The sequence below is a fragment of the Hypanus sabinus genome, chromosome 16 (genome assembly GCF_030144855.1).
Source record: "Hypanus sabinus isolate sHypSab1 chromosome 16, sHypSab1.hap1, whole genome shotgun sequence".
NCBI lineage: Eukaryota > Metazoa > Chordata > Chondrichthyes > Myliobatiformes > Dasyatidae > Hypanus > Hypanus sabinus.
Window position 1 is genome coordinate 48,635,904 of NC_082721.1, and position 72,089 is coordinate 48,707,992.

Genomic DNA, 72,089 nt, shown 5'->3' on the forward strand with positions numbered 1-72,089 from the left:
AGACATTGGCTTTGTGGGAGAAGCCGAAGAGAGGAGGTATATAGCTGTCTCTCTGACTGGAGGCCTGAGATTAGTAGAATGCCACCGAGATCGGTGCTGGGTCTGTTGTTGTTTGTCACCTATATCACTGATCTGGATGATAATGGGGTTAAGTGGATCAGTAAATTTGTGGATGACACCAAGATTAGGGGTGTAGTGGACAGTGAGGAAGACTTTTAGAGCTTGCAGAGGGATCTGGACCAGCTGGAAAAATGGACTTAAAAATGGCAGATGGGAGTAGGCAGTTTAAATTGTTTGACATGGACTAAATGGGTCAAAGAACCTTTTCCTGATGTACACTTTCCTATGACTTCATGAGTCTACCAACCCTGGTACAAGTCAGGTGAATCCACTGTATGTTCTCCCTTAATGGCAATGATATCCTTTCATGAAGGAGACCACCTAGTTGTCTTATCAGCAAATTTGAAAACATTTGGTCTTTTCAGATAAATTGATCCAAATTGTGACCAACAGATGGTCACACCCTGACAATCTAAGAACCATCCCTTTACTTTTCTCTCCACTCTCAAACCACTCTTTGCTTTCTGTTTGACAATAATTTCTCAATCTGATAGCACATTACCGCAGCTCCATAAAGTCTAATCTTCTAAATGCCTTGTAAAATCCTAAATACGCCACATCCACTGGTTCACTTCACCAATCTCTTTCAGTCAAATGTGATTTTCTCTTTCGAATCCATGCTGCCTGTTCAATCCTATTACTGTTTGGAAGCTGTTCTGTTATCTCATCCTTCATTATAGATTCCACATCTTCATTGGTTCACCATAATATCTTAAAAATGTTAATTTAATCACACCTACTTCACTTTCTAAAATCCAAAGAATATAGCTTTAGTTTGTACAAACCCTCTTTGTTCTGGCAAATCTATGCTTTGCCCCTTCCAAAGCTAATATATTTTTGTAAGATGTGATGCCCAGAACTGCTCTGAGTGCAGCAGATGTGGTCTTTGTATATGTCTGCCATAAATTCAAACCAGTCCTCTGGTTCTAAGGCCAAATTTAAAGTGGTTTTTATGATAAATTACTGAACCTGACCTTGGCACCTCAATGATCATTGATCATTTGCAATCAATGATCATTTCCACTGTTTCTATCATTACCCCGTTCCAAACACTTTAGGTAAAAATAGAAGACATTTACTAACATTGAAATCTTACATTAAAACATGAATGGGGAGTATGGCTAGAGTTTCCAGAGCATGAGTTGAGGGTGCAACGGGAAACAGGAGTGCCAGACTTGGTATGTGTCTGGGCTAGGGAACTGGTGACAAGGTGTTTGAGAGGCAAAGAGCAAGGGGTGTGTGTGTGTGTGTGTGTGTGTGTTCCCCATAACCTTTAATTCCTTTGCTTTGCAAAAATCTATCTTTGGCTTTAACATATTTAATGAGGTACTTAATGATACTCTTCAAAAAAGGAGATGCCCAACTCCAGTAACTACAGAGTGATCTCCTTGCTGTCAGCTACAGGGAAAGACCTTGCCAGGATCTTTCTCAGCTCCCATTTTTAAAAGGCTGCTCCCTAAATCCCCCCACAACAATGCCAAGGAAAATGCAGGGATCACCAGCCACCATACCTTTCCTGTTCCAGACTCATTAAAACCTTTGATGTCATTAATCATGATGGATTGTGGAACATGCTGTAAAGCTTCATCTGACTGCAGGACATCATCTCTGTCTTTTATTTGCACCATGAAGGCTTGCAAGCCATGATACATAACTGGAAGCAATCCTGGTGATGGCCTGATTCAAACAAGCTCTGACATTGTTAGTGAAGACACAAGGATCATTGTCAAAACCCCAGCAATCTCCTCACCTCCTTCTTTCAATATTTTGGAATATTGGCCATCAGGCTCTGAGGACTTATCCTCTACATGCCTTTCTGAAGACGTAGCACTTCCTCCTCCTTAATCTCAGAATGTCTCAGCACATTAGCATGCCCAGTTCTGTTTTCACAATCCTTCAAATTCTTCTCTTTGGTAAATAACAAAACTAAGTACTCATTTAATACCTCAGCCACTTGCTCCAACTTCCTTTACCCTCTCCTGAGTTTTCCCCTTTTTCTTGACATAACTATAAAATACTTGGGATTCTCCTTGATCCTGCTCACTAAGGATAATTTATGCCCCCTTTAGACTTCTTAATCACCTGCTTAAGCACTTTACAGCCGTCTTTATATTCCACAAGGACCTGCTGATTTCAGTTTTCTGTGCCTTACATTTGCTTCTCTTCTCCTTTTGACTAAATTTAGAACCTCTCGGGTCATCCAAAGTTCTCGTACCTTACCATCCTTACTAGAACACGCCGATCCTGAACTCTGATCAGATGATCTTTAAACAATTCCCACTTGTCAGACACGGACTTGTCCAACTGCAGCTGCTGCCATCATCACACCTTTGCTCATGTCTTATTCTGTCTCAATTTGCCCTCCACCAGTTCAGTAGCTTCCCATAAGATTGGACTTTATCCTTACCGATAACATTCTTAAAACATAATGAATTGTGGCCAAAATGTTCACCCAGATTCAGGACTGTCAGCTACCCTGGTTCATTTCCCAAAACCAGGTCCGGCATATTCTCTCCATGTACTGTTTCAAGAATCCCTCTTGGATGCACTAAAGAAATTTTGCCCCTTCTTAAGTCTCTTGTATTAACCAAGTTTCAATAAATACTGGGGAAGCTAAAGCCCCCTGCTATGATAATCCTGTTGTTTCTGCACATTTCCAAGTGCCTACGTATCTGGTCCTCCATCTCCGGGTTGTTACTGGGGGGACTAGAGTGTAACCCTATTAGCATAATTTCATATTTCTTATTTCAGAGCTCCACCCAAAGTTGCTTCTGTGGATGAGGCCTCCAGTGCGTCCTCTCTGAATACTACCGTGACGTTTAGCTCTTTGATGTGTGTTTGGCAGATTACTGATGACCAGGTGCTGACTGCTTAAGGCATTGTCCTCTAAGATAGACTGAACAATAATTAGTCAGGTTGTTTTAATGAGGGAAGGAACTGTATGTAAATCTGATTTAATACTAGCTTTCTCAAGGCATCTTCCTCCTCTGTTGTAAAGACCAACATAATACAATCATTTCTATATCTGACATCACCTGAAAGCAACTGAAACTGCAGATGCTGGAAATGGAAACTGAATGCTGAAGAACCCAGCTAGTTAGCCAACATCCATGCAATTAAAAACAATCAGCATTTTAGGTCAAAGACCTTTCATCAGAACTGAGAAAGAGAGAAAACAAGTTAGTGTAATTGCAGAGAAAGTGGAGCAAAGGGGATGGACAGTGAATCTCTGCTGCCTGCTCATGCTCTGGATTCTGTGTACCGTTTAATCATCTGTGGATGGTTATGTTTACTCTTGCCTCTTCGAGATTTCAATTGTCCTACATTGTACAATTCTGTGGACCCACAATCATTTTATACAATAACAGATGCCCAAATTATTGTGGACAGGTCTGTGTGTGACACATGAAATTAGTTATCCGCATATGGAGAATCTGGGAAATTGTTTGACTGTTCTTCGTCCTAAACATAACATTGAAGTCAATTGCACACAATACAGCTGTGAACCAAATATGGTTCTTGGGTGCATTATTGCAAAAAACTATCTTGAATTTTACTGACTTTCAGCCAAACTCATCACATTCAATCTCCATGTTAAACCTGTACTGCATGCTTGTCTAATTGCCATGTTCATGCATGGTATCTGTTTACAGGTGCCTCTCCTCAGGTAGGATGCATAACTCTGAACAGAGACTCAAACCTTGCTCACATTCTTAATTCCCTCCATAAATGCATTGGCTCCATCCCTCTTGTTCTATTGCCTGATCATTAACGTGATTTCATTCTGAGTCCTACCCAAACCTCATCCAGCTGTTCATTGAGACTGAAACTACTATAATATTTCAGGTTGATGACTTATCAATTGAAAATTTTGAAAGTTACTGACCTGAATTGTTGCTCTCTCCAAAGATACCGTTGGATATTCTGAAAATCTCCAGTTTTTCTCTGGCTTATTTGCGAGCTGTCCATACAGATCATTTGAAAACAAAAAGTACATTGAGACAGTGCACAGGGAAATAGAATACAGAATATACAGTAGAGTTATGGTTAAAGAGAATGTGCATGCAGTCACACGATAAGGTGCAAGGAAGATGATCAGAGTCCATCTTTCTTAGATAAGGGCCATGTTTCCCGCATGACAACTGTGCCTCCACCTCAGATGAGCTGTCCTTACTCGGGAACACATCACTTAGAAAAGCACCAAATTATTGCAAGCTATCCACGACCTTGTCCCACACACCTTTGATAGAACCATTCAGCCAGAAAGAGCTCATGGGGTTGTGGGGTTGGGGGGGGGGGGGTGTGGAAGGAACTGTATGTAAATCTGATTTAATACTAGCTTTCTCAAGCCATCTTCCTCCCCTATTGTAAAGACCACCATAATACAATTATTTCTATATCTGTCATTTCCCAATATCACCTGAAAGCATCTGAAACTGCAGATGCTGGAAATGGAAACTGAATGCTGGAAGAACCCAGCTAGTTAACCAACATCCATGCAATTATGCAATTAACCAACATCTCCTCTAGCTGGACTCTCCATGTACTGTTTCAAGAATCCCTCTTGGATGGGGGTGTGGGGTGGGGGGTGCCATGGAACTGTCTCCAGTCTTTGTGATTAGTTCCTATAACTGAACTCCACAGCACAGAGCAAACCATTTGTAATTAACTTCAGTCTTACATACACGAATATAAGATGAGCAGGTGAGACATAGATCATCCCCTGAGGGACTGTAACCTTTAGCTGCTGCAAACATGCCGTATGGCTGGAAATCATTCAATAAAATTCCCTGCAGAACTATTTCAAGTATTCCAATCAACTGGTCAAAAACAGCAGCCTCCCCTCCATGGACTCTGTTGATACTTCTTGCTGCCCCGGTAAAACAGCCACATAATCAGACTCCAAAGACCCCACCCATCCCGGACGTTCCTTTTTCTTCCGCCTCTCATCAGGTGGGAGTTAATAAAAGCACTTACCACCAGACCCAAGGGCAGAACCACACTGTTAGAAGATCCTTGAATGGATCTCTTGTACGTTAAAGATGGGCTCTTGACCTCAGAATCTATCTCATCATGACCCTGCCTTCTATTATTAGTTTTCCCTGTATACCACCTCAATATACCTAAGTTTTGAAATGATTTGCATAGATAGCTAGCAATACCAGTGTATCTTGGTGCTGGTGACAAAAATAAACCAATGCTGATTATAATAGCAGGTTAGTGCCAGATATATCTTTGTGTCTCTCCCCCCCCCACTCTCTCCCCTCTCTCTCTCTCTCTCTCTCTCTCTCTCTCTCTCTCTCTCTCTCTCTCTCTCTCTCTCTCTCTCTCTCTCTCTCTCTCTCTCTCTCTCTCTCTCTCTCTGTCTCTCTCTCTCTCTCTGTCTCTGTCTCTGTCTCTGTCTCTGCAATTGGATCTAGCATGAGACAAACATACCAGAGTTTTATCTGTATTTATGAGATCACAATGAAGTCATTGGCCAGCTTCTGTGTAACAGCTGAGCCTTACTAGCTGCCATCCCACATGAAGGAGCCCATGGGCGTACACATCTGTAAGTGTGTAGGTTCAGCTGTGTGTAGATTTCCATAGGCATGTACCTTGGCATGGGCCTATGTGTACACTTGATCATACACACAACTACCTGGAACCTGAGTGGGTGCCCTCGATGATTACTTTCCCTCACAGATATGCTGTGTAGGAGGCGATGGGCACGTGCACAGTATCCTGGTGTACCAGCACTAGTTTCAGAACCATGAACAGCCATGAAGGGGAGACCCCGAGGTTCACCTCTCCTGGCTCACACACAGAAATGATATTGTATATCAGTGTGGGTACTAGTGGGGCACAATGACAAGACAGATTAAAAAAAACAAGCCAATAATTGTCGGGAGAGTGGAAGGGAAAGCCTGGGAATTCTCCAATCTTCTCAAGAATTGGAAATGAGGAAAACCAGTCACCCCGTAATGTGTGAAACTCAGAGTGACAATGTCCACAATATCAGGTCAGTGACGTCAGTTGATGGACAATACTCTTCTCTGTCCGTCCACCCCAGGACAGGTCTCAGTAAGGCACTCCATCTTGACCAGTGTCAGACTCACTCAGCACCGCACTGTACACACTTCTGAATCTCAGTACAGGGCCCTGAGCAGCTGCAAGCTGAGAGTAATTCCAGCTCTGTGCTGGCCAAGTAACACACTCTCAAGTTAAATGACACACCTTATTCAGAGATACAGTGCAGAACAGGCCCTTCACCCCAAAGAGTTGCAGTCTCCAGCAACCCACATATTCAACTCTATCATAATCATAGGACAATTCACAATGACCAATTAGCCTTCTAACAGGAACGTGGGAGGAAACTCACATACTCACAAGATGGATGTACAGACAGTGTCAGAATTGAAACCTGAACTCTGACAGCCCAAGCTGTAATAGAATTGTGCTAGCATGACCTTCCCCCACCATACAGCACCATTTAGTGCACCATTTCCATGCTAACCTTTTACCCATCTACATTAATCATATTTATCCACACTGAACCTATATCTTTCTATACCTTCTCTACTGAACTGTCTGTCTAATTGTGTCTTAAACATAGTGATTATATCTGATTCTACCACCTCCTCTGCCTGTAAGTTCTAAATATCAACAGCTCTCTTTATAAAAAGCTAGGCAATGAAGCTGGTTAGGTGACAGATCTCCCAATGAGTGAGCATAACACAACTTCGTGACCTTTACCCTAGCCTTAGGCAGGGATAGGAGGAGACAGTATGGAAATATGTTTAATTATGACACTAAATTGGAAACAGATGTACTCAGGGAAATGCTCAACAGAAATGTGGAGGTTTTTTAGGGAGCATCAGGTTCTGGATAGGTTTGTCCCTTTGAGGCAGGGAAAGGATCGTGAAGTAACCATGGTTGACAAGAGATGAGGAACAGCCAGTCAAGAGAAAGAAAGACCCATTCTTAAAGTTTATGAAGCAAGAATCAGACAGGGACCTGGTGAGTTATAGAGTAGCTAGGAAGGTACTGAAGGATGGACTTAGGAGAGCTAGAAGGGGACAAGAGAAGATCTTGGAGAGTAAGATTATATGGATGATTTTAGGAAACAACAAGGATAAAAAGAAACCCTGATGGGAGGTAAATACAGACATCCAAACAGTAGCCAGGATGTGGTGTACAAATTACAAAGGACGATAGAAAAGGCATATAAAAAAGACAATGTTATGATGGTCATAGGGGATTTCAAAATGCAGGTTGATTGGAAAAAGCATGTTGGTGCTGGAATTCCCAGAATGTCTACGAGACGGCTTTTTAGAGCAGCCTGTGCTGGAGTCCATTTGGGAAAAGGCAATTCTGGATTGGTTATTGCACAATGAAGTCAAGTCAAGTCACTTTTTATTGTGATTTCGACCCATAACTGCTGTTACTGTACACAGTAAAAAAAAGACAATGTTTTTCAGGACTATGGTGCTACATGAAACAGTACAAAAACTACACTGAACTACATAAAAACAACACAGACACAAACTACACTAGACTACATACCTATCCAGGAATGCATAAAGTGCACAAAACAGTGCAGGCATTACAATAAATAATAAACAAGACAATAGGCACAGTAGAGTGCAGTAAGTTGGTGTCAGTCCAGGCTCTGGGTATTGAGGAGTCCGATGGTTTGGGGAAGAAACTGTTACATAGTCTGGTCATGACAGCCCGAATGCTTCGGTGCCTTTTCCCAGATGGCAGGAGGGAGAAGAGTTTGTATGAGGGGTGTGTGGGGTCTTTCATAATGCTGTTTGCTTTGCGGATGTAGTGTGTAGTGTAAATGTCTGTAATGGCGGGAAGAGAGACCCTGATGATCTTCTCAGCTGACCTCAGTATCCGCTGCAGGGTCTTGCGATCCGTGATGGTGCAACTTCCAAACCAGGCAGTGATGCAGCTGCTCAGGATGCTCTCAATACAACCCCTGTAGAATGTGATGAGGATGGGGGCTGGGAGATGGACTTTCCTCAGCCTTCGCAGAAAGTAGAGATGCTGCTGGGCTTTCTTTGCTATGGAGCTGGTGTTGAGGAACCAGGTGAGATTCTCCGCCAGGTGAACACCAAGAAATTTAGTGCTCTTAACGATCTCTACCGAGGAGCTGTCGATTTTCAGTGGGGAGTGGTCGCTCCATGCCCTCCTGAAGTCAACAACCATCTCTTTTGTTTTCATTCAGAGGCAGGTTGTTGGCTCTGCACCAGTCCATTAGCCACTGCACCTCCTCTCTGTAAGCTGACTCGTCGTTCTTGCTGATGAGACCCACCATGGTCGTGTCATCGGCAAACTTGATGATGTGGTTCAAGCTGTGTGTTGCAGCACAGTCGTGGGTCAGCAGAGTGAACAGCAGTGGACTGAGCACCCAGCCCTGGGGGCCCCCATGCTCAGTGTGATGGTGTTGGAGATGCTGCTCCCGATCCGGACTGACTGAGGTCTCCCAGTCAGGAAGTCTAGGATCCAGTTGCAGAGGGAGGTGTTCAGGCCCAGTAGGCTCAGCTTTCCGATCAGTTTCTGAGGAATGATTGTGTTGAATGCTGAACTGCAGTCTATGAACAGCATTTGAACGTACGTGTCTTTTTTGTCCAGGTGGGTTAGGGCCAGGTAGAGGGTGATTGGCAATGGCATCGTCTGTTGAACCAGATTTGATTAGATAAAGGAGCATTTAAGAGGCAGTGATCATTATATCCACAAAATGCTGGATGAACTTAGCAGGTCAGATGGCATCTATGGAAAGGAATTATGAGTCAAAGTTTCGAGCCAAAATCCTTCATGAACTTGCTTATTTTCTCAAGCATTTTGTGTGAGTTACTCTGGATTTCTAGCATCTGCAATATCGTTTGTGTTTGAATTGCAGGCTCTTTATTCATTTCCATTAATGCTGCCTAACCTACTGAGTTCCTCCAGCATTTTGTGTGTTAATCTACAGAATCTCTTGCGTTAGTGAACATAGAATTCACCCTGAAGAAAGTATTGGAATTACAGTGGAGCAAAGAAAACCACAGAGGCATCAGAGAGGAGAAAACCAATGTGGAGTGGAAGGGGGACACGAGCAGATATGATGGTAGGCCAGCAATGGCTGGACTTCATGGGAATAATTCAGAAGATGCAGCATTGGTTCATCCCAGAGAAGCAGCATTCTAAAGGGAGGATGAGGGCTAACCATGGCTAACAAGAGAGGTCAAAGACAGATTAAAAACAAGAGAGGGAAAAATATAGCAGAAATTAATGGGAAGCTAGAGGTCTGGGTAACTTTTAAAGCCAACAGAAGGAAGCTTTAGGGAAAAAATCCATAAGGAGAGAAAGGATTAAATGTCACTGAAACCATAAGAGCCATAAGACATAGGGCTATTAGACCATGTGATCATCGCGTCTGCTTCACCATTCTATCACTCTCACCCCGTTCTCCTGCCATTAACCTTTGATGTCCTGACTAATCAAGACCCTATCAACCTCTACTTTAAATATATTCAGGGGTTTGGCCTCCACAGCTATCTATGGCAAGGAATTCCACAGATTCACTACCATCTGGCTAAAGAAATTACTTTTCATCTCTGTTCTAAATAGATGTCCTCTATTCTGAGGCTGTGCCCTTTAGTTCTAGACTCACCCACTATATGAAACATCCTCCCCACATCCACCGTATCTAAGTCTTTCAATATTTAATAGATTTTAATGAGATCCTTCCTCATTTTTCTAAACACCAGTGAGTACAGGCCCAGGGCCATTAAACACCCATCATATGTTAACCCTTTCATTCCCCGAATGATTCTCTTTTCCCATCTTTTTATTATCATTATTAATAACAACAAAATAAAATTGGTACATAGATAATGGGATTACAAACGTACATATTTCAACTAACTATAAAAGATTACAAAAACAATGATTACAGTATAAATGAGTATTCCCACATCGTAAAAGATACAATATACAAATAGACAAGGCAAACCTAGGTGTATCATAATATAGAATAAAAAGAAAAAATAAAAAGGAAAAAAGAAAAAAAATTCATTATGCAAAAAAAACTAATCTAAAAATCTAATAACTAATAGAAGAAAAAAAACAAAAAACAAAAAAAAGGAAATAAAAAAGAGAGAAAAAAAGGTCTGTTTATAATATCTCACAAAAATACAAAATCATCAGTGTCATCAACTCTGATCCTCTTGACATATATGAAAACAAAACTGGAAAATCAAATAGGCCTGGAACAGGGTCATATTACATCATATGAAAATATTGAATAAATGGTCTCCATGTCTTTTCAAATTTAGTAGAAGTGTCAAATACACCACTTCTAATTTTTTCTAAATTTAAACATAACATAGTTTGAGAAAACCAATGAAATACAGTAGGTGGATTAATTTCCTTCTAATTCAACAAAATAGATCTTCTAGCCATTAGTGTAAGAAATGCAATCATTCAACAGGCAGAAGAAGATAAATGAAGTGAGTCCATCATTGGTAAACCAACCCGAATGATTCTCATGAAACTCCTCTGGACCTTCTCCAATGCCAGTACATCTTTTCTTAGATCAGGAAACTAAAACTGCTCATCATGAAGGGTCTCGGCCCAAAGCAATGACTATTTGCTCTTTTCCATAGATGCTTCCTGGCCTGCTGAGCTCCTCCAGTATTTTGTGTGTGTTGCTTCAACATCTACTCACTGTCCTTTGTCTATCCTGTTTGTTATTTTCTCAAAGAATTCCAACAGATTTGTCAGGCAAGATTTCCCCTTAAGGAAACCATGCTGACTGTGGCCTATTTTATCATGTGCCTCCAAGTATCCCCAAAACCACATCCTTAACAATCAATTACAAGAACCTCTCAACCACTGACGTCTGGCTAACTGACCAATAATTTCCTTTCTTTTGCCTCTCACCCTTCTTAAGTAATTCAGAGCAAGAAGGCTGTGGGTAATCGGCTAAGGATTTCCCAAGTGAAGGCAGTTTTACTACTCGAGGTAAAAGAGAGGCAAGACTGCGCAGGCGCATGATGTCAGCCAGTAGAGCGCGAAAGGGTTTAAAAAGAAGATGCTGTATCCAGCGGACAGCGTTCGGAGCGGGCAGTGGAGTGAGAGGTAGAGAGTGGTAGGGCTTTGGCTCAAAGGGCTTAGGCAGTAACGAGGTGAGGTATGTTTAACTGTGTTAATTGCAGAAAGGAAGAAGTATGTGTGTGAGACCGGTTTTCTGTGCCCAGTGTTAGAGGTGGGGGGTCCTGGAGTCTCCCAGCCTCTCAGACAACCAGTGTGTGGAGCTGCAGCTCCTGAGGGACCAAGTTAGGGAACTGGAGATGCAGCTCGATGACCTTCGCCTGGTCAGGGAGAGCGAGGAGGTGATAGAGAGGAGCTATAGGCAGGTGGTCACGGTTAGGAGGGGGAAGGGGAAGAGTCAGGTTCTAGAGAGTACCCCTTTGGTTGTACCCCTTGACTCCTGTTTGAGTACTGTTGGGAGGGGGGGGGAACAGCCTACCTGGGGGAAGCGACACTGGCACAGAGTCTGGCCCTGTAGTTCAGAAGGGTAGGGAAAGGAAGAGAAAGGCTGTAGTGATAGGGGACTCTATAATTAGGGGATCAGACAGGTAAATCTGTGGACGCAGGAAAGAAACTCGGATGGTAGTCTGCCTCCCAGCTGCCAGAGTCCGGGATGTTTCAGATCGCGTCCAAGAGATCCTGCAGTGGGAGGGAGAACAGCCAGAGGTTGTGGTACATATTGGTACTAATGACATAGGTAGGAAAAGGGAAGAGGTCCTGAACAAAGAGTACAGGGAGTTAGGAAGCAAGTTGAGAAGCAAGACAGCAAAGTTAGTAATCTCAGGATTACTGCCTGTGCCATGCGACAGTGAGTATAGGAGTAAAATGAGGTGGAGATTAAATGTATGGTTGAGGGATTGGAGCAGGGGGCAGGGATTCAGATTTCTGGATCATTGGGACCTCTTTTGGGACTGGCTTGACCTGTACAAAAAGGACAGGTTGCACTTGAATCCCAGGGGAACCAATATCCTGGTGGGGAGGTTTGCTAAGGCTACTAGGGAGAGTTTAAACTAGAATTGTTGGGAAGTGTGAACTGAACTGAAGAGACTGGGGAAGAGGAGGCTGGCTCACAAATAGAGAAAGCTTATAGACAGTGCGAGAGGGAAGATAGACAGGTGATAGAGAAGGGACGCGCTCAGACCAAAGGCTTGAGATATGTCTATTTTAATGCAAGTAGCGTTTTCAACAAAGCGGATGAGCTTAGAGTGTGGATCAGTACTTGGAGATATGATATGGTGACCGTTACAGAGACTTAGATGGCTCAGGGACAGGAATGGTTACTTCAAGTGCCGGGTTTTAGATGTTTCAGAAAGGACAGGGAGGGAGGCAAAAGAGGTGGGGGCATGGCACTGTTGATCAGAGATAGTGTCACGGCTGTAGAAAAGGTGGATGCCATGGAGGGATTGTCTACAGAGTCTCTGTGGGTGGAGGTTAGGAACAGGAAGGGGTCAATAACTCCACTGAGTGTTTTTTATAGGCCGCCCAATAGTAACAGGGATATCGAGGAGCAGATAGGGAAATAGATCCTGGAAAGGTGTAATAATAACAGAGTTGTCGTGATGGGAGATTTTAATTTCCCAAATATTGATCGGCATCTCCCTAGAGCAAGGGGTTTAGATGGGGTGGAGTTTGTTAGGTGTGTTCAGGAAGATTTCTTGACACAATATGTAGATAAGCTACAAGAGGAGAGGCTGTACTTGATTTGGTATTGGGAAATGATCTGGTGTCAGATCTCTCAGTGGGAGAACATTTTGGAGATAGTGATCATAATTCTATTTCCTTTACAATAGCATTGGAGAGAGATAGGAACAGACAAGTTAGTAAAATGTTTAATTGGAGTAAAGGGAATTATGCGGCTATCAGGCAGAAAATTGGAGGCTTAAATTGGAAACAGATGTTCTCAGGGAAAAGTATGGAAGAAATGTGGCAAATGTTCAGGGGATATTTGTGTGGAGCTCTGCTTAGGTACGTTCCAATGAGGCAGGGAAGTTATGGTAGGGTACAGGAACCATGGTGTACGAAGGATGTAATAAATCTAGTCAAGAAGAAAATAAAAACTTATAAAAGGTTCAGAGAGCTAGGTAATGTTAGAGATCTAGAAGATTATAAGGCTAACAGGAAGGAGCTTAAGAAGAAAATTAGGAGAGCCAGAAAGGGCCATGAGAAGGCCTTGGTGGGCAGGATTAAGGAAAACCCAAAGGCATTCTACAAGTTTGTGAAGAGCAAGAGGATTAGACATGAAAGAATAGGATCTGTCAAGTGTGACAGTGGAAAAGTGTGTTTGGAACTGAAGGAAATAACAGAGGTACTTAATGAACACCTTACTTCAGTATTCATTATGGAAAAGGATCTTGGTGATCGCAGCAGACTAAAAAGCTTGAGCATGTAGATATTAAGAAAGAGGATGTGCTGGAGTTTTGGAAAGCATCAAGTTGGATAAGTCGCCGGGACCGGATAAGATGTACCCCAGGCTACTGTGGGAGGTGAGGGAGGAGACTGCCGAGACTCTGGCGATGATCTTTGCATCATCAATGGGAACTGGAGAGGTTCCGGAGGATTGGAGGGTTGTGGATGTTGTTCCCTTATTCAAGAAAGGGAGTAGAGATAGCTCAGGAATTTATAGACCAGTGAGTCTTACCTCAGTGGTTGGTAAGTTGATGGAGGAGATCCTGAGAGGCAGGATTTATGAACATTTGGAGAGGCATAATATGATTAGGAATAGTCAGCATGGCTTTGTCAAGGGCAGGTCATGCCTTACGACCCTGATTGAAATTTTTAAGGATGTGACTAAACACATTAATGAAGGAAGAGTAGTAGATGTAGTGTATATGGATTTCAGCAAGGCATTTGATAAGGTACCCCATGTAAGGCTTATTAAGAAAGTAAGGAGACATGGGATCCAAGGGGACATTACTTTGTGGATTCAGAACTGGCTTGCCCACAGAAGGCAAAGAGTGGTTGTAGGTGGGTCATATTCTGCATGGAGGTCGGTTACCAGTGGTGTGCCTCAGGGATCTGTTCTGGGACCCTTATTCTTCATGATTTTTATAACCTGGATGAGGAAGTGGAGGGATGGGTTAGTAAGTTTGCTGATGACACAAAGATTGGAAGTGTTGAGGATAGTGTAGAGAGCTGTCAGAGGTTACAGCGGGACATTGATAAGATGCAAAACTGGGCTGAGAAGTGGCAGATGAAGTTCAACCCAGATAAGTGAGAAGTGGTTCATTTTGGTAGGTCAAATATGATGGCAGAATATAGTATTAATGGTAAGACTCTTGGCAGTGTGGAGGATCAGAGGGATCTTAGGGTCTGAGTCCATAGGACGCTCAAAGCAGCTGTGCAGGTTGACTCTCTGGTTAAGAAGGTGTCCAGGGTATTGGCCTTCATCAATTGTGGAATTGAATTTAGGAGCTGAGAGGTAATCTTGCAGCTATATAGGACCCTGGTCAGAGCCCACTTGGAGTACTGTGCTCAGTTCTGGTCGCCTCACTACAAGAAGGATGTGGAAGCCATAGAAAGGGCGCAGAGGAGATTTACAAGGATATTGCCTGGATTGGGGAGCATGCCTTATGAGAATAGGTTGAGTGAATTCGGCCTTTTCTCCTTGGAGCGACAGAGGATGACGGGTGACCTGATAGGGGTGTATAAGATGATGAGAGGCATTGATCATGTGGATAGTCAGAGGCTTTTGCCCAGGGCTGAAATGGTTGCCACAAGAGGACACAGGTTTAAGGTTCTGGGGAGTAGGTACAGAGGAGATGTCAGGGGGTAAGTTTGTTACTCAGAGAGTGGTGAGTGCGTGGAATGGGCTGCCAACAAGGGTGGTGGATGCCAATACAATAGGGTTTTTTAAGAAACTTTTGGAAAGGTACATGGAGCTCAGAAAAATAGACGGCTATGGGTAAGCCTAGTAATTTCTAAGGTAGGGACATGTTCAGCACAACTTTGTGGACTGAAGGGCCTGTATTGTGCTGTAGGTTTTCTATGTTTCTATGTCCAAAACAATGTAATGTCATTTGCAATTTTCCATTTGTCTGGAATCATTCCAGGATCCAGTGATTTCTTGAAAGATCATTACTATTGCCTCCACAATCTCTTCAGCTAACTCCTTCAGAACCCTGGGGTCTAGTTCACCTGCACCAGATGACTTATCTACCTTCAGACCATTCAGCATCCCAAGCACCTACTCCTTAGTCTTCTTTCTCTTCGGCTGTCCATCGATTTCAATGTTGACTGAGGCCTGGGCAAGGTTGTATGGAAGACCGGCAGTTGCCCATGCTCAAGTCTCCCCTCTCCACGCCACCGATGTTGTCCAAGGGAAGGGCACTAGACTAATACAGCTTGGCAGCAGTGTCGTCACAGAGCAATGTGTGGTTAAGTGCCTTGCTCAAGGACACAAAACGCTGCATCAGCTGAGGCTCAAACTAGCAACCTTCAGATCACTAGACCAATGCCTTAGCCACTTGGCCACACACCAACACTCCTTAGTAATTGCATCTAGACTCATTTCTGGCCCAGATACTCTTGAATTTCTAGAATGCTACTAGTGTCTTCCACAGTGCAGACTGATTCAAAATAATTATTAAGTTTGTCTACCATTTCTTTATCCCCCTTTCCTACATCTTCAGCATTTGTCAAAGGCCTTCTGAAAATCCAGTTAACAACATCCACTGAATCTCCTTTGTCTTCTGCCTGTTACTTCCTCAAACAATTCCAACAAATTTGTCAGACATGATTTCCCTTTAAGGGAAGCCATTTCTTCTTTGGCCTACTTTATCAAGCGCCTCCAAGTACCCCAAAACCTCATCCTTTATAATGGTCTCCAACATCTTCTGAACATCTTCAGGCTAATTGTCCTATAATTTCCTTTCTTTTGTCTCCTTCCCTTTATTAAGAGTGGATTGATGTGCATTTTTCCAGTATACCAGAACATTTCCAGTATCCAGTGATTCTTGAAAAACCATTACTAATGCCTCCCCATTCTCTTCAGCTATCTTTTTCAGTACCCTAGATCACTTGCTCCAGGTGTCTTATCTACCTTCAGACCTTTCAGCTTCATAAACACATACTCCTTAGTAATAGCAACTACTTTCACTCTTCCCCTGACAATCAAATTTCTGGCATTTTGCAAGGTCTTCCACAGTGAAGACTGAGGCAAAAAACTTATTACATTTGTCAGCCATTTCTTAGTCCCCCATTCGTACCTCTCCAATGTTATTTTCCAGTGGTCTAATATCTACTCTCGCCTCTCTTTTACACTTTATATATCTCAAAAACTTTTGGTATCTCTTTTATGTTATTGGCTAGCTTATCTTGAAATTTTATCTGTTCTATCCTTATGTTTTTTTAGTCAGCTTCTGTTGGTTTTAAAAGCTTCCCAATCGTCTAATTTCCCACAATTTTTGCTATATTATATGCCCTCTCTTCCTTTTATGCTGTCTTTGACTTCCCTTTTCAGCCACGGCTGTCTCATCCTCCCTTTAGAATACTTCTTCTTTGGAATGTATCTATCCTGCATCTTCCAAGTTGCCCCCAGAAACTTCAACCATTTCTATTCTGCTGTTATCCTTGATAACATTCCCTTCCAATCAGTTTTGGGCCAGCCCCTCTCTCATGCCTCTGTAATTCCCTTTACTCCACTGTAATAGTGATACATCTGATTTCATCTTCTCTCTCTCAGACTGCAGAGTGAATTCTATCAAATTATGATCACTGCCTCCTAAGGGTTCCTTTACCTTAAGCTCCTAATCAAATCTGGTCCGTTACACATCTAATCTAAAATTACCTTTCCCCTAATGGGCTCAATCACAAGCTACTCTATAAAGTAATTTCATAGGCATTCTACAAATTTCATCTCTTAGGATCTAGCACCAAGCTGATTTTCCCAGTTTATGTCCGTATTAAAGTCCCCCTTGACTATTGTAATGTTGTCCTTTTTACATGACCTTTCTATCTCTTATTGTAATTTGTATCCCACCTCTGGTTACTGTTCGGAGGCTTGTTTCTTAACTCTACCCACAATGATTATACATCTTACGAACGATTCACCTCTTTCTAAGGATTTGATTTCATTTGTTACCAACAGAGCTACCCCACCCCCTCTGCCAACCTGCCTGTCCTTTCGATATAATGTGCATCCTTGGATGTTACATTCCCAATTATGACATTCTTTCAGCACAGCTCAGTGATGGCCACAGTCATACATGTCAATTTCTAACTGTGCTACAAAATCAGCTACCTTATTTTGTATACTGTGTGCATTCAAATATAACACCTTCAGTCCTGTATTCATCACCCTCTTTGATTTTGCCCCCACGTTACTCTTCAACTCATCCCACTAACTGCAATTTTGCGCTATCTGCCTGCCCTTCTTCACGGTCTCACCACACACCTAAGTGACCTCTATAACAACTGCTCCATCCTCAGCCCTATCACTCCAGTTCCATCCATCTATCAAATTAATTTAACCCTCCCAAACAATTCTAGCAAACCATCCCAAAAAGATATTGGTCCCCATCGAGCTTAGGTGTAACCTGCCATTTTTGTAGAAGTCATACCTTCCCTAGAAGAGATCCCAATGATCCAGAAATCTGAAATATAACCTCTGCACCACATCCTCAGCCATTCATTCATCTGTACTATCATCCTATTCCTGCCCTGATTAGCATGTGGCATTATCAGTAATCCAGAGATTACTACCATGGAGGTTCTGCTCTTCAGCCTTTTCTTAACTCCCTATACTCGCTGTGCAGGACTTTCTTCCCCTTTCTACCCATATCATAGGTGCCAATGTGCACCACAACCTCTGGTTGCTCACCCTGCCACTTGAGAATATTCTGCAGCTGCTCTGAGACTTCCTTGACCCTGGTATCTAGCGAGCATCCTGGCATTTCTTTTACAGCCAGAGAATCTCCTTTCCGTACCCCTAACTACTGAGTCTCTGCATGACTCTGCTGAGCCTCAGAGCTGGCCTAGCTCATGCTGCTGTGTCCTGATAGGTCATCCCCCCCCCACCCCCGCAGTATCCAAAGGGTTATGCGTGAGTTGAAGGGAATGGCCACAGGGGGAACCTGTACTAACTACTTACTCCCCTTACTTCCCCTGGTGGCCACCCATCTACTATCTGAAGCCTGCAATCTGGGTGTGACCATCTCAGTAAAAGTCTCATCTATGAGGTCTTCAGCCTCCCGGATACTCCAGTACATCCAGCTCTAACTCTAGTTCCTTGACTTTGTAGGTCAAGAACTGATGTTGGGTGCACTTCCTGTAGATGTAGTCATCAGGGATACTGTTAGGTATCTCACATCTTACAGGAGAAGCATTCCACTGCCTTAGCTGCCATCTTGCCTACACTTGATATACCTAAAAATATAAAAGTGTATATCATTTTTTTTATCAGATATATACCAGTAAAAGAGAGACAAGAGTGAATATTGGACCACTGGAAAATAACGCTGGAGAGGTAGTAATGAGAGAAAAAGAAATGGTGGATGAACTGAATAAGTATTTTGCCTCAGTCTTCACTATGGAAGATAACAGCTGTATACCAGAAATTCAATAGTGTCATGGGACAAGAACGAGTATAGTTGCTACTACTAAAGAAAGGTGTTTGGGAATCTGAAATGTCGTAAGATAGGTAAGTCACCTTGACCAGATGGACTACACCAAGGATTCTGAAAGAAGTAGCTGAAGAGATTGTGGAGCCATTATTAATGATCTTTCAAGAATCACTAGTTTCTGGAACGGTTTCAGAGGAGTATCACACAGGTCACTCCACTCTTTAAGGGAGGGAGGCAGAAAAAGATAATCATAGGCCAGTTAGTCTGACTTCAGTGGTTGGGAAGATGTTGGAGTCCGTTATGGAGGGTGAGGTTTCAGGGTACTTGGAGGCAGCATGTTTTCCTTAAGGGGAAATCTTGCCTGACAAATATGTTGGAATTCTTTGAGGAAATAACAGGCAAAATAGACAAAGAACAATCAGTGGATGTTGTTTACATGGATTTTAGGAAGGCCTTTGACAATGTGCCACATATGAGGCTGCTTAACAAGGTAAGAGCCCATGGTATTTCAGGATAGTTACTAGACTGGATAGAAGATTGGCTAATGGAAGGAGGAAAAGAATATGAATAAAGAGGTCCTTTTCTGATTGGCTACCAGTAACTAGTGACATTTTGCAGGGGTTAGTTTTGAGTTCACTACTCCTCATGTTATATGTAAATATTCTAAATGATAGAATTTATGGTTTTGTGGCCGAGTTTGTGGACAATGCCAAGATAGATGAAGGGGTGGGCAGTATTGAGGAAACAGGAAGTCTTCAGAAGAACTTGGGCAGTTTAGGAGATTGGGCAAAGAAGCGGCAGATGGAATACAGTATAGGGAAGTATAGTGTCATGCACTTTGGTAGAAGGAATAAAAGTGTGGACTATTTTCTCAATGGGGAATGAGTTTAGAAGTCGGAGGTGCAAAGTGTCTTGGGAGTCCTAGTGTAGGATTCCCTAAAGGTTAATCTGCAGAAAGGAAGGCAAATGTAATTTTAATTTTCATTTTTGGAGGACCTGTATATGATAACAGGGATGTAATGCTGAGGTGCTATAAGGGATTGAACAAATCACATTTGAATATTGTGAGCAGCTTTGGATTCCATATCTAAGAAAGGATGTGCTGGCATTGCAGAGGGTTCAGAGGGGGTTCACAAGGATGATCCCAGGAATGAAACGGTTAACATATGAGGAACATTTGATGATTCTAGTTCTGTACTTGCTGGAGTTTAGAAGAATGAGGAGGGATCTCATTGACTCCTACTGTTTATTGAAAAGCCTATATACAGTGGACATGAAGGGGATGCTTCCAAAAGCGAGCGAATCTAAGATCAGAGGGCACAGCCTCAGAATAGAGGACATCCCTTAGAAAAGTGATGAGGAGGAATTTCTTTACCAGTGAATCTGTGGAATTCACTGTCACAGACAGGAGGCCAGGAAAATGGGTATATATAAAGTGAAGTTTGATAAGTTCTTGATTAGTAAGGGCATCAAAGGTTACGGGGAAAAGCAGGGGAATGGGGTTGAGAGGAAAATAAGTCAGCTATGATAGAATGGTGGAGCAGACTTGATGGGCTGAATGGATTTATGGACTTGTAGTCTTATGGATTAATGAGACCCAAAATATGCTCTTCACATATATGAAGAGCGGGAAGATGACCAGAGTGAGGGTAGGACTGATTAGGGATAAATGAGAAAACATATGATTAGAGTCAGGGGATATAAGTGATCCCTAAGAGGATCTGTTCTTTCCCTGTCAGCCGGCTTTCTTCTAAAATATTTGTAGAATATCCTGGGGCTCTCCTTACCTGCTAAGAATGTTTCATGACCCCTCCTTCCTAATTAATTTCTTCATTTCTCTAAACCCTCTTTATTCCACACACCCATGCACTCACACAAATTGACACAAGAGCACACGTGCAATTACATACACACACTCACATTCACATATACTGACACCCACACACCCATTCACACCCACAAATTATACACAAGAATTGCTTCCACAATGGACATAAGGGAAAGCTCCCACGATCCCACACAATAGGCGCAGGTTTGGATCTGGGTGCAGGCATGACTCCTAGCTTTAGATTAATGTCCTGGTACTGTACAGAGCCCAGCTGGGGAAGGTGAGGTGGGAAAGCAACAAAAGACCGGGCAATAACAAGTGTTGGAATGACAGGCTGGTGGCAGTGTGGTGACAGTGACAATGACAGAGAAGGTCTTTCTCAGGGTTATTTCAAAGGTCTCACACACCTTTCCAATAGTATCACTAGACCATAATAACCCTTGAACTGAAAGCTGTTTTAGAAGGCATGCCTGAGGCTGGAATCACAAGCAGGCCAGAATTTGTAAGGATGGCATATTCTTCATTGTCATGACTGCCCATCAGATGGACTATCATCACATTGGAGAACTTTTCATAGACACGATTAATTTCACTAGATTTTTATTTAATTATTTGAATTTAAGTCTTCCAGTGTGTGACAGGAACCTGGGTTCAGGAAGTATGTAGCTATGGAAGAAGTAATGGAGGTCACATCATTCACATGTCCAGCTCCAGACTTTCAGAATAGATGTTCTGTTTTACTGGGAAGATGGACACTAAGTTTCAAGAATCAGAAAGCTTCTCACCAACCCCTGGGAATGTGTGATCATAAAAGTTTGAAACATTCCTTTTGAGCTGTGGGAATCCCTGACACAGGACCACTCACAGGGGAGAAGGAGAATTTGGGATGGGATTAAGAGTCCGTCCATTAGGTGCACATAGATGTCCACTATAAACCAAGGAAGGATCGGCAATCTGCCCGTTCACCTGTCATTTTCTCCATCTCTGGGAACACTGAGAGTTCCTTCAGCCCTTAGAGATGTCCTCATTAATTGAATGTATGATTGAGCCTCTTTCAATGCCATCTTCCCGCTTCCTCCCCATGTCTTATCATGCATTTTGTGGTCAGAAGATAAACTATCTCTTGGCGGAGGAGGTGGGGAAATCACCTTTCAGCTCAGATGTGGATGGCTGTGCCCAATGGCCAAGGAGCTCCTAGCCCACAACATTGCAAAATAGGCACTTCCTTGCCTGGCAGCGAGGAGGCCAGTAGTAATGAGGTTATCAGAGATAACAAAAGCTAATCTCGTCATACCTTATTGGTTTTGATTATTGGTTGACCTTATGGTTTATGTTCGGCCAACAAAGTGCATGTGAGAGAATGTGCCTACCAATGGAAGTGTGTGAGGATGGCGGTTAACTGGAGCTTGTTATTGGGAATGAGGTTCTGCTCACTTGATCTACTTACCTACCTGCCCAGGACAGAATTGGGTGAGACAGGCTCGGTTTGGCTCAAATCTCAGACTACAGCTTCCTGCTGGTTCCAACCCTGAGCTACACAGCTTTTTTGTCACAATCTGGATACTGATAGCCTGGGCAATATTCATTATCCATCATTAGGTGCTCATGAGGAGGAATTGGTAAGACACCATCTTGAACCATTTCAGCCAACTCTCTATTTTAATGGAGCAGCCATGATACAACTAAGAAATTTGTGGGCCATTTCCCTCTGTGTAGTCAACCACTTGTTATGTGTAGGCAATGCTGGGTAAGAGTGGCAGGTTCTTCCCTTGGAGGGAATAATTGAATTAAATGGATTTTTACCACTATCCAGCAGTTTCATGCTTATCACTATGCTTGGAATTGGATTAATAAATGGGATTGAAATAACTGAGTCTGTCATTGGTGGGATTTGAATTTATATCTCTGGATTGTTAATGCAGATCATATGTGTTATTATTCCAGAATCAATGACTGCTCCAGCTCGAGATCTGCTAGCAACCCTTCTCATACTGCTCTCACAGTAACTGTAACTCCCGCCTCCCCTCCCTTCTGAGGTGGTTCATCCCAGACTGTGATGAGCTACTACCACTGTGGTCCTGTGGGTTCTGAGGTAACAGATGTACCATCATGCAACCTGCAATGGATCAGACAGACAGCAAGCAGGGAGTAGGAATAAATGGAGAAGAGAACAGAAATGCTGGAAGAAGTTCTGTAGAGAGAGAAACCAGTTAACGTCTCGAGTTTGGGACTCCCTCTCAGAATCTGGGGAAGAGGGAAGGGGGAGCAGTGAGGTGTAATACCAAGACTTTATGGAAATTGGGTAAGTCAGAACAGATGACTATGTACATGAGTACTGACCATTAGGAAGGCATTTTACAGAAATGAGTTGGGAAAAGGCATAAGAACGATAGTGGGGAACAATGAGAGAGCTGCTTGTCTGAAGTTGTAAAATTTCAACGCTCATTCCAGAAGTTTGCAAACTGCCTAGATAAAAGATGAGATGTTATTTTTGTAGTGTATGTTGACCCTCACTATTGCAGTGGAAGAAGTCACAGCCAGGTCAGATGGGAGAGGGGTTGAGAAAAAAAGTGCCAGGCAGTGGGAAGCTCAGGATGAGTGTTAGTGCTCTGCTCACTCAGCCTGCTTCAAAGGAGGCCACAGAGTTAACACCAAAAGCACGAATCATTGCTTCACCTGGAAGGGTAGTTTGGATTCCCGGATGTTTGGAAGAGGGGAAGTGAAATATTAGAGATCTGACGGTGGGAGCAAAGTGGAAATTGACAACAAAATAATGACAGTTTAATACGCTAGGGATGTGACACAAAAGCAGTCATTAATATATCAGAGAAAGAGTTATGGAGTGTTTCTATTGAAGTCTGGAACAAGGACTATTCCAGATATCTAACAATAAGGCAGGAATTGATGGAGCCTAAACAAACCCCTTTAATCTAGAGAAAGATAATGGAATCAAAGGAGTGAACATGCTGAGGGTTATGAAGTTGACCAGGTGAGGATGACCAGGGAATTAGAAATTGTCAGAGGGCATCAGAGTTATCATGGATGTAAGTGCCAGGGGACTGGACTGGGGAGACAGGATTAAGTCAGGAAATTCCTCATCATCTCTGTTCTAAAAGGACATCCCTTAAAAGGCTGTGTCCTCTGGTCTTAGACTCCCCTGTCATAGAAAAACCTTCTTGACATCCACGCTTTGGAGGTCTCTTAACATTCAGAATGTTTCAAAGAGGTCACCCCCACTCATCTGAATTCCAGTGATTACAGGACCAGAGCCATCAAACGCTCCTCATTGGACAAGCTTTTCAAACCCAGAATTGTTTATGTATATCCTCCTTTAAATCCTCTCCAATGACTGCACATCCTTTCTTAGATAAGAAGCCCAAAACTGCTCACAATACTCCAAGTGAGGCTTTATAAAGCCTCAACATTACATCCTTGCTTTTATATTCTAGTCCTCTTGAAATGAATGCTAACATCATATTTGCCAACCTGCAAATTAACCTTTATGGAATCCTACACAAGGACTCCCAAGTTGCTTTACACCTCAGATATCTGAATTTTCTCTCCATTTACAAAGCAGTCCATTTATTCCCAACACTGATCATACACTTCCCAACACTGCGTTCCATCTACCACTTCTTTGTCCATTCTCCTAATCTGTCTGTCCTTCTGTAGTTTCTCTGCTTCCTCAACACTACCTGTCCTTCCACCTATCTTTGTATCATCTTCAGACTTGCCCACAAAGCCATCAATTCCATCATTGAAGTCCTTGACAAATAATGTAAAAAGAAGCAGTTCCAACATCGATGCCTGTGGACCACCATTACTCACCAGCAGCCAACCAGAAAAGGCTCCCTTTATTCCCATTCTTTGCCTCCTGCCAATCAGCCAATGCTTTCTCCGTGGGCTATTTAATACCATGAGCTCTTAACTTGTTAAGCAGCCTCATGTGTGGCACCTTGTCAAAGGCCTTCTTAAAATCTAAATACACAGTATACACTGATTCTCCTTTGTCTATCTTGCTTGTTATTTCTTCAAAGAATTCCAACAGATGTCAAGCATGATTTTCCCTTAAGGAAGCCTTGCTGTCTATGGCCTATTTTATCATCTGCCTCCAAGTATCCCCAAAACCACATCCTTAATGATCGACTCCAGCACCTTCCCAACCACCAAGGTTGGGCTAACTGGCCTATAGTTGCCCTTGTTCTGCCTTTCTTTCTGTTTGGAGTGGAGTGACATTTGCAATTCTGCAGTCCAGAACCATGCCAAAATCAACTGATTCTTGAAAGATCATTACTAATGCCTCCACAATCTCTTCAACCACCTCTTTCAGAACCTTGGGATGTACACCATCTGGTCCAGGTGACATATTTCTCCCTAGTAATGGCAACTTCACACACTTTTCCCTCCTGAGATACTGGAAATTCCAGCATACTGCTGGTGTCTTCCACAGTGAAGACTGATGCAAAATATTTATTCAGTTCATCCACCATCTCCTTGACCCCCATTACTACAGTACTTCTCCAGCATTATTTTCTGATATCTACTCTCACCTCTCTTTTACACTTTATATATCTGAAGAAATTTTAAATATTTTTAATATTATAACCATATAACAATCACAGCACGGAAACAGGCCATCTCGGCCCTCCTAGTCCGTGCCGAACTCTTAATCTCACCTAGTCCCACCTACCCACACTCAGCCCATAACCCTCCACTCCTTTCCTGTCCATATACCTATCCAATTTTACCTTAAATGACACAACTGAACTGGCCTCTACTACTTCTACAGGAAGCTCATTCCACACAGCTATCACTCTCTGAGTAAAGAAATACCCCCTCGTGTTTCCCTTAAACTTCTGCCCCCTAGCTCTCAAATCATGTCCTCTCGTTTGAATCTCCCCTACTCTCAATGGAAACAGCCTATTCACGTCAACTCTATCTATCACTCTCAAAATTTTAAGAGAGGGGTTGTCTAGCTTACTTTCATATTCCATCTTTTCCTTCTTTATGACTTTTTAGTTGCCTTCTGTTGGTTTTTAAAACTTCCCAATCCTCTAACTTCTCATTAATTTTTTGTTTACTATATGCCTTCACTTTGACATGTATTTTGTCTTTGACTTCCCCAGTCAGCTGTGGTTGTGTCATCCTGCCTTTAGAACACTTCTGCTTCTTTGAGATGTATCTATCCTGCACTTCCGAATTGCTTCCAGAAATTCCAGCTATTGCTGCCCTGTCACCATCCTGTTAGTGTTCCCTTCCAATCAATTTTCACCAACTCCTCTCTCAAGCCTCTGTAATTCCCTTTACTCCACTGTAATACTGATACATCTGACTAGCTTCTCCTTCTCAAGTTGCTCTATGACTTTATCACAACTGATAGCTAGTAGCATGGTAAATGCTTATAATTTGGAAATGTACCAGCTGATGGGCTCACTGGATAAAATGGCAGAAGAATTTGTTTTCTGTGATCCTGTTCATGAAATTGGGGAAATGTGCTGTTTGGCTTTATAGCTCTCAGAAAATGTATTTGTGTCTTGTCACTGAAAGAAGGTGTGTCAGATGATACAGCACTCCTTCATACTGGCAGGAAACCTCATTTAGTCAAATCTTTGGTGCCTTGGAAGCTGAGGGGAGACCGGATGGAAGTTGATAAAATAGGGCAGATAATCAGAATTCTTTCCTCAGAGTGGGGTGGATCTAACTTTAATGTGAGAGGGGAATAGTTGAAAGGATAGTTATAAGTCAGGTGTTTTACACAGAGAGTGGTAGGCGGTAGGTCCCTGGAATTTATTGCCAGGGGAAGTGATAGAGGCAAATACAATAGTGATGTTTAAGGGGCTTAAGATACATAGACCATGTGCAGGCAATTGGAATTAGTATTGGTTGGCATCATGGTTGGTACAGATAACGTGGGCTGAAGGGCTTGTTCTTGTGCTGTACTCTTCTCTGCTCTGTGTCGCAGTTTCCAAGCCAGCGCTGACCCCAACTGCAAAGACATCTCTGCTTCTAAAGCTTTTCAAAACAGAATTACTAGTGTTGTTATATCTTTCCAGTTACAGGAAGTCCTGAAATATCATGCTTTAAATACCATATGCTTTAAGTATCATGAGTGTGGCCTGCAGTCCACTGACTGAGAGAACATAGAACACAAGGGTGCAGATCTTATACACTGCACACCTTTAATAGCTCAAACAGAAAGCTGAAATCACATATTGACATATGACGCAAATGACATATTGTGCCTCAATAGCTTTTTAGCACAATGCACCTTCTGTTGTATAATACAGTAATTAAGAGTATGTAGTTGGAAGTCTCACTAACACATAGTGCACCCCCCACCACACAGACACACATGCACATGCACATGCACAGTTGAATACTCACAGATGCATACACTCTGATGCACGTTTTCACACATTCAGTCTTGATTTAAACCTCAACTCACCTACAGCCTACTCAAACACTGCCAGATCCACTGAGTTCTCACAGCAGCTTGCTTTTCTCTAGAAAAGAACATTTGCAGCCTCTCATGTTTCCAGCTATGACCTCCTTGTGACCCAGTCCAAGTATAGCTTCAATGGACATCTCATATGCAAAAAGATCTCCCAATCTACCTCACTGAGTCTGCAACATAGTTGCATGCCTGTGCTGCACTATATTCTGCATTTTGTTTTAATCTTTGCTGCCTTGCTGTACATACAATATGTATGGAACGATTTGTCTGATAAACAAACAAAAGTTTTTCTCTGTACTTGGTACATGTGACAATAATAAAACAATGCCAATTCTAATTCACTTAACAAAACTGCAGTTAGGACAGAAGAGCTAACAGTTCCCTTCAGGAAGATTTTGGCAACCTCTTGTGCTGTAGCTATAAGCTTTTCACTTAAAAGTATCTCTCACTTATTACACTTATTCATAAACCAAACAGCCCTTTCATTCAGTACATTTAACATTGTTAATGTTTGAATATCCATCACAAAAACTAGTTTCCTACCTACAGACTTACCTACTGCCCATTACACCACTGGCGTATAGGCCAACAATGAAGGGACTCCATCTCTGGCGGTGTTCAGGACTTCCTTCATGTCAGTAGCCTTGTCTTAGTTTTCACTGCTGTCAGTCATGCAAGTCCCAGGTGGAGGCTCAGGAATACCGTCACACTCAGATGTAGAAGTTGCTGTTTCTGTAATAATTCTGTCTTAGCAGTCAGGGTTGTTAACCCTGAGCTGAACCTCCGAACCTGGAGGACCGATGGACCACTCTTAGTCTGACCTCTACCCTTTGACCTGTTTGGCATGGGTGACCCTACCAAGAGCCAAAGCATAAATCCTGACTCCAGCCAGCACAGCTCTCTGGGACATCAAGACACACTAGCTTCCAAACCACAGCATGGTTGTGGCTCTTTTGGAGGTTCCTACCTACAAAGGGGCTGAGGAGAGTAAAAAGGATCAGGCATGATTGAGTAGGGTTGATGGGCCAGATGGCCTATTTCTGCTCCTACATCTTAGGATCTTGTGGTCTAAAACTGGCTTTAATTTCTGATACTTGGTTGTGTGATAGACTAGTGGAGGTTGAAGGTGACAGGTGACAATGGTTGTATTAATAAATATCTAAATGTGAAAACAATTCTCACAATAACAAACAATCTGACTGGTTTGTCAAAATGCATGATGATCCATTAATATGCTTCAGGGAAGGACACCTATTACCCCAAAATCAGAATCAGCTTTATTATCACTGACTTATACAACACGCCATGCAGCAGGAGGAGTGTGCAGGACTTAAAAATGATGACAAATTACAAACTAAACAAATAGAGCCAGCAGCATCAGTGGAAACAGGAAAAGAGTTAACATTTTAAATCAAACCCTTCATCAAAGCTGGGAAAGTTTAGGCATCAAACAAGTTCAAGTTGCAAATTTACTAATTCAAGTTTCATTTGCTTTCCACACTGATGCTGCTCAGTCTGCTGAGTGCTTTCAAAACAGTTCCCTTTCATTTCAGATTTCAGGCATTTGCAAAGCTTTGTTCTCACCTTGCTGTCATTACCTGGGGTCACTGGACACAAACCAATAAAACCTCTGGGTCACCTGGGTCCACTTGGCACCAACTGATGCTATGGGATTTTGAGGACTACAATGCCTCTGATTTCAAGGATAGGATTCTATTGCAGGGTCTCAATCGAAAACATCATCAATTCCTTTCCTCCATCCTTCAGCAATGATATTGTGGAGGATTAATTCCTGGCATAGGGTTTGGCTTGTGGACCACTGTGTTGACCAGCCAACAAGTTACCAGTGTGGGTGCTTACAATGAGACAAAGACAGAAATTATAAGGTCAGAACCAGAGGCCATGGTTTAAGAATAAGAGATAGGCCATTTAGAACGGAGTTCAGGGAAAATTTTTTCACCCAGAGAGTTGTGGATCTATGGAATGATCTGCCTCAGAAGACAGTGGAGGCCAATTCTCTGGATGCTTTCAAGAAAGAGTTAGATAGAACTCTTATAGATAGTGGAGTCAAGGGATATGGGGAGAAGGCAGGAATGGGGTATTGATTGTGGATGATCAGCCATGATCACATTGAATGGTGGTGCTGGTTTGAAGGGCCAAATGGCCTACTCCTGCACCTATTGTCTATTGTCTACTGTCTAACTGAAAAGGGCAGAGTGACTATAAGGTGATAATATTCTTCATTAAGATAGAAAATGTGAAAATAGCTTAGACAAAGGAGAAACAAAGGTTTCAGGAGTTAGTCAGCTGTGATACATTAGGGAGCTTCACTGCAAGACATGGTGGTAGATCAACAATGCTTCATGTTTAAGGAACTGTGCAAAAACTGTAAGTTATATGCGCTATCTGGTGTAAAAATTTTAAAAGGGAACAGTTACCCATTTAATGCAAGAAGAGGAATTTAATTGTGTTCAAAGATTGCCAAATGTTTATGTGCCATTGAGATGGGCACTTGAATAGACAAGGCACCAAAGGAGCAAAATTCATATTGCTGAGGACAGAGTCTGAAAGCGGGTAAAGTGGATGTCAATGGTAAATACGTTGGCACAGATGTGGTGGGCCGAAGGGCTTATTTCTGTGCCCGTATGAGTACTTTTCCAAAGTAAAATTCCAAAGAGAAAAAGCATGAAGCATCATGGGGAGAGATTGGGAAGGGGGTATTGAAATTAATTATCAGTCATATTTGCAGTCTCAAAGGGCCAGATGGCCTACTCCTGCTCCAATTTTCTATCTTTATAATCATTAATTAATTAATGATCATTACTGTGCATAACAAAATAGCCTGTTCCCAGGCAGGTGACAAGAAATTGCCCTGAATTACCTTAATGAACTTCTGCTGATTTTAACCTGGCCAGACGATATGAGTTGTATGCAATGACTGCATTACTGTTCTTGAGAGACTTGACTTGTGGGGTATGCTTCTGTTTGGGTCTATAACCATTCTCACCAGTGCCATCTCATCTCTTCAGCACTGATTCAGCACCCTGATGCTCCAAGCCATGATCACCTCTCATTATTATACTGACATCATCCTTTATTCAACAAAGCTCCATTGCCTTTATGCCCATTCTTCCAAAAATATTGTAACCCAGAATATTTTTATACAGTTTTGTTGACTTCCAACTGTGTCTCTGTACACCCCCCCCCCCCCCCCCATCATTCACCTCTGTTTGTGCATCGATTCATCCAGCTATGTGTATTCAGGAAGCCTGTTATTCATCCCCACTCTGACTTGATTTACAAGTGTTACATTTGTTCACTATGCACATGTTGAAGTTCAAGTTTATTGTCATCTGACTAAATACAACAAAACAAAACAACATTCATCTGGACCTATATCACTCACAGAATATAAACAAAATATAATTTAAAATGCAAGTGAAGTGTGCAGCACAGGTAAATAGTAAACAGTAAACAGATTGCTGTCCCAATGACAAGACCTCAGTAGTGGCAGGATATTCATTTGTCTCAAGCCTGGGGGAAGAAGCTGCCAGTTTGAGTCCAAGTCCTCCTCTACCTCCTTCCTGATGGTAGAGTGTCAAAAAGATTGTGGGATGGTGGTAGGGATCCTCAACAATGCTCCAGGTCCTTCGTCTTTGATGATCCTGGTAAATGTGGCAAATAGATGGGAGGGAGACCCCAATGATTTTCTCAGAGAATTTTCCCGTCCTTTGTACTGTCTTGCAGTCCAATGCCTTGCAGCTTCCATACCACAGAACGATGCAGCCAAAGAATACAGCAGCTGCTGTGGCTCCTTGACTGATGAAAAGGTGTCATACGTCCAGGTTCAATCGTCTAATATGTGCACACCTTGTGTTCTTCACTCTCTCCACAACTCAACTATTGACGTGGAATAGAGAGTCATTGGTCTACACCTGCCTGAAGTCCACATTCATCTCTTTTGTCTTGACCTTGTTGAGAGTCAGGCTGTATTTCTCATTCCACTTGACAAGCCTCTGTACTTCCTCTCTGTATGCTGACCCATCATTGCTGCTGATGAGGTGAACCTCTGTCATATATCAGCAAACCTGATGATGCTGTTTGAGCTGTGCAATTGTGAGTCAGCAGCAGGAACAGTAATGGGGTGAGCACATAGCCCTAGGGGAGGCGGGGGGCACCAGTGCCTAGCATGATGGAGCTTGAGATACTGCGGCCAATTCAAACTAACTGACTCAAGAAGTCCAAAATCCAGTTACAGAGGGTTACTGAGTGCCAACGAGGAAAGTTTAGCCAGCAGCCTCTGAGGAATGATTGTGTTAAACCCCAAGCTGAAGTGAATGAAGGATATCCTACCAATTGAGGCACGGTTTTCTAGGTGGGACAGGACGGAATGGAGGGCAGAGGCAACATACATCAGTAGAGCAGTTTGAGTGGCAGGTGAACTGGAAAGGGTCCAATGGTCTCTCTGTTGCTCTGTCTCTCTGGATTATTACCTGCTTTCTAATTTAGATCCCAATTTCTCACACTCCAAACAGCAGAACTTCCTTCTGAGTCCACTTCCTGTCCCCAATCGCACACGAACTCCGACAGCTGAACATTACATGTCATTGCATTCTCATCTCCAACCCCAAGGTAAACACCCATAATTCTGATCAGGCAACTCAGCCTTCACATACACTTTGGATCTTGTATTCAATCTTAGCCCTGTAACCATACTGGTCCCTGTCACTTACACAGTAATTTTCACTCCCTAATTTGGAAGGGCACCCATAACCACTGAGTTGTAGTTATTTGGCTGAATAGTATCTGCTCCCTTACACACAGCCTGAGGGGCCCTTCAGTGCAACTTTCTGGATCTCTATGCCTGCAGAGGCACCTGCGTGTTGATTTCCACTGATCAAACCTGCAGAAACCAACCTGAAGTGTCTGTCTGCACCCTTGACCAGAAGGTCCAGACAAGCTGCCTCCATCACCAGATGCAGCACAGTGGCCGAAGCTCAGAGTCTAGATCATCACCTCCAATCTTCCTCAAATGCAGTTATTTACTGCAGATGTGTCACTGTGGAACACAGTTGTCTTCACAAGTAGCCACAACACATCACCCAATCACAGCATCAGTAATGACTTAAATTTTAATTAGCAATTAAACCTCTCAGTTGTTCCTTTGTAATTTGAGCTAAAGTACTAATTTTGGTTATACTTTCGGAACTGGATTATAATTTAGGGAGTACTCTGTTCCAATCACCCCATTGCTTTCTGGCTCTTTCTCTCTGCTTCACAACTCTCAGTTTATGCTCCATCATCTAGGTAGTTTCTTAGAAATGAATCTCGAATTATAATTTGGATTAAAACCCCAGCATCTCTCCAACTGACTCTCAAGAACCACACTCACCATTGCTTGGCAGACCTGCGAATCACTAAATTCAGCCCCACTGCCTTCCAGTTCCAGTGACCCTCCCCCATTCAATCCTGACCTCTGGTGCTGATTGAAATCAAAGTCACAAGAAAACATAACCGTTTTTACAAGAAAGAATGCAATTAGATCCATTTTAGTGTGGTGTCTGCACGTTGTCCCTGCGACAGTGTAGGATTCCCTTCTGCCACTTTCCAAAGATGCCACATCGGGTTGTAGGAGTATGGGTGAAGGGAATGTGATTAGAATAAACGGGGATTAGTCTTGAGTTAATGGTTGGCACAGACCCCATAGGCTGAAGGACCTATTTCAGTCAGTGAAAAGGGGAACCCAGATTCAGAGTGTTAAAGTTCAAGCAGATACTGTGAATGTGTGAATGCTTGAAAAGTATCTTGGACACACAAGGCCACAAAGTGTGAACTAGTGTGTGAGCCTGGCCCATAATACGCCAGGAGCTGGCTGTAGCTCTGCCAGAGGCAGAGTCAGATTGCAGCAGTTCCTGCATCGTGCAGGGAGTCAGCTGCTCGTACGGGAGAAGAGTCAGATCTGCACTTGTAGCTGCTGTCCTGCCAGCACGGGGTTCACAGTAAACCTTCAGCCTACTCACCCCTTCTATACTGAAGCTGCTGTCCTGCCAGCACGGGATTCACAGTAAACCTTCAGCCTACTCACCCCTTCTATACTGAAGCTGCTGTCCTGCCAGCAAGCAAGAGGAAGTACAAGGGTGTTTGCAAACCGCACTTAAGACAGCTCAATCAGAACTCAAATTATCAGTAAAGATATTGACCTCAACAAACATCACCAACTTGGCACAGTAACCCTTGTTATCAATATTCTGAGTTACACTGCAATGAACATGCCCTGATTATTTCATTGCTGTGTTTACCATCCTCCTCAGTAACTGATTAATTGTATCGCATATTTATTATTTAATTGATTATTTAATGAGAAGAGTAGGTTCCATTGGGTTTGGTGATTCACACATCTGATAATTACGACATTCTTCATGTCCAGGGTTTGTGAGTCTTGAGTGTTATAACTATCATTCCCCTGAACTGGTGAGGATAATCCCACTCTGAACTGATCCAGCTTGAAGGACTCTTTACAAGTCATGTTCTTAGTATTACTCTTATCTGAAAATTAGTTTTTAGCCTTTATTTATGTATAGTTTTTCATAAACTCTACTGCATTTCATTTTCTTGTAAATGCCTGCAAGAAAATGAATCTGAACATAGTGTATAGGACAGTACGGTGGTGGTTAGCGCATCATTTTACAGCGCCAGTGACAGGAATTCAATCCCGCCGCTGTCTGTACATTCTCCCCGTGACCACGTGGGCATCGTCTGGTGCTTGGGTTTCCTCCCACATCCCAAAGATGTATGGGTTAGTAGGTTTCACTGGGCCAGAAGGGCTTGTTACCATGCTATATCTCTAAATGAAAACAAACATATAGCAACTATACATGATAGTTTGATAATATGTTTACTTTGAACTTTATAAAGAGTGTCAGATTCAGAAAAACAAACTGAGACAGGTCTTAAACCGTTCTGTGTGGAGTAGTCCTGTGCAGGAAGCAATCACTTGCAATGGAATAAGGTTGATGTCCACTGAAGTGGATAAGGAAGATCTCATTATATTCAGGCAGCTTTCTGGCTTGGAAACATTCAGTCCGAATCACATGGATTGTAGCTTCACACCATTGCCTCCTCAACCAAGCATGTGCACGTTATATATGTCCAAATCTCAATTTATCCTGAACTTTACAGCCAGTGCAGTACTTTCAAAGAGCAGTCACTGTTGCCATGGTTGCCAATTTGTACCTAGCAAGATCCCACATCAACACAAGAGCATTGAAAACAGGAGCGTAAGTAGCCACGTTGTCCTTAAGTCCACCATGTTATTCAGTAAGTTGCAGCTGAGCTGATTATTGCTTTAAATCCTCTACCCAAACTCGGTATCGAGTGTACTTAATGATCCGGCAGTGAGACAAGTGACCAGATATACTGCTTTATTTGGACAAAAAATGCACCAAATGGAATCATTAACTGTCTGTATCTCAACAGGTGCAGTCGGTTTCCTGAACATTTCCAGCATTTTCTGTTTACAGTTCTGATTTCCAATCACCACATAATGGTCCAAACATTTAATTGTATTTTGCTGAGTTTTTGCTGTGCTGCCTATTTGAAGATTGATGTAAATCCCCGTTGCTCCCCTGATAGACCCTTAATTCTTGGTAATTGTTTTATTGCTGTCAAATATCCTGAGATACAATGCAAAGCTTTTGATTGCATGCCAGCCAGACAGATCAGCCCATACATTAACACACTCATGTTCTGATGAAGGGTCTCAGCCCAGAACATGTAGCATTTAATTCTCTCCATAGTCGCTGCCTGACCTGTTGAGTTCCTCCAGCATTTTGTGCGTGTTGCTGTGGGCTTCCAGCATCTGCAGAATCTCTTGTGTTTATAAGTACTGTTATGAACCCGGGGGTTTTGTTTACTGTCACTTTAAAAGAGCGCTTCAGTGAGGCAGGACTATGATGGTGTTCACTGACTGACTCGCAGCTTGTTTACCTTTAAAACAAGGAGAAGTGAGAAGAGAGAGAGAGAGGGGAGCGAACCTAGAAAAGGCAGCAGCTCCAGCTTGTTGAAGCTGGGGATTTGGAACTCTGCTATACCCACAAGGGTGGGGTGATTATCGATCCAGTGCACTTTGAATGTGTGGCTGTCACTTCGTGTAATCCTTAGGAGTGCATTTAGGAATGTCCTGTGGGACCATTCGAAGTTAACCCTTGCCTGGGCATGATGTGGTGACTCCTTGAAGACGACATCCCAGTGACAGATCACTTTGCTGGTAATTTGTGTGTGGATTTGGACCGGCTCGACAGAGGATCTTCGACAACTGATATTTATTAATTACCATCGTGGAACCTGTGGAATTCGATGTAATTGCCTTCTGTCTAGATTTTACCTTGGATCACAAATATCTCTCTCCCATCATTTACTCCATGGATTACTGAATTTTCCTACTTTACCATCTCAAGACTCTAAGCCTTGTTCCCCCAGGCTTGATAGTTTGGGAGTTATATTTACACACACATACACATAACACTGTTAACTTTTGTGTATCTTGTTTAACTTGCAAGTAGATACTAATAAAGATAATGGTTTTAACATCAAAACCAGACTCCAGGTGTAATCTATTGCTGTTGGTTTGTTTCTAGAATGTTACAGTTCGTAACAGTACATCGAGGTACATCAGAAGGAGCAGAATTTAGTGTTGCAGCTACAGAGGAAGGGCAGTGCAGGGAGGTAAATCAAGTGCAATGGCCATGATGAAGTAGACTGAATATCAAAAGTTTATCTTTAGCGTACAAGAGGTCCATTCCAGAATCTGATAACAGCATAATCGAAGCTGTCCTTGAGCCTGGTGTACGTGTTATCAAGCTTTTGTCCAATAGGAGGGAAAATGTTTCTATCTCCTTCCTGACCAAGCACTCGCTCGTCACAACCTGTCCCAAGAAATAGGCCACGTGCAATCCCATGGCGTCTAACACTCTGAGCTGAGCATTGCTACCATGGTAACTATGACACAACCAGGGCAGTGTGGGGAAGGCCCTAAACCTGCTTATTGAAGTGCCCACATGTGGAGACATCACTGGAGTGCCCTGCAAGTTGTGTAGCCTCCTCAACCTCAGGAAGAACCCCCTCTGAGAAGCATCTGTCCCAGTGGAACATCACAAGCTGGGTGGGGGTCACTGCAGAATGAGGGGCCACCGAGGCACCAGGAGCTGAGCCTGACTGTCAGCACAGGGTGATGCTGTGAGTGTTCAAACAGTCACCGATTGTCTAATCGGGGATCACTTTTGCTGCACACTCCCCTACCAGTCACCAGCAGAGACAAATTCAGGCCACCGTGGTAGCCTTGCCGAAGGTGGGGGCGGAAGAATGCACCAGATGGTCGCTGACAGAACTGATCTCTTTGAAAGACTGGGTTTACACATCTGCTTTTGATGATGGGTCTGTTATCCCTGGAGCGAAAGAGCCATGAAAGAGGGATATAAAATTATGGGAGACTGGACTGGGTTAGATAGCCAGAGTCTCTTCCCATGTAGATTAGGGAGCCTATAGAGGGCATAGGTTTATTTATTATTAAACTATGCATGCAGTATACAACCCTGAGATTCATCTTTTTCACAAACAGCCACAAAACAAAGAAAACCATGGAACCTGTTCAAAGAAAATCATCAAACTGCCCCATGCACAAAAGCATCAAATTGTGCAAATGACAAGCACATCAAACAACCCCCACACAAAAACAAATTGTCCCAATGTCAATAAGAACATCAGCCACCCCCCCACACACAAAAACAAATTGCACAAATGGCAACAAGAAAGAACAAGTGAAAACACATAATTGAAAGAGTCCATATTCAATTCAGCTCAGCATTCATTATCTGCATGCCGTCCCAATTCAAAGTCACAGTCGCCCAAAATAGCACAGATAAAGGAGCAACCAGCAACTACAGCCTAGTCCACAAATCGCAAACCCAGAAATTTGGTGCATGCTCCGAATGTATCGAGGGAGAGAGATCAGAGACCTTCCCTCGGGAAGAGCAAGGGAGAGGGAGAGGGGTCCATCACAGAGACACCTTCCTCTTGCAGCAGCGAGTAAGAGGCAGGTTGACGGTACTGTTCACTCACTTGCCTTCTGCACTTACCTCGATGTTTCAATCTTCCTCAACACTTTAATCGGCAAGGTCAGTGAGAACTGGAGTTGATCATGGGGTCATCCCCAGTCTCTAAGCTTTGCCTTCTGGAACCTTCTTGGAGAATGTGAGAAGGGGAGATTTGAAAGTGATTTTTGTTACACAAAGAGTGATTGGCATCTGGAATGAGCTGCCAGAGGAGGTGGTGGAGGAAAGAACTGTAACAACACTTCAGAGGCATCTGAACAGGTACATGAATGAGCAGGGAATGGAGAGATATGAAATTATTGCAGGCCTGGATTCAGAATCAGAATCAGAATTAGGTTTACTATCACTGGCATGCGTTGAGAAATTTGTTAACTTGTCAGATTAGTTTATTGTCATTTACACCAGGGTGCAACTAGATTCCTTACAGGCAAGTTGGGATAACTATAGATTGGCACAGTGGGCAGCATTGTTGGGATGGGCCTATCTCTATTTTGTACAGCAATGAGCAAATGCAGCAGGGTTCACTGCTGGCTGGCCCACTGCCTCAGGCTGACTGTACAGGGAGGATAATATCAGGCATTCTGGAGCTGACTGTACAGGGAGGATAACATCAGCTGTTGTGGAGCTGACTGTACAGGGAGGATAATATCAGGCATTGTGGAGCTGACTGTACAGGGAGGATAATATCAGGCATTGTGGAGCTGTCTGTACAGGGAGGATAATATCAGGTGTTGTGGAGCTGACTGTACAAGGGGGATAATATCAGGCACTCTGGAGCTGCCTGTACAGGGAGGATAATATCAGGCATTGTGGAGCTGACTGTACAAGGGGGATAATATCAGGCATTCTGGAGCTGCCTGTACAGGGAGGATAATATCAGGCATTCTGGAGCTGCCTGTACAGGGAGGATAATATCAGGCATTCTGGAGCTGACTGTACAGGGAGGATAATATCAGGCATTGTGGAGTTGACTGTACAGGGAGGATAATATCAGGTGTTGTGGAGCTGACTGTACAGGGAGGATAATATCAGGCATTCTGGAGCTGCCTGTACAGGGAGGATAATATCAGGCATTCTGGAGCTGACTGTACAGGGAGGATAATATCAGGTGTTGTGGAGCTGACTGTACAGGGAGGATAACATCAGGCATTGTGGAGTTGACTGTACAGGGAGGATAATATCAGGTGTTGTGGAGCTGACTGTACAGGGAGGATAATATCAGGCATTGTGGAGCTGACTGTACAGGGAGGATAATATCAGGCATTCTGGAGCTGTCTGTACAGGGAGGATAATATCAGGCATTGTGGAGCTGGCTGTACAAAGGGGATAATATCAGGCATTGTGGAGCTGACTGTACAGGGAGGATAATATCAGGCATTCTGGAGCTGTCTGTACAGGGAGGATAACATTAGGTGTTGTGGAGCTGTCTGTACAGGGAGGATAATATCAGGCATTGTGGAGCTGACTGTACAGGGAGGATAACATCAGGTGTTGTGGAGCTGTCTGTACAGGGAGGATAATATCAGGCATTGTGGAGCTGGCTGTACAGGGAGGATAATATCAGGTGTTGTGGAGCTGACTGTACAGGGAGGATAATATCAGGCATTGTGGAGCTGGCTGTACAGGGAGGATAATATCAGGTGTTGTGGAGCTGACTGTACAGGGAGGATAATATCAGGTGTTGTGGAGCTGACTGTACAAGGGGGATAATATCAGGCATTGTGGAGCTGACTGTACAGGGAGGATAATATCAGGCATTGTGGAGCTGACTGTACAGGGAGGATAATATCAGGTGTTGTGCAGCTGTCTGTACAGGGAGGATAATATCAGGTGTTGTGGAGCTGACTGTACAGGGAGGATAATATCAGGCATTGTGGAGCTGACTGTACAGGGAGGATAACATCAGGTGTTGTGGAGCTGTCTGTACAGGGAGGATAATATCAGGTGTTGTGGAGCTGACTGTACAAGGGGGATAATATCAGGCATTGTGGAGCTGACTGTACAGGGAGGATAATATCAGGTGTTGTGGAGCTGACTGTACAAGGGGGATAATATCAGGCATTGTGGAGCTGCCTGTACAGGGAGGATAATATCAGGCATTGTGGAGCTGACTGTACAGGGAGGATAATATCAGGTGTTGTGCAGCTATCTGTACAGGGAGGATAATATCAGGCATTGTGGAGCTGACTGTACAGGGAGGATAATATCAGGCATTCTGGAGCTGTCTGTACAGGGAGGATAACATTAGGCGTTGTGGAGCTGTCTGTACAGGGAGGATAATATCAGGCATTGTGGAGCTGACTGTACAGGGAGGATAACATCAGGTGTTGTGGAGCTGTCTGTACAGGGAGGATAATATCAGGCATTCTGGAGCTGCCTGTACAGGGAGGATAATATCAGGTGTTGTGGAGCTGACTGTACAGGGAGGATAATATCAGGCATTGTGGAGCTGGCTGTACAGGGAGGATAATATCAGGTGTTGTGGAGCTGACTGTACAGGGAGGATAATATCAGGTGTTGTGGAGCTGACTGTACAGGGAGGATAATATCAGGCATTGTGGAGCTGACTGTACAGGGAGGATAACATCAGGTGTTGTGGAGCTGTCTGTACAGGGAGGATAATATCAGGTGTTGTGGAGCTGACTGTACAAGGGGGATAATATCAGGCATTGTGGAGCTGACTGTACAGGGAGGATAATATCAGGTGTTGTGGAGCTGAGTGTACAAGGGGGATAATATCAGGCATTGTGGAGCTGCCTGTACAGGGAGGATAATATCAGGTGTTGTGGAGCTGACTGTACAGGGAGGATAATATCAGGCATTGTGGAGCTGACTGTACAGGGAGGATAACATCAGGTGTTGTGCAGCTGTCTGTACAGGGAGGATAATATCAGGTGTTGTGGAGCTGACTGTACAGGGAGGATAATATCAGGCATTGTGGAGCTGACTGTACAGGGAGGATAACATCAGGTGTTGTGGAGCTGTCTGTACAGGGAGGATAATATCAGGTGTTGTGGAGCTGACTGTACAAGGGGGATAATATCAGGCATTGTGGAGCTGACTGTACAGGGAGGATAATATCAGGTGTTGTGCAGCTGTCTGTACAGGGAGGATAATATCAGGTGTTGTGGAGCTGACTGTACAGGGAGGATAATATCAGGCATTGTGGAGCTGACTGTACAGGGAGGATAACATCAGGTGTTGTGGAGCTGTCTGTACAGGGAGGATAATATCAGGTGTTGTGGAGCTGACTGTACAAGGGGGATAATATCAGGCATTGTGGAGCTGACTGTACAGGGAGGATAATATCAGGCATTGTGGAGCTGACTGTACAGGGAGGATAATATCAGGTGTTGTGCAGCTGTCTGTACAGGGAGGATAATATCAGGTGTTGTGGAGCTGACTGTACAGGGAGGATAATATCAGGCATTGTGGAGCTGACTGTACAGGGAGGATAACATCAGGTGTTGTGGAGCTGTCTGTACAGGGAGGATAATATCAGGTGTTGTGGAGCTGACTGTACAAGGGGGATAATATCAGGCATTGTGGAGCTGACTGTACAGGGAGGATAATATCAGGTGTTGTGGAGCTGACTGTACAAGGGGGATAATATCAGGCATTGTGGAGCTGCCTGTACAGGGAGGATAATATCAGGTGTTGTGGAGCTGACTGTACAGGGAGGATAATATCAGGCATTGTGGAGCTGACTGTACAGGGAGGATAACATCAGGTGTTGTGCAGCTGTCTGTACAGGGAGGATAATATCAGGTGTTGTGGAGCTGACTGTACAGGGAGGATAATATCAGGCATTGTGGAGCTGACTGTACAGGGAGGATAACATCAGGCATTGTGGAGCTGTCTGTACAGGGAGGATAATATCAGGTGTTGTGGAGCTGACTGTACAAGGGGGATAATATCAGGCATTGTGGAGCTGACTGTACAGGGAGGATAATATCAGGTGTTGTGGAGCTGACTGTACAAGGGGGATAATATCAGGCATTGTGGAGCTGACTGTACAGGGAGGATAATATCAGGTGTTGTGCAGCTGTCTGTACAGGGAGGATAATATCAGGTGTTGTGGAGCTGACTGTACAGGGAGGATAATATCAGGCATTGTGGAGCTGACTGTACAGGGAGGATAACATCAGGTGTTGTGGAGCTGTCTGTACAGGGAGGATAATATCAGGTGTTGTGGAGCTGACTGTACAAGGGGGATAATATCAGGCATTGTGGAGCTGACTGTACAGGGAGGATAATATCAGGTGTTGTGGAGCTGACTGTACAAGGGGGATAATATCAGGCATTGTGGAGCTGCCTGTACAGGGAGGATAATATCAGGCATTCTGGAGCTGCCTGTACAGGGAGGATAATATCAGGCATTGTGGATCTGACTGTACAGGGAGGATAATATCAGGCATTGTGGAGCTGACTGTACAGGGAGGATAACATCAGGTGTTGTGGAGCTGTCTGTACAGGGAGGATAATATCAGGTGTTGTGGAGCTGACTGTACAGGGAGGATAATATCAGGTGTTGTGGAGCTGACTGTACAAGGGGGATAATATCAGGCATTGTGGAGCTGCCTGTACAGGGAGGATAATATCAGGTGTTGTGGAGCTGACTGTACAGGGAGGATAATATCAGGCATTGTGGAGCTGACTGTACAGGGAGGATAACATCAGGTGTTGTGCAGCTGTCTGTACAGGGAGGATAATATCAGGTGTTGTGGAGCTGACTGTACAGGGAGGATAATATCAGGCATTGTGGAGCTGACTGTACAGGGAGGATAACATCAGGTGTTGTGGAGCTGTCTGTACAGGGAGGATAATATCAGGTGTTGTGGAGCTGACTGTACAAGGGGGATAATATCAGGCATTGTGGAGCTGACTGTACAGGGAGGATAATATCAGGTGTTGTGGAGCTGACTGTACAAGGGGGATAATATCAGGCATTGTGGAGCTGACTGTACAGGGAGGATAATATCAGGTGTTGTGCAGCTGTCTGTACAGGGAGGATAATATCAGGTGTTGTGGAGCTGACTGTACAGGGAGGATAATATCAGGCATTGTGGAGCTGACTGTACAGGGAGGATAACATCAGGTGTTGTGGAGCTGTCTGTACAGGGAGGATAATATCAGGTGTTGTGGAGCTGACTGTACAAGGGGGATAATATCAGGCATTGTGGAGCTGACTGTACAGGGAGGATAATATCAGGTGTTGTGGAGCTGACTGTACAAGGGGGATAATATCAGGCATTGTGGAGCTGCCTGTACAGGGAGGATAATATCAGGCATTCTGGAGCTGCCTGTACAGGGAGGATAATATCAGGCATTGTGGATCTGACTGTACAGGGAGGATAATATCAGGCATTGTGGAGCTGACTGTACAGGGAGGATAACATCAGGTGTTGTGGAGCTGTCTGTACAGGGAGGATAATATCAGGTGTTGTGGAGCTGACTGTACAGGGAGGATAATATCAGGTGTTGTGGAGCTGACTGTACAAGGGGGATAATATCAGGCATTGTGGAGCTGACTGTACAGGGAGGATAATATCAGGCATTGTGGAGCTGACTGTACAGGGAGGATAATATCAGGCATTGTGGAGCTGACTGTACAGGGAGGATAATATCAGGTGTTGTGCAGCTGTCTGTACAGGGAGGATAATATCAGGTGTTGTGGAGCTGACTGTACAGGGAGGATAATATCAGGCATTGTGGAGCTGACTGTACAGGGAGGATAATATCAGGCATTGTGGAGCTGACTGTACAGGGAGGATAATATCAGGTGTTGTGCAGCTGTCTGTACAGGGAGGATAATATCAGGTGTTGTGGAGCTGACTGTACAGGGAGGATAATATCAGGCATTGTGGAGCTGTCTGTTATAGGGAGGATAACATCAAACATTGTGGAGCTGACTGTACAGGGTGCTGATTTCTGAGTGTTCTCAGATGAGGAGCAAGGTGTGGGTTGTTGCTCTCCTGTGTACAGTGCAGCAGAAAGATGCTTCTCGTTCAATCAAAACATCCTTTCACAAGTATTTTCAGTGTACACGCTGACCCGGCAGCTGCCTTACTCTGAGGGACAACAGAAGTCTTGCTCAATCCCACACATTGAGCAGGCCCTTTGGCCCACCATTTCTGTTCCATCCATTATGCAAAATTCACGTGATCCCATCTGCACATGATCCACATCCCTCTGCTCTCTGCCTGTTCATGTTCACTTCTCAATCTCTCTTAACCATCACTATTGTACCTTCTCCCACCATCTCCCCGGCATTACATTACCAATAGCCTCCACTCTCTTTGCAAAAGTTGCCCTGCACCCTTCCTTTAAACTTACCCACTCTTAAAGGCTTATGCCCTCTAATCCCTGACATTTCCACCCTGGGAACATTATCTACCCTGTCTGAGCCTCTCATTATTTTATAAACTTCTATCAGGACTCCTCTCAGTCGCTGATGATCCAGACTAAACAATCCAAGTTTGTCCAAGCTCTTTTTATAACTAATACTCTCTAACCTGAGCAGCATCTTGGTGGAATTCCTCTGAACCCTCTCCAAATCCTTCCTGTAATAGAGCAATGGTACTCCAAATGTGGCCAGACCAAAGTTTTCTACAGTTGCAACATGACTTTCCAACGAATGCCAGCATACGCCTCCTTTACCACCTTATTCAATTGTGCTGCCACCTTCAGAGAGCTAAAGACTTGCACATCAAGGTCCCTCTATGTTATTAAGCATCCTGCCACTTACTATATACTTTCCTCTTACATCTTATCTCACAAAGTGCAACATCTTGTACTTGTCTGGATTAAACTCCACCTGGCATCTGTCATTCCTGTGCCTATATCTCCTGCAGGATTATAACCTGCTATATCCTTTGACAACCTTCCTCACTGTCCACAACTGCCACTGTTGATTGCATCTTGCTGATCAGCCCATCTATATTTTTGTCCAAATCATTTATCTTTGGATGAAGTTTAAATCAAACAAATTTATTCAATGATGTTAAACCCACAGCTAAGTATGTTTAATGCTAATGGTGATGTGTCTTCCCCAGGGACATAGAAACATAGAAAACCTACAACACAATACAGGCCCTTCGGCCCACAATTCTAGTGTCTGGAGTGGCTTATCAAATTGGGTTGGATCTGAATGCTTTGTGTGGGCACAATGAAACAGGGACATCTTCCCACACATCTCCTGAAGAAAGTGTCCTCAGTGAGATGGTCCACAGTACTGCAAAACTGCTGTGAATTAGTGTAAAATTAAAATGGACCATCTCAGAAACAGAATTATGCCAGCCTTCAATGGAAATATCACAAGCCTGTCTTGCATTAAGTGTCCTAGTACCATTGCCTAGTGACTACAGCTAGGTGGAACATGCCCTCTTCTCATTCGTACCATCAGAGTGGAAGAGCAGGAGGTAGAAGACCCACATTCAATATTTTAGGAACAGCTTCTTCCCATCTGCTATCAGATTTTTTAAAGGTCCATCAACACACAAATACTATCCCATTCTTTCTCTTTTGCATCAATTACAGATTTGTAAGTTTGTTTTGTTTATTTATTTATTATTGTGACTTACAGTCTTGCACTGTTCCGATACCATAAAACAACAAATCTCACAATATACTTTTGCCAGTGATGATAAACCGCTTCTCATCCTGATTCTGATCTGGGTGGCCACAGCATGGCTGCTGGAAGCTGTTCTCTTTCCCCAGCACCTTAGATGCCCAGCTACCATTGGATAGGCTGCTTCAGTCTGTCAGATAATGGAGCAGTCTGGGACTGCTAGATGTGGATGCCTTGCGTGAGGGATGTGGCTGGCTCAGTGAAAGTGCCCTGGCAAAGGTGGGGGGTGGGTCATCAATGTGGTGAGACTCCCACCACAGGACCCGACTGGGGACTGAGTGGACAGTGGTCATCTGGCACTCGGACCCTCCACCATTATACCAGCGTCCAGTGCCTAGATCACGGGTGCCATCTTCCTCCTCTGTTAAGGTAGCTTCTTGATAACAGTGAGTGTGCTTGAAGAGCAACATTAGATTAGCCAAGTTCCTGGACGGCCAAGCAAATATCTGATTCTAGTCACAACTACCCTTGCCTTCTCCCATCAGACAGAAGATACAAAACCACTAATAACTCACTGGAATCAGACTCTTGATGGACCTTGTGTATGTTGGAGTGGACTCTTGACTTCACAGTCCACCTCTTAATGACCGTGAATTGTATTGTCTACATACACTGCACTTCGGCTGTAGCTTTTACACTTTATCCTGCATGGTGCTGCTTTATCTTGTAATGATCGATATAAAGTTTACATTATGCCAGGCCAGCTTTTCACTGTATGTGTGACACTAACAAAACAATACTTTGTGTTTGTTGGTCCTTGTATTTTGGATGTTCTCCCACTACTGAAAACTGAAAACCTTTGGTAATATACTTACTAGGAACCTCTTAACACCAGTTTAACTCAGTCTATCATTATCTCAAAGAATAATGTGCATTAGGACCTTAAACCCTATGGTCAATGATAGACTCTCCCAGTGAGGAGAGAGATACAGAGGACAAATTCAGCTCAAAGGTACAGACCCAGAGTTAAAGGCCATATTTCTTTTTCAGTAAATTGACATTGTGATAGAGATGGTGACTCAGTCCTTTAGGCCAGAACAGGTTTGCCACCTGTACATACCCAGTTCCAATGAGTCACCACATTGACTAATATTTTAGTTGCTTTTATCTGATTTTGGTTTTACGTCTATCTCCGGTAATTACAAGGGTTAATATCCACATTGCACGGAAATGCAGGGTGAAGCATTAACCCCTTTTTGTGCTCCATTGTGTTTCAGACATTCCACATGGGCAGTCCAGCCTCCTTCATGCAGGAGCCTCACTGGGTGGGGGTGGGGGTCTGGAGGTTGTGAACGTGTAAATTTGCAATGTAATGTGGGCAGTGGGGTGTAGACCATCCCTTGTGCAACTTCACCTCTCAGTTCCAAGGCACAGACAAAGGAAATTGTTCTCATAGGTACAATGCAAATTATTCCTTAAGGGTAGGTCTGACAAAGAGTTTTGAAAGGTCAGGAGGTTTCAGTTGCTGCTTCAGAACAGAGAGCAGCCGGACATGGCTCTCCTGCAGTCGAGTTCTACCAGCTTAACAGCTCTGGGACAGAAACTGATAATGCCCTTTAGTAAGAAAATCAAACATTTGCTGTAAACTGCCTGCAGGTCAGGTGGTATCAATGCCACTGTCTTCACAAATGCTGCCTGACCTGCTGTGTCTTTCCTGCATCTTTGCTTATTGTTCTTTTAATTTCAGTTTTTCAGGCTTTGCAGTTGTTTGAACTTCATTTCTGTGGAAGCCTCCTGCAAGTTTGTTCATTTATTGGAGGATCTGGCTATCGTATGCAACATCTCTGTTTGTTGCCCAGCCTTTACTGTCCTTGCGAAGGGGTGTGGAGTTGCTGCCTCAAACCACTGTGGTGCTGGTGAAGATGGTCCTACAGAGTCTGTTGGGGAGGGAGTTCTAGCATTCAGACCGAATGATGATAAAGGAGCTGTGATGTATTTCCATTTCAGTGTGGTGGCTCCCTTGGAGGGGACCTGCAGGAAATGTTTCCCATCAGTCTGCTGCTCTCACCTTTCCTGATGGCTAGGGTAGTGAATTTGGGAGGTAATATATGAAGTAATTTGGGAGCTTATAATCGAGCAGCCATTTAACCATTCAGGTTTGTTCTTTCATTCGATGGACTATTTTCCATGCAACACAGAAGGAAACCATTCTGCATATCGAGTCTCTTTTGGCTCTCAGAGTAACTCCACCTTCCATGACTTTTCCATTGTCACGATTTTACATTCCTGCATCACTTCATCCACTACCCTTATAAACTTCAGGTAACCGATCTTCAGCAACTTGCCCATCCCAGCTCTCGACATCATGGTGTGCCTGCTGCTGACTCACAGGTCCAGTAACCCAGGTTCAATTCCAAGTGGCTCCAGCAGCAAAGGCCATGCCTTCTTTTCATTACTACCATACAGGAGCTGCAGAAGCCTTAGATCCCACACCATCAGGTTTAGGAACAGTTACTTCCCTACAACCATCAGGCTCCAGAATCTGTATTCACCACTACTCTGAACTTACTCACTTTTCAAGGAACATTACAGCTCAGGTTCTCAGTATTATTTTGATTTCCGTAGTTTAACTTTTGCACATTGTTTGTATGTTATTGTACCTTTTTTGTCAAATTCTATTGTATTTCTTTTTTTCTATAAATGCATGCATAAAAAATAAATATCAAGGTAGTATATGGTAACATATACATGATTTGATAATAAATTTACTTTGAACTTCGGCCTTTGACCTCCAGTGTTGTCTGTCTGACGCTTATATGTTCTGCCGGTGACCGCCACAGGAAAGAGTTCCGAGGAGGCTGCCTGAGCTGGAACATATCACTTATGAGGAGAGGTTGAAAGCCTGGGTCTCTTCTCCCTGGAAGAGAAGATTGAGAAGGGATATGTCGGAGATGTATAAAATTGTGAGGTATACATAAGGAGGACTGATGAAAGCTTTCCCCTTATCAAAGCTAAATAACACAGATTTAGGCTAAGTGGTAAGAGGTTTAGCGGGCATTTGAAGTGGACCTTCTTCACCCAGAGGATGGGAAGTGCCTGGAAGACACTGCCAAAGAGAACAGCGGAAACAGCATTTCAGACAAGTCCAGACAAACACTTAAACTGCCTGGACCAAGTGCTACAAGACAGGTTAGTATGGTTAGGTGAGCAATGGACTTTTAAGGCTTGTTTCTCAGCTCTGTGACTACATGGGTTCCCATTTTCTCCCAAAGACTAGTTCATGCCTGTAAATTATCCCTAGCGTAGGTGGTTGCTGGGGTGAGTTATCAGGGGTGATTTGATGGGTGTACATGAGAAAATAGATTTCAGGGAACTAGGTTGGGGGGAATAAATTAAAGGGTTTGGTCTGAGAAACAGCATTGGTTCAAAAGGCTGAATGGTCTCCTATCTTGTAAGGAAATACAGTGGATTCTGGTTAATTGGGACACCGCAGGATTGAACATTTTGGCCCAGTTAAGCGGCTGCCCCAAGTAGCTGAAATTCCATGGAAATGGTAAAAAGCTATAAAAAAAGACAAACTCCTGATGAAGGGTTTTGGCCCGCAACGTCATCACTACCTCCTTTCATAGATGCTGTCTGGCCTGCTGAGTTCTGCCAGCATTTTGTGTTTTTAAAAAAAGACAAACTACTGTTTAACAGAGTAACAATTTATGTATTTATATAAAGTACAGAACAAATTAGAACACTACCTATGCCTTTACAGTACTATAAAGCTATGTATTAGTTCCTAATAGTTTTCAAGGGAAGAATTCATCTGCTGTGTTCTTATGATCTGACTGTAAATGAACAAAGTCAGTACAGGCACCTAGTGCTGATAACGGACTGCCTTCATGCAGTGATTGCATCCTCCTAATTTTCATTTTAATCGTAACATTCAAGATGACTGTCAGTACCTTCAAATTCTTTGTAATTCCAACTTGATGAATAATGAATTCACTCCTGTCTGTTTCTATCATCTCCAAGCCTGAAAGCTTGAAACTGCAGTGAGACGAACAGTTCCAGTTAGTCTTACTGTTTATTTCTCGCCAACAATTTGTAACAAAAATCTTTGCTTTCTGAACACAAACACCAGCAAAAACAGATCATTCTATGCACGGTGTCCTTCCTAACAGCCATGAAAGTGCACGCGACTAGAGTTAATTAGAAACTATTCGGCACAGTCCCCTGCCCCACCTAAGCAGCTTAGAGCCCTAAATAAACAGCTGCCCAGATTAACTAGAATCCACTGTATAGAAAAATGTAAGAGTAGGAGAAATAAAGTGCTGAAAAGGTGGCTAGACCATGGAGAAATTCCTGAGGGGGTTGGTGCAGTATCTCGAAGCCGAGGTGCGGTGAAAAGCCCTGCGAGTCGCCAATGAGGGCCACATGGAGACAGACTCTTTGTCGATGGAGCTTGCACCCAAGTCTGGCTGTTTCTCATTGGTGGTCAATCTGGAGACATGAGGAGGGAGTCATGCATATGGTCTGCACAGCGGAAGATCACAGAGTGAGTTGAAGACAGTTCCTTGTGGATTTTGCGCACCAGGTTTAAAAAGCAGCTGAGACTTGTCAGGAAGGTAGATAGGTCACCAGAAGCAGATGTTCTACATCTGGAAGAGGTAGTGGAAGAGATTGTGGAGGCTTTAATAATGGCCTTTCAAGAATCAATAGATTCTGGCATGGTCATGTTTTGTAACTTCAAAAAGGAAGACATGGGAGTCTGAAATGCAGGTCTAACTTTGAGTTTATTTTAAGCGAGGCACATGGTAGCATGACAACTTATGCAATTCACATATTTATACATATAGCCTGTAATGGATTATTTAAAAAAAACAAGAATGCTTAATCGATCAATATATATACAAGATCACTCAAATATTACTGAAATATTAAATACACAACACTCCTCCCTGTTTAGCTATAAACTCCAGCTCAATAGAGAATGCATCTCAACTATGTACCCAATATACTATATAATACAACTACCGCATAAAGACATTAATGGCACAGTAAATTTTAAACTGTCCCATTCAAGCCTAAAGATTTAATCGCTGTGGAAGCTTTCCTACTATTGTGGGATAACGTCTTAACTGACAAAGGGGATCACTCTGCTTGGCAGGTGAGACTTCTGGCTGTGAAACAATCTGGTTGTAGGAGTTAACTCTGAGACTGCAGTGTTTCTGATAGCTCTGGGCACCTTTCTTCTCCTTTTCTCTGTGTGTACCTACTTGGATGCCTTTCTTTTTCTTTCTCAAGTTTGTGCATCTTGATCTTCAGAGGGTCATTTAGCTCACTGGAGTATTCTGTTATTAATCCTTCTATTGCTCCCTTTATGATCTGATCTTGGTTTCCTTATCCACAACATCATCTGGCAAATCCTCATTTCTTCTTGACCTTCCATTCATCCAGCTGGGCTCTGGTCTTTGCAAGCAGTTTTTTATCTCCCATTTGAAGATTATAATAATCCCATTATAATAATCTTAATGCTTGCAAAGTAGATTATGGTTCTTTATACTCACAAAAGCCGAATGCTTGCAACTTTTGTGAAGCTTCTTGAACTCTCTTCCAGCTGAAATCCAAGCCACTTTTCATGATTAACATATCAGGTGCTTTCTCAGATACGGCGCCTACAAAAATTGTTGTAGTTGGGTCACTGCTTTTGTCACTTTCACGACGCTTCTAAATAGCATGGTCCTTCCTTGGTCCAATATGCTTTCCAACCAGAGATACCAACACCAACACCTGTTTGTCCTCAGTTGGTCAATGGTTCATGGTGTTTGGCATGGAGACAGTTGTGGCAATATTTAGTACCTTTCTTAATTCCCTTTCAGTTGCCTTCACTGCTAGGAATGTGGCATGCAAACGGTGGGTGAATCTCCAATTAAGTTCTAGCTCTCAGCCGATCACCTGTTTCATAGTTCATAGTTATGAATATCATTCCCACAGGAATTTTTTTTTTCCAGTGTAAGTTCTTAGTTGAATATCTGCAATGTTCAGCTTGGTAATTTAAAGTTGTTCAAACTCATGTTTGTGGAATGACTGAAACAACTGAGCCAGTGTCCTATTCCATTTCACTTAACTTGCTGTCCACTTCTGGTGTAAGTTGTGATGCTTCTCGATTGTTAATTTTCACATTGTAAATCTTAAGGGTGCTCAGTCCTGTGTCACTCTCACCATTATCAACTTCTTCATCAACAGCATGCAGATTAGTGTCATTTTGGAACTGCATCTAGACCTTCTCTTCCCTGAGCAGTCCATCTATTTTTGTCTGCCCAACATGCTCTTTGTATGTGTTTTACTTTGTTGCATTTTCTGCAAGTTTCGCCTTCAAACCTGCATTGGTCTGGAGTATGTGAGCCTCAGCCACTTGTTCGCCAGGCCAGTTTCTGTTTAGACTTCACAATGTTGTTCATGCTCACTTTCTTTCCTGACCGCAACTCAATTGCATTTCTGTCTGTGGTTTCCACTGAAACAGCAATTTCAACTGCTCTTTTAAATGTAAGTTGTGCTTCAGTGAGGAGCCATTTTTGAATGCTTTCTTATAAGACCCCACAAAGTAAATGATCTCTCAATGCATCATTAAGCCTATTACCGAACTGACAATGCTCAGACAATCTCTTCAATTCAGCTATGTACGCTGAAATGAATTCCCCTTCTTTTTGATTCCACTTATGAAACCTAAAGCAGTTTGCAATCAACAATGGCTTTGGTTGCAAATGTTCCTGCTTTACTTTTACAATGTCAGCAAAGCTAATTTCAGATGCTTTAGTTAGAGTAGTTAAACTTCAAAGCAAACTATATGCCTTTCACCTCAATGAACTCAGCAGAATTGGTACTTGTTTTTCAATGGCAGTTTCATTTGCTTCAAAATATTGCTGAATTAGCTCAGTACACATATTCCAGTTATCTTTTGTGTAATCAGTTGTGTCAATTTTTCCAAAATTAGTCAGCCATTTCTTCTTTTTTTTGTGATTATTATCACCAGATACTCACTCTTTATTCCTTTTTTCCATGAATTCCTCCATTTATTGCCTTTTTAAAAAACTTGTTTGTGTCTTCCCTTCCAAAGTACACATGCTGTGGTGTTTCTTTCTAAACTCAGCTTCCTTTGATCTGGTTTTCTCAGTTTGAACATCTTGCTATGTTTCATCAGGACAATAGCCATCTCAGGATCATTTTTAAAAATACCTTGTCATCAGTACTATACTTTGTAACTTCAAAACATTTAATTAATTTAAAGGAAGACAAGGGAAATCAAAATGCAGGTCAGACTTTGGGTTTACTTTAAAACAAATCACATACATATCACGTGGTAGCACAATGATGTATACAATTCATGTATTTATATATAGAATTCATCAAACTATATATATATATATATATATATATATATATTTAAGATTACTCAAATATCACTGAAATTTAAATGCACAACAGGCATGGTTCTGGAGGACTGGAAAATTGCAAATGTCACTCTATCTTCAAGAAGGGAGGGAGGAAGGAAATTATACGCCAATTAGACTGACTTCAGTGGTTGGGAAGATCTTGCAGTCCATTATTAAGGATGAGGCTTCAAGTTACTTGGATATAGCAGGCCAAAGTCAGCATGGTTTCCTTAAGATAAAAACTTGCCTGACAAATCTGTTAGAATTCTTTGAGGAAATAACAGGCAGGATAAACAAAGGAGAGAAAGTGGACATTGTTTACTTGGATTTTCAGAAGGCTTTTGACAAGATGCCACAGATGAGGCTGTTTTACAGGATAAGAGTCCATGGTATTACAGGAAAGATACTACCATAGATAAAAGATTGGCTGATTGGCAGGAGGCAAAGTGTAGAAATAAAGGGAGCCTATACTGGTTGGTTGTTGGTGATTAGTGGTGTTTCTTAGGGGTGCGTATAAGGACCGCTTCTTTTCATATTTCATCTCAACGATTTGGATGATGGGATTGATGGCTTTGTCACCAGATCAGTAGCCACTCCTTCTCGTGAAATTATGTGGCCAACATAGCCCTCCAATGGCTTACAGAACTGGCATTTGTCCAGGGAAAGTTTCAACCATTCCTCTTTCAGCTGGCTTAACACTTTCAGCAGCTGCTCCTCATGTTCCTCCAAAGTAGATCCAAACACTATCAGATCAACCAGATAGACCAACACCCGGAGCAGGTTCATATCCCCCACAGTCCTTTTCATGAGCCTCTGGAAGGTGGCTGGAGCCCCAATATGCCTTGGGGCATTCGTTCGAACTGAAAGAATCCCAGGGGGCAGATAAAGGCCGTTTTCTCTTTTTCAGTGTCACTCATTGGAATCTGGTAATACCTACTCTGCAATTCCAAAACAGTAAACCACTGTTCACCGCTCAGACAGGCCAATGCGTTTCAACCCTCGGGACCGTATACTGATCGGGTACAGTGCGCTGGTTCAGAGTCCTATAGTCCACGTACATGTGTACCTTCCCGTTTTTCTTTCTAGCCATGACTATGGGGGACGCATAGGGGCTCCGGGACTCCTCGATAATCCCTGCATCCTTCAACTTCCGCAAGTGCTGCTGCACATCTTCCGCATCTGCTGGGGCCAACCGCCGCGACCTTTCTCTAAATGGGGTGTCATTTGTCACCCGGATAGTGTGATGAGTCTCTTGGAACAGCCCACGTCAAACTCGCCCTGAGAAAAGACATCTCCTAGCTTCAGCATCTTCTCCACCAGCCTGCTCTTATACTCTGGCGGTACAGGGGAGCTCTCAAAATTAAAGGCCTCCCCGGTCAGCCGCCACAGTTCTCCAATAGTTTTCCTCCAGTGGGCCTCACGGGGGCGCTAGACATCACTGTCACTGGGAACAAGTGCACGAGAGGCATTCCGCACTTAAAGGTGATCTCTCTCTCCATTGTGTTCATTACAATCACCCCCATGAACTGAGGGCCTCTGCAATTCAGGTCTCACCAGCACCTCAGCCAGGAACCAGGACTCCCCATCAAGGTCTACTAACAGGCCTCGCCTGCTGGCACTCCGGAGAATCTGGGAGTCCCCATCACTAGTGCCACTTCCCCTTGGCCGTATCTCTTTAGGCCTTGCCTGAGTACACCACACCGTCCCTCGTTTGCACTCAGGATCCAGCCCTTGGGGGTCACCCACTTCTTTGAACGTCGCCTGAAACACTGGGTGCACCGAGAGGGTCTCCAGAAAGTTCTCCCCCTCCTTCTCCTTACAAGCTCCCAGGAGCCGTCGCACAAGGGGGGAGTTAGTCCCCACCAGAAGAGCAGAACCACCTGTTTCCACCAGGTCTGGACACATCAACACCAACGTCTCAATAGCTTCAGACACTCCCACGTCGCCCTCCGGGAATTCCAATCTCACTGACAGGTACCCATCATACGGATAATCACCCTCACTCACACCCCAAATCTCCAGTGCGTCAAATGGAGTGACTGGCAAGTGCTTTAGATATTTGTTGTAGAACGACCGGTACAATAAGGTAACCTGCGATCCTGTGTCGAGGATGGCTTTGGCGTAAACTCCCTCTATCAGTAAGCATACACTGGAATGGGGTCCCACCAGCCCAGCCGGAATAAAGGCTTGGGCTTTCGGTGGTCCCCTGGCTGATTTCTGGGAATGTGTTCCTCCAGAGACTCCAGTCCGTTCCCTTACTGAGTCTCCCCTATGTTTCCCGACACCTCTCCCTTCTTAGTTGCCCAGGGGTTTGCCCTCCGCGGGACGCCTTGTCTCTCACAATCCCCCCGAAAGTGTCCCTCTTCCCCACGTCTATAGCACACCCTTGGCCGCTCACATTCCCACCTGAAATGCCCCTCTTTCCCACAGTTATAGCACATGCTACCGCCACCCCTCCTCTCCAGAGATACCCACCACTCCCAGCCCACTGCGCGGGTCGTCCCCCGGGGGGGGTACTCTCCCTGTCCATCCCCTCAAACGGGGGGACCCTATTCCTCTGGGACCCCTTGGGTTTCTCGGTCCTCCACCCGGCAACCTCTTCTTGTACCGCTGAGGATCGCCCCCGGTGGCCTTTTTTCTGCCCAACACGCTCTTTTCCTCCCGCACCTCTCTAATCAGCTGCCCGATTGACGGTGGGGGGGGGGGCTCTTTTTAAAGGACTGTCGGAGACTCCACACCACCTTGTCCTCCTCCAGGGAACTACTAAATATATGACTCGTCCTCACCCTCGCCACTTCATCCGCCTTCACTACCCCCGGCGCCACAACCCCGTAAGCATTCCCTCCAGCCGAAGTATGGATTCTGTGAGCTTTCCCCCCTCCCTTGCTCCATGTGGTGAAACTCCGCTAAAAGCTCCCAGGGATCCTCTGACAACCCAAACGCTCCCTCCAAAACTTCTAAATACTCCTCCAATGAAGCCAAGGGCCATTCAACTTTCAACTCCCCTCAAACTTCCCAGCTCTTCTCCTCATCCGAGCCTGGCCACTCCTCTAACAACAGGGACGTGTTTTCAAACCAGGTCTCATAGCCAACCTCCCCGTCTGGAGTAGGCGTGGCTCCTGAGAAAGCCCCCAGCTTCGGCTGTGGCCTCTCGGCCACTAACACCAGGGAGTTAAGGGCGGCTGCCAGCTCGGAGGCCTCCCATCCAGCTGGGGGGTGGGGCCTGGCCAAGCCTTCCCACTCTGATGTTAGCCCCCCTTACTGGTTACTGGCACCTCCCCTGGGGTCACATCTAGCTCATCTTCTGGTGTCTCCTCACCTTCATCCTCCAGGAGGGTGTGGAGGCCCCATGGCCCTGCCTCCCCCAGGACACTGACTGTCGCTGGCAGTTCCAACGTCATGACGTCAGCACTCGTACGAACCAACACCCAGCTAGCCTCCACCTCTTTACCACACCTTCTAGCCACTAGTTCTATCTGCCCCATACCTTCGACCAAACTCAACACCGCACTAAAGCACCTTCCGAAATGCGTAACTCCACCCCGCTCACCACACACGCATGATTCATCGTTACGTCCTCTAACTCACACCAGTTTACAATCTCCACACTACTGAACATGGCAATTTACACAGCTTACTGAAAATTCAATCCTGGACATCAGCCCCCACAAATGTAATGCTCAGCTATATCGGCTCGTACGCATCTAGAGGAGACCTGTCCCCCGCCCAACCTTGTCTCACGGTTGCGTTGGTTGCTGTGCAATGTCACCTGATACAGCCTTAAACATCAATCATCAGCCAGCGCACAATGTACATTTTACAAATTACACTCATAAATCTTACTTGGACGATGAGATTAATAAAAATGCAATACAAAAAGGAATGAATGGGGAAAAAAAAGGCGCCAGACTTATCAAAGTTCAGTTCGTTCGTGTACACACAGTTGGAGCTCAGAACCTTCCTTCTTCCCCTGCGATCCGCTCTGACCCCACGACTCGTAGCTCGGGACCACCCGAAGTGATCGACCAGAGCACTCCCAGCACGTCTGTCTTCCTCTCGATCTCCCCTCCGACTCCTCACCAAAACCCCTGTTTCCCAGCCATATGAGACAGCATATAACTCCAAAAGAATAACATGGATACCCATTGGTTCACTCGCTCTCTTATCAATAGGATAACCCAAACAAACAGCAGCAAGAGAGCCTTCTCAGCATTTAACATAACCAAGAAGCCATTTTAATTAACATATGCAGTAACATTAAAGATTAACATAACAAAGATGCCATTTTGATTAACATACCCAGTAACATAAAGAAGAAACCCCTTACAGTGGAATGAAACCACAGTGCCCAGGGTAAACTCAGCACCCACAAGGAGAACTTACAACCTCCACACAGAGAGCACCTGGGCTCATTATTCAATATATTTTTCATCCACTATGTCACAACCACATATTAATGGTTTCACTTTGCCATCGAGGGTGAGAGAGAGAGAGAGAGAGAGAGTGAGAAAGTTTTAAAAGAGCAAGACTCATTTACAGAAGCAAGATTGAGAGTGAGATGGTTTTAAAAGAGCAAATCTTGTTGATTAGCTAATTGGTTAATTGGACGGCGGCTGCCTATAAGGAAGGTAACCTCAAGTGGAGCAGCCATTGTAAGAGTGGCTCAGTGGAAGAGTGGAATCTTATAGCTTTGGCTCAAAAGGCTTCAGTGAGAAGTGGTGTAAGTAAGGTTCTAGAAAGGACTTTAAATGCTGCTAGAGGAGGTATTGGGGGTAGGGTACTAACAAGGATAGAAAATTGGTTGGCAGACAGGAAACAAAGAGTAGGGATTAACAGGTCCTTTTCGGAATAGCAGGCAGGCTAGTGGGGTGTCGCAAGGCTCGGTGCTGGGACCGCAGCTATTTACAATATACATTAATGATTTAGGTGTAGGGATTAAAAGTAGCATTAGCAAATTTGCAGATGACATAAAGCAGGGTGGCAGTGTGAAATATGAAAAGGATGTTAGGAGAATGCAGGGTGATTTGGACAAGTTGGGTGTGTGGGCAGCTGCATGGCAGATGCAGTTTAACGTGGATAAATGTGAGGTTATCCACTTTGGTGGCAGAAACAGGAAGGCAGCTTACTATCTGCATGGTGTCAAGTTAGGAAAAGGGGAAGTACAATGAGATCTAATTGTACATCAGTCACTGAAAGTAAGCATACAGGTACCGCAGGCAGTGAAGAAAGCTAATGGTATGTTGGCCTTCAGGACAAGGGGAGCTGAGTATAGGAGCAAAGAGGTCCTTCTGCAGTTGTACAGGGCCCTGGTAAGGCCACACCTGGAGTATTGTGTTCAGTTTTGGTCTCCAAATTTGTGGAAGAACATTCTTGCTATTGAGGCAGTGCAGCGTAGGTTCACGAGGTTAACTCCTGAGATGGTGGGACTGTCATATGTTGAAAGGTTGGAGCGACTCGGTTTGTATACACGGGAATTTAGAAGGATGAGAGGGGATCTGATTGAAACATATAAGATTATTAAGGGATTGGACATGTTAGAGGCAGGAAACATGTTCCCGATGTTGGGGGAGTCCAGAACCAGAGGCCACAGTTTAAGAATAAGGGGTAGGCCATTTAGAACGGAGTTCAGGAAAAACTTTTTCACCCAGAGAGTTGTGGATCTATGGAATGCTCTGCCTCAGAAGGCAGTGGAGGCCAATTCTCTGGATGCTTTCAAGAAAGAGTTAAATAGAGCTCTTAAATAAAGTGGAGACAAGGGATATGGGGAGAAGGCAGGAATGGGGTTCTGATTGTGGATGATCAGCCATGATCACATTGAATGGCGGTGCTGGCTCGAAGGGCCAAATGACCTACTCCTGCACCTACTGTCTATTGACAACCTATCAAGGGAAAGCTGCAGCAACCTGGTCTCTGGCACTGAGTCTGGCTCTGTGAATCAGAAGATAAGGTAGAGATGAGGAGAACTAGTGAAAGAAGATTCATTGGTTAGGAGAACAGACAGAAAATAAAGTGGGATGAAACCACAGCACCCAAAGGGGAACGTGCACAATGAGACTCCAAGATGGTGTGTCGCCTTCCATATGCTAGGGTCAGAGTTCAAGTGTACAATCTTCTTAAGGGGGTGGATGAGCAGCCAGAAGTCGTGATACAGTGACATAGCTAGAAAAAGGGATGAGGTCCTGAAGAGAGAATTTAGGGAGTTAGGAAGGAAGATAACAAGCAAAAACTCAAGACAAGCAATTTCTGGATTGCCGCCTGTGCCATGTGCCAGTGAGGGTAATAATAGAATAAAATGGCAGATGAATGCATGGCCCAAGAATTAGTGCAGGGTGCAGGTTGCAGGGTTTCAGATGAGGATCAAGATCTCTTCTAGGGAAAATGCAGTGTAACCAGTACAAATGGAACAGTTTACTCCGAAACTCAAGGGGGAACCAATGCCCTTGCAGGCAGGATTGCTCAAACTGTGTTTCTTTAATGTGAGAGTGATGAACATAAGAATATGGATCTGTAGGGAATTATAATGAGGTGGCCATTACAGAGATTCCGCTGGTGCAAGGATGGATCAAGGGTTTAGATGTTTAAAAAGGTAGAGGGAGGGAGGTTAAAAAAACCTGGGGGAGTGGTATTGCTAGTCAGGGGTAGTATCACAGCTGCAGAAAGGGAGAATGTCAGTTGAGTCAGTGAATGTGGAAGTCAGAAACAAGAAGTGAGCAATCACTCTATAAAGAGTATTTAATAGGTGCCCAAAAGCAATAGAGACACTGAGGAACAGACCAACAGGCAGATTTTGGAAAGGTAACAAATAACAGAGTTGTTGTCATGGGTAACTTCAACTTCCCTAATATTGATTGTCACCTCCTTATTGCAAAAAGTGTAGATGGGCAGGTATGTCCAGGAAAGATTCCTAACACAGTTTGTAAACAGGACAACTAGGAGAGAGGTCGTACTCGATCCAGTACTAGGCAATGAACCCAGTCAGGTATCAGAACTCCCATCTCAGTGGGAGAACATTTCAGAAATGACAATATATGAAGATTGGAGAGGTGTTTTCCAAGCCTTCCCCAATTGACTACATGGTGTGGCATTTTTCTCCCCACCCTGGAGAAGCCGTAACCCACCTTCAGTTCTCTCCAGAGGAGGGATTACCCTGCTGCTGCTGCTGATCAGTGATATTGCCACAGTGTGGGGAGGCTCCAGGCTATGGCGAAGGTTTTGTTTGCAATTTTGCACAACTGGAGGAACCAGCAGAACTAGAATTAGTCAAAGAAGCTGGCTACACCTGGTGAGAGGCTCTGTCTGTTGTGCGTAGGAAAATCTGTCTCATCCTCCCCTGCTATCGCACGCAATCAAATTGTCGGCAGAGTTATAAGCAACAACTTGGATTAATTAGGTAACACCACCCTCGAACATGCACTGAGCAGCCAATTCCATGCACACTAAGCCAAAGTTCACTTTGGAGTTTTACATAGAAACATAAAGAACCTACAGCACAATACAGGCCCTTCGGTCCACAAAGCTGTGTCGAACATGTCCTTACCTGAGAAATTACCTCAGGTTACCTGTAGCCCTCTAAGCTCCATGTATCTGTCCAGGAGCCTCTTAAAAGAACCTATTGTATCTGCCTCCACCACCGTTGCCAGCAGCCCATTCCAGACACTCACTACTCTGTGTAAAAAACTTACCCCTGATATCTCCTCTGTAGCTACTTCAAAGCACTTTAGAACCATGCCCTCTCATGCTAGGCATTTCAGCCCTGGGGAAAAATCCTTTGACTATCCACATTATCAATGCCTCTCATCACCTTATACACCTCTAACAGGTTACCTCTCATTCTCCGTCGCTCCAAGGACAAAAGACCAAGTTCACTCAACCTATTCTCATAAGGCATGCTCCCCAATCCAGGCAACATCCTTGTAAATCTCCTCTGCTCCTTTTCTATGGTTTACACATACTTCCTATACTAGGGCAACCAGAAATGAGCACTGTACTCCCAAGTGGGGTCTGACAAGAGTCCTATATAGCTGCAACATTACCTCTCGGCTCTTAAACTCAATCCCATGATTGATGAAGGCCAATCAAGATGTATGCTTTCTTAACCACAGAGTCAATCTGTGCAGCAGCTTTTAGTGTCCACTAAGCAAAGTACTCAATAAGCACCTCTGCTATCTCCTCCAGTTCCATACACACTTTTCCACAGTCAACCTTGATTGGTCCTATTCTCTCACGTCTTATCCTCTTGCTCTTAACATACTTGTAGAATGTCTTGGGGTTTTCCTTAATCCTGTCCGCCAAGGCCTTCTCATGGCCCTTTCTGGTTCTCCTAATTTCTTTCTTAAGCTCCTTCTGGCTAGCCTTATAATCTTTGAGCTGTCTATCATTACCAAACTTTTTAAACATTTCGTAAGCTCTTCTTTTCTTCTTGACTATATTTACAACTGTCTTTGTACAGCATGGTTCCTGTACCCTACTATCCTTTCCCTGTATCTTTGGAACCGGAGAACTCCACACAACTCCAGAACTCCACACAAATATCCCTTGAACATTTGCCACATTTCTTCTGTAAGTTTCCCTGAGAACATCTGTTTCCAATTTATGCTTCCAAGTTCCTTCCTGATAGCCTCATATTTCCCCTTACTCCAATTAAACGCTTTCATAACTTGTTTGTTCCTATCCCTGTCCATTGCTATGGTAAAGGAGATAAAGTTGTGATTACTATCTCCAAAATGCTCTCCCACTGAGAGATTTGACACCTGATCAGGTTCATTTCCCAATACCAGATAAAGTACAGCCTCTCCTATTGTAAATCTATCTACATATTGTGTCAAGAAACCTTCTTGAACACACCTAACAAACTCAATCCCATCTAAACCCCTTGCTCTAGGAACATGCCAATCGATATTTGAAAAAGTAAAATCTCCCACCATAACAACCCTGTTATTATTAAACCTTTCCAGAATCTGTCTCCCTATCTGCTCCTCAATGTCCCTGTTATTATTGGGTGGTCTATAAAAAAAACCCCATTAGAGTTATTGACCCCTTCCTAATTCTAATTTCCACCCACAGAGACTCCATAGACAATCCTTCCATGACTGTCTCTTTTTCTACAGCCGTGACACTATCTCTGATCGGCAGTGCAATGCACCCACCTCTTTTGCCTCCCTCCCTGTCCTTTCTGAAACATCTAAAGCCTGGCACTCGAAGTAACCATTCCTGCCCCTGAGCCATCCAAGTCTGTAATGCCCACAACATCATAGCTCCAAGCACTGATCCATGCTCTAAGCTCATCTGCTTCGTTCATTATACTCCTTGCATTAAAATAGACACATCTCAAACCATCAGTCTGAGCGCGTCCCTTCCCGTTTTGGTTTAATGTGCATGGAGCTATTGAGCAGTACATATTGTAGAGTGAATATAGGCCCTCTCTTGGCTGGATGGCATGTTCCTGTGCCAAACTATTCAATGCTGAGTTACCTTCTGGCCAATATTAATTTCTTTCTCAGTTCTGAAAGACCAGGTTATGGGAACAAACTGAGCAGATATTGGCTGTTTTGCCTCAAGCTAAAGTTTATTGTACATACATACACAAGGGGTTAATACCAGGAAAATTAGCTTTTTGGAGCAGGGCATTACAAGACAAAGACAAACATGAGTTCACAAAGTCAGCCTCACATTATAACACCTGTTACACCTGTTACACTTCATTTGTCTAATGTACTCTAGGTTCACTGAAGCCATGGAGTGTGTTATGTTATCATTAAACCAGCCTTCAATTCCAGCTTACACCGGAAGCTTACTCTTAGTGGTCTGAGAAAGCCATGGAAATCCAGAGATTGGCAGATTCTGGTAACGTGAGACTCTTCTCCAGTGCCACCAAAGCAGTCTATGGTCTATTTTTACCGTGCCCATGGTCTGTTTTTTTTTATCAATTATGCTGTTGTTTGCACTGTTGTAACTATGTGGTTTTGTGCAGGTCTTGTAGCTTTAGTTTTTGGTCTTGTTTTGTCTGGTGGTTTTGGAGCTCCATTCTGGGGAACGCGCTAAGATGGTGGCACAATATTAATACGCAGCAGCCTCTCCGGACTCTGGATTGGGGATTGCCAAACTTTATGTGGATTTTCTGGTGTAGTCTGTTTTGTTATATGCTTTTGTGATATCATTCTGGAGGAACTTTTTTTTAAACTTTTTTTATTGTATTTCAAGTAGTTACAAAATAAAAGTATGAAAAACAATGTATATTACCCATCCCCCCTCCCCTTAACCCCTCCCCCCTAGCATCCCTATAGAAAAAAAAAGAAGAAAGAAAGAAAGAAAGAAAGAAAGAAAGAAAGAAAGAAAGAAAGAAAGAAAGAAAGAAAGAAAGAAAGAAAGAAAGAAAGAAAGAAAGAAAGACAGAAAGAAAGAAAGAAAGAAAAAAAAAGAAATAAAGAATGCCTGGATATTGGAAGATCCCCACATGCTCCATGGAATTCGTAATAACTTTAGTATATATATTTACTTCTTTCCCCAAATAACCAATTATTTCATCTTCGGAACACCTACATATTTAATCCTGTCTTTTGTAAATAAGGGTGCCAAATTTTCAAAAATGTTTCATATTTATCTCTTAAATTATAAGTAATTTTTTCAAGTGAAATACAGCTATAAATTTCTTTCTTCCAATGATCTATACTTAAATATGTATCCGATTTCCAAGTAACTGCCTTTTTCAAGTAAGCCTTTTTGGCTACTTCCAATGCAATTTTTATAAATTCTTTCTGATATTTATTCAATTTGGGTATCGGTTTTATCCCTTCAATATCACCTAGTAAAAATAATATTGGATTATGTGGAAGTTGTATTACAATAATTTGTTCCAATAAAACTCTTAAATTTGTCCGAAAGGGTTGAATTTTAGAACAAGACCAAGTAGAGTGTAAAAAAGTACCAATTTCTTGGTTACATCGGAAACATTGATCGGATAAATTTGGGTATAATTTATTTATTTTTTGTGATGTAATATATAATTGATGTAAAAAGTTATATTGCACTAATCTTAACCGGACATTTATTGTATTTGTCATACTCTCAAGACATAGTCTTGACCAATTTTTTTCTTCAATTTTAATATTCAAGTCACTTTCCCATTTTTGTCTTGACTTATGGACTCCTTGTTTAATTGCCTGTTTTTGAATCAAATTATACATACTAGAAATGAATTTTTTAATCTTTCCTTTTTGAATTAAAGTTTCTATTTCATTAGATTTCGGCAATAACATTGTTTGACCTAGTTTTTCTCTGAAATAAGCCCTTAGTTGAAAGTAACAAAAAAGAGTGTTGTTTGATACTTTATATTTATTCTTTAATTGATCAAATGACATTAATATACCTCCTTCAAAACAATCACCTATATATCTAATCCCTTTTTGAAACCAATTATATAAAAGTTGATTATCCATTGTAAAAGGAATAGGTCTATTTTGAATTAAAGATCTCTTTGCTAATAACGATTTCTTTATCTCATCATCAACATTTATCTTATTCCATAAGTCAATCAAATGTTTTAATATAGGAGATTCTTTCTTTTCCTGTATCTATTTAGATTCCCATTTATATATAAAATCTTCTGGTGTATTTTCTCCTATTTTATCTAGTTCTATTCTAATCCATGCCCGTTTATCTTTCTCAAAAAAAGATGCAATAAATCTAAGTTGATTTGCTTTATAATAATTCTTAAAGTTTGAAAGTTGTAACCCTCCTAGATCAAATTTCCATGTCAATTTTTCCAATGATATTCTTGACATCTTACCTTTCCAAAGAAACTTCCTCACATATTTATTTAACTCTTGAAAATCTTCTGGGGTATTTGTATTGGTAGTGATTGAAATAAGTATTGTAATCTAGGGAATATATTCATTTTTATGGTATTTACTCTACCTACTAATGTTATTGGTAATACCATCCAATTATCAAGATCTTCTTGAATTTTTTTTCAATAGTGGTAATTTAATTTATATAAATTATTTATATCATTATCAACTCTTATACCTAAATATTTTATACCATTTGCCAGCCACCTAAATTGGGTTATTAATCGACATTGACTATAATCTCCTTTAGTAAGAGGTAAAATTTCACTTTTATCCCAATTTATTTTATAACCTGATATTTTCCCATATTCTTCTAATCTATAGGATAATTTACACAACGAGTGTAATGGGTTTGTTAGATAAAGCAGAACATCATCAGCAAATAAGTTAATCTTGTATTCTTCCTGATAAACTCTAAAACCCTTAATATCTGGGTCCATTCTAATTAATTCAGCTAATGGTTCTATCGCCAACACAAATAAAGCAGGTGATAATGGACAACCTTGCCTAGTTGACCTTGTTAGCTGAAATGGTGTAGAAATTTAACCATTTGTCACTACTTTAGCTTTGGGATTAGTATTTAAGGTTTTAATCCATTTTATAAAAGATACTCCTAATCCATATTTTTCCAATACCTTAAATAAAAAATCCCATTCCAATCTATCAAATGCTTTTTCTGCATCTAAGGCAACTGCCACACTCATTTCCTCCCTCTTTTGCACTAAATGAATTATACTAATTAACCGAGTTACATTATCTGCCGATTGTCTATTTTTAATAAATCCTGTTTGATCCATATGTACTAATTTTGGTAAGCATTTAGATAATCTGTTAGATAAAATTTTTTGCTATTATTTTATAATCAGTGTTTAATAAAGAAATAGGTCTATACGATGCTGGTTTTAAAAGATCTCTATCTTTTTTTGGCAATACTATTAAAATAGCTGTCGAAAAGGATTCTGGAAGTTTATGCGTTCCTTCCGCTTGGTGTATTAACTCCATAAAAGGAGGAATTAATAAATCTTTAAACTTTTTTATAGAATTCAGGTGGAAAACCATCTTCTCCTGGAGATTTATTACCTTGAAGTGATCCAAGGGCTTCTTTGACCTCTTTCAATGTAAAAGGCATATCTAATCCCTTCTGTTCTTCCGTATTTAATTTTGGAAGAGTTATTTGTGATAAAAATCTTTCTATCTTGACATTATCATTGTGATTCTGATTTATACAACTCAGAATAAAAATTCTTAAAAGCTTCATTAATTTCTAAAGGTTTATAAGTAATTTTATTTACTCTTGTTCGAATTGCATTTATCATTTTAGAAGTCTGGTCTGTTTTTAACTGCCATGCAAGGACCTTATGTGATCTTTCACCTAGTTCATAATATCTCTATTTAGTTCTCATAATTGCTTTTTCTGTTCGATATGTTTGGAGTGTATTATATTGTAACTTCTTATTAATAAGTTGTGTTCTTTTTTCTTCTGTCATATTTCTTTGAGATACTTTTTCTAATTTTATAATCTCTTTTTCTAATTGATCTATTTCTATCATATATTCCTTCTTAATTTTAGAAGTATAACTTATTACCTGACCTCTCAAATATGCCTTCATTGCTTCCCACAATATAAATTTATCATCAACTGAATGTAAATTTGTATCTTAAAAGAACTGAATCTGCTTTTTCATAAAATCACAAAAATCTTGATGTTTTAATAATATTGAATTAAATCTCCACCTATAAATTGATTCCTCTTTACCTATCATTATCATTGTCATTATTAAAAGAGAATGATCTGATAATATTTTTGCTTTATATTCCACATTTTTCACTCTATCTTGAATGTTCGTTGATAATAGGAAAAAATCTATCCTTGAATATGTTTTATGTCTATTTGAATAAAATGAATAATCTCTTTCTTTTGGATTAATTCTTCTCCATATATCAATCAAATTTAATTCTTTCATCAATGATAGAGTTAATTTTACTGCTTTTGATTTTGTGACAACATTTGTTGATCTATCTAAAACTGGATCTAGACAAAAGTTAAAATCTCCACCTATTAATATTTTATCATGTGCATTAGCCAAATTCAAAAAGACCTCCTGTATAAATTTTACATCATTTTTATTTGGTGCATAAATATTCATAAGGGTCCATAGTTCTGAAAAAATTTGACAATGTATAATTAGATATCTCCCTGCCTCATCAACTAATATGTTTTGTATTTTAATTGGTAAATTTTTATTAACCAAAATTGCAACTCCTCTCGCCTTTGAGTTAAATGAAGCTGCAATAACATTTCCTACCCAGTCTCTTTTTAATTTCTGATGTTCTATTTCTGTTAAATGAGTTTCTTGTAAAAAAGCTATATCTGTTTTCATTTTTTTAATGTATGCTAAAATTCTTTTTCTTTTTACCGGCCCATTAAGCACATTAACATTAAAACTTTAAAAGTTCAGTAAATTAGTCATTTTTTAAAAAATTATATTACTCCAATCTATAATAATACCTAATCTTTCAACTTTCGTGGTATCCTGGGAAATCTTTCTAAAAGTCTCCATGTTGCTATGTGTGTCTCCACCAATCATCCAGGCAAAAAGATAGAAGAAAAATAGAATATAAAGAAAAAAACAAAATACCCCCCTACTAATGTTGTGAAAAAAACCCACAACATTTCCCCCCTCCATTGTACGGGTCATGGCAATCGCCATGATTACACATGTGAATCCCGTAGAAACCGGTCCAAAGCTCCCCAGCCCCCACCCCCCCGCAACATAAAAAAGTATATACATAAGAAGAAAAAAATACTATTCTTAATTAGTGTTTCTAAAATTTTGCTTTTCTCCTCTATATTATCCTTAAATGTCCATCACTTCTGTTCACTGTCTCTATCTTCATCTTTAATCCATTACGTTTGGAAGTCTCTATGTATAATTAGCCACTAGATGGAAGTTCTTGTGTGAACACCTCCGCTTCTCGATAATCGGAAAAAAATCTTCTTTTTCCCTCCTTCAAAAAAATTATCAATGTTGCTGGGTGACGCATTATAAATTTATAACCTTTTTCCCATAAGACTTTTCTCGCTGGGTTAAATTCCTTCTTTCTCTTCAAAAGGTTATAACTTATATCAGGATAAAAAAGAACTGGTTTCCCTGCGATCATCAATGGCCCGTTTCTATTTTTGACACTTTGGGCAGCCGCCTTCAGGATCTTTTCTTTATCTTGGTATCTTAAGCATTTTATCAGAATTGATTGTGGATTTTGATCAGGTTGAGGTCTTGACCTTAAGGTTCTGTGAGCCCTTTCTATCTCAATTGGAGTTTCTCCTTCCATTTCCAATTTTTCAGGGATCCATTTTTGAAAAAAACTTATTAGATCATCACCTTCTTCATCTTCTTTAAGTCCAACAATTTTAATATTGTTTCGTCTACTAAAATTTTCAAGCTTATCAATTTTTTCCATAAATTGTTTTCTTTCTGATGTCCAAGCAGTAGTATCATCTTCCATTTTGTTCATTCTTTCAACCATGTCTTCCGTTGTAGTTTCCAAGTCTATAATTCTCTTTTCCATTTTTTCCTGTCTCTGTCATTTTATCAAACATAATCTCCATATTTATCATTTTTCTTTGATTTCTTTTTGATTACTTTTAATGTGCCTAATTTACCCATTATTTGCCTCAAAGTCTTTTCTATATTTCCAGAAGAACTTTTATCTCCACCTCCGTCTGATCTTTCCAGAGAATCTGACTGTCCCTCAGATTCACTTTCACTTTCGGTTGCAGTCGTAACTGAGCTTTGTAGTTTTGGTTGCTCCCGTTTGTGCATGCTCCTTCCTTCACGCTTGCGTAGTTCTCGTTGGTCTTTTCCTTTAGGAATGTCCGATGTTGCCGCAGTTTCCTGTTCCGTATCGCCGGTGGTATAATGTACCGCGGTTCTTTGGTAGAAGTGGGCCTTGGTTCTGCTCCAACTTGCGTTGTCTTCCCGGTAGTGGTTTTCTTCATCTTCTGTTTTTGAGGCATAGCTTGAAACAATCCGGAGTAGTTTATAAGTAACTTTTAGAAAGTATTGGCTAACTTTTCTTCACTTAAACATTAATTTATTGATTTTTTACGGGAGAGCTGGGGTCCAGCGTCTCGATCCTACGTCATCACGTGACGTCCCCCATTCTGGAGGAACGTTGTCTCATTTTTTAACTGCATTGCATTTGTGGTTTCTAAATGACAATAAACTGAATCTGAATCTGAATTAAACCTCCTGTGGATTAAACCTCCTGCACTCAAAGGATGGGAAGAACTTGATAAAGGATCAGAAGGATATCAATGATCAATGGAGAGAGCACATTCAAGAACTTCTTAACCATGACAACACTACTAACCCAAAGATTTCTAATCAAATCCTCCAAAGACCTGTGAGAGAAAACATCAGGGAACCTGCCAGTATGAAAGAGGTCCATAATGCCATCAGGAGCCTGAAAATCAATGTAGTTGCTGATCCTGCTGGAATCCCAGCAGAGATTCTTAAGGCAGATGGACCAGCACTCCTGCACCACGCGTATGCCTTATTCCCGATGGTCTGGGAAAAGCACCAACTCTTCTCAGAGCACAGGATGCTCTGATAGTAACCATATTCAAGGAAGAGAAGGCAGATTGTGGCAATTCCAGAGGCATTTCCCTTCTGTCAACAACAGGCAAAGTGCTTGCATGCAGGTATTCTTGTCAACCAACTCCTTCTGCTATCTGATGAAGTACTTCCTGAATCACACTGAGGTTTCAGCCCATCTAGAAGTACCTCAGACACGATCTTTACAACATTCCAAATACAGAAAAAATGCAGTTAACAAAGGTAACCCTTGTACTTGGCTTTCATAGACTTGACAAAAACATTTATTATAGTAGACCGCCAAGCTGTCTGGTGAATATTCATAAGCACTTGTCAGGGCTGTCCGCCTTGACATGTACTAGTGAATACTGAAGCTACTGTGTGATGATATGTGGACCACAGTACTCAGCAATACTGGTGCTGAATCAGAACCTTTCACTGTGAAGCCAGGAGTCAAACGAACTGTATCATTGTGCCAACCCTATTTGCCACCTTTATTTTTGCCACCTTTCACCTCATTGGCCAAGACCTACCTCAGGGAATTCCAATTATGTACAGAATGGACAACGGGCTCTTCAACCTCAACCGGTTCAAGGCCAAGAACAAGGCCAGCACCACCATCAGCATGAAGCTTCAGTATATGGATGGCAACACCATCACAGTACACTTTGAAGGAGTCCTCCAAAGTGTCCTGAGTGCCTTTGCCAAGGGATTTAGGGCTCTGTGACCCTTTTTGAATATATAATAACAAACATAGGTCCCATATCAACCAATGCCTAACCAGCTTTAATACAACGCTCCATAGAACTTGATTTTGCCCTTGAAAATGCAAACCATTTTCCCTACCTTGGCAGCATATTCTGTCCTCAAGAGTAGACATTGACTCAGTAGTTAATCACCACCTAAGTGCTATTGGAGCCTATGTAAGATTAAGGAAAAGAGTCTTTGAAGACCGTGATCTACAGGTTCAAACAAAACATTTTGTCTATAGAGTAGTTTTTCCTACATTACAGTATGGAGCTTAATCATGGACAATCTACTGTCAGCACTTGAGAGCCCTGGAGGAGGCCAACATGAACCATGATAAAGCAATGGGTCATGTCATTCGAATAACTCATGTCTCCCCTATCAGATCCTCCACTATCAGTTGAAGGAAGGTCACTGAGCCCCTGGTGGGCAAAGGAGACACTTCAACGATCCCATCAAAATCAGCAAAAGAAATTCAATGTTACATCAAAAAACTGGGAAGTCATTGCACTCTATAGATACACGTGGAGGAATCTGTTCAAGAGGGAGCTGTGCTGCATGAGAACGACCTCTGCTGTGCCACAGAGAGCAAGTGGCAGCTGTGAAAGGAGAGGCTAAACAACCAAAAGATCCAGCCACTGATCACAGCCACCACAAACCCACCAGAGTATGTGGATTGCAGATTGGTCTCTACGGCCACCTGATGACCCACCGATAGACAACCCCTTTGGAAAACATCATACTCAACTCGAGTGATGGCACTACTTCTGCGACTATTTCATTGGCTGACATCACCCAACTTGGTCCTGGAATCACCAGGGAACCTGGCTCTTTAAACCTTGTGAGTTCATGTCAAGTCAAGTTTACTGTCATGTGCGCAGTATGGTGAGGTCCAGGAACATTGAAGAACTTGCTTGCAGTAGCATCACAGGCATGTAGAAACAAACAGCACACAAAACATTAAAAAAAACATAGTTATACGAGACAGTGAAGGAAATACTATGCAGAACATGATATTAATGCAAAACAAAGCCACAATGAGGATTGGGATCCTTTCAGGAACAAGCACTGCTTCAAGCTGTCAAGAAATCTCCAATCCTCAGGGATGAGGGCCCAGCATGGGAGTGCTGGAGATAAGATCCTGTGGGATCTGGACTCTTGGAGAAGCTGGCTTCAGTTGATGCAGATCATTCTACAAGTATCAGAGAATGTTGAGGCCACTGGATACAGAGGCCTTGGTGCAGAGCAGTCTTGGCTATGGTAAGAATACTGTGCTCCACGATTAGTCTTTGCAACATTGGCATCGACCCAACAATGTGGGCGGTGTGATCCGTCACATAAAAAAGAACAACATGACTAATCTAATGCCCTGTTCACTTTCGTGGTTGGAAATATTAAATTTAGTTGTCAAATATAAAATGTCTTTTTTTCTACCTCAGTTTTCTCAGTATTTGAAGGTTCAAGATTAAAGATTGTTTATTGTCGTTCTTCAGTACACAAGTGTAAAGGACAAAATGATTGTTACTTCAGGATGCAGTGGAGCATAAAAACATAATAAACATAGAGAACACAATAAAAAAACAAATAAAACATAATAAATACAAATATGAAAGCAATCCAATAAAACACAATGTATTGTTCTATACATTGTTGGTTGTGTGAAGATAAAATGACACTAGGTGATGTACATCTAATGCTGCTAAGGTGGGTTAATGAGTGGAGGTATTGATCAGCTTGATGCCTTGGGGTAAGTAACTGTTCTTGAGGCTACACACATGAAATGCTGAAGGAACTCAGCAGGCCAGGCAGCATTTGTGGAATCGACATGTTGGGCCCAGACCCTTCAACAGCACTGGAAACAAAGCAGGAAGAAGCCAGAATAAGAAGGTGGGGCAGGGGAAAGAGTGCAATCTAGAAGGTGATAGGTGAAGCCATGCAAGGGGAAAGGCAGGTGGATGAGAGAGAGGGTGTACTGAGAAGCTGGAACATGATAGTTCAAAAAGGTAAAGGGCTGAAGAAGGAGGATTGTGATAGGAGAGGAAATTGGACCATGGGGGAAAGGGAAGGAGGAGGGGCACCAGATGGAGGTGGTAGGCAGGTAAGGATAAGAGAAGAGGTGAGAGGGGAGCCAGAACGGGGAATGGAAGAAGAGGGAAGAGGGAGAATGTAGAAATTACCAGAAGTTAGAGAATTCAATGTTCATGCTAAACACAAAGTACACTGCAGATGCTGTGGTCAAATCAACATGTACAACAAGCTGGATGAACTCAGCAGGTCGGGCAGCATCCATGGAAACGAGCGTTCAATGATCATGCTGTCAGGTCGGAGGCTGCACAGATGGAAGGTGCAGTGCTGCTCCTCCAACTTGAGAGGGGCCTCATCTTGGCTGTAGAGAAGTTGTGAGAATGATGGGCTGGATTCAAAGGCTCGTGGGGCGGTAGGTAAAGACTAGAGAAACTCTGTTACTGTTAGGGTGATGGGAAGATGGGGTGAGGTGGCTGGTCAGGAAATTGGGCGATGTGATGAGGACAGCATCAATGGTGGAGGAAGGGAAACCCTGTTCTTTGAAGAAGGAGGACATCTCTGATGTCGCAGAAAGGAAAATCTCCTCGTGGGGGTTGTTGCGACAGAGATGGAGGAACTGAAAAAAGGGAACAGCATTTTTACAAGTGACAAGATGGGAAGAAGTAGAGATGAGATAGCAGTGAGAGGCAGTAGGTTTATAAAATATATCGTAGGCAGTCTGGTTCCCAGAGGTGGAAACAGAGAG